This window comes from Rattus norvegicus, chromosome 1 (assembly GCF_036323735.1).
Source record: "Rattus norvegicus strain BN/NHsdMcwi chromosome 1, GRCr8, whole genome shotgun sequence".
Lineage (NCBI taxonomy): Eukaryota > Metazoa > Chordata > Mammalia > Rodentia > Muridae > Rattus > Rattus norvegicus.
In genome coordinates this window covers 252,490,527-252,551,474 of record NC_086019.1, presented here as the reverse complement: position 1 = coordinate 252,551,474, position 60,948 = coordinate 252,490,527, and the positions used below count along the sequence as shown (strand labels likewise).

General features: G+C 46.8%; 2 protein-coding genes across 4 annotated transcripts in view; one reads left to right on the top strand and one right to left on the bottom strand.

The window, feature by feature from the left end:
* Window positions 1-1,205: 1,205 nt before the first annotated feature.
* Entpd7 (ectonucleoside triphosphate diphosphohydrolase 7) lies at window positions 1,206-42,881 on the bottom strand. Its single transcript, NM_001107595.1, has 12 exons — window positions 42,768-42,881; window positions 42,376-42,478; window positions 41,457-41,639; window positions 26,949-27,154; window positions 26,016-26,166; window positions 15,091-15,147; window positions 14,000-14,067; window positions 10,559-10,725; window positions 7,531-7,855; window positions 4,739-4,824; window positions 3,202-3,363; window positions 1,206-1,987 (listed from the first exon to the last, which is right to left on the bottom strand). Exons 7-12 carry the CDS (start codon window positions 14,051-14,053, stop codon window positions 1,756-1,758), a joined length of 1,026 nt encoding a protein of 341 aa, NP_001101065.1. The 5' UTR covers window positions 14,054-14,067; window positions 15,091-15,147; window positions 26,016-26,166; window positions 26,949-27,154; window positions 41,457-41,639; window positions 42,376-42,478; window positions 42,768-42,881; the 3' UTR covers window positions 1,206-1,755.
* A 17,228-nt stretch (window positions 42,882-60,109) lies between these two features.
* Slc25a28 (solute carrier family 25 member 28) overlaps window positions 60,110-60,948 on the top strand; it is an 11,260-nt gene continuing 10,421 nt past the window's right edge. Inside the window, exon 1 of one of the 3 annotated variants that reach the window (XM_039091207.2) lies at window positions 60,110-60,538. In XM_039091207.2, the coding sequence (XP_038947135.1) occupies window positions 60,248-60,538 (291 nt within the window). In that variant the 5' untranslated portion in view covers window positions 60,110-60,247. The remainder of the gene's footprint in view (window positions 60,539-60,948) is intronic. The other 2 variants (XM_006231567.3, NM_001109515.1) reach the window with 2 other exon arrangements.

Below are 60,948 nucleotides of genomic sequence, written 5' to 3'. Positions count from 1 at the left end.
TTCCTCTATTTCATAAATCATTTCATTTCCTTCTGTTCCCAGTTGGAATTTATTTTCAAAGATATTCATTTTTCATTCTCTAGACCTTTTTTCTTCTTCTGTCTTCTAACCCTAGAAATAAAAGGCTTTGGCAAAATGAAAGGAAAGCCGGCCAGGCCTGGTGGCACACACCTTTAAACCCAGCACTTCAAAGAGAACGGAGGCAGGAAGATCAGGAGTTCAAGGCTGGCCTTGGTTACCTAGAAAGTTAGGCTCATGAGACCTGCCTTACTTAACCCTAAAAGAAGAAATCAAACTACTGCGTCAGCCCTGGGAACAATCCCAAGCAGGCCTCATGGTTTTGTCCAGGAAATAAGGAGTCCGTGGGGGCAGGGAGGAGCTAGTGATCATAGACCATAGACCACATGAGAGGCTCCTGCAGTTTCTGAGAGGCAGTGGGGGAAACATCGGGAATATGGCTGTCCTCTCCCCACTAATGGGAGAGCTGTTTGTGACAGACATCCAGAAAGTGGCCAGGTTGCTCCTTGGCAGATTTATCTAGTTATTCCAAAGTTTAGAATTTGCTGTCTTTCAAGCGTCTCAAAAAAAAAAAAAAAAAAAAAAAAAAAAAAAAGTAAGAACTTTGGCTTTAAGCCAGACATGATGTCTCATGCCTTTAATCCCAGTGCTCAGGAGGAAGATGCAGGTCTCTGTGAGTTTGAGTCTGAGGCTAGCCTGGTCTAGAGAGCAAATTCCAGGACAGCCAGGGCTACAGAGACCCTGTCTCAAAAAAAAAAAAAAAAAGCAAAACAAAAAGCAAAACCTTGGATTTATTGCCTTTGCCCACTCTCCTGATGCTATTCTTTCTTAAAACAAAACAAAACAAATACATTCCTTCCCAAAATACACATTTAGCAATGAAATGAGGGAAGTCACTTTGAAGCTTCTGCACACTATGTGCTTGTGAGACAGTAACCCGAAACAGGCAAACCCAGGTCCCGGTTCCCATCATGGTTTCTCCATTCTATAAGCACACTTAAGGCTCAGAAGGCGACGTTAATGCCCAAGCAGCCTGTGAGGCACATAGACACGGAAATGTCTTCTATACTGGTCAGACCAAGTATCAGATAAAAATACTGTCAGATCTTCAATATGTCGTTCATTTCAAAGGCGCTCTAACGTCTCAGATCTATAGAACAAAGTCAACAACACTGCCAGCGATATCGGAGCACACCCGCCAATGGCTTGTCAAGTAAGCAAGGAAGCTGTATCGTTTTGGTTGCCTTGAAATCTGGTCCGCTGAACCTCAGAGATCTTGGGTCCTTACTCAAGGCTGTGGATCTCCACATAAGGATCTCTCTGTTACAGAGAAAACGGGCAACTGCACTTGCTGGAATGCCTCTGGCTTTGTAGCAGTCAATCCAAGTTGGTTTCAATCATGCCTCCGGTTGCCCAATCAAAAACTTGCTTCAGCAAGGGGGAAAAAAAATGCTACGTCCCAGAAACGGATCAGATTTCTGAGATAAAGGAGAAGCATGCTTCATTTGGGCTAAGCTTAGCACCGGCCTCTCAACATTTAGCTCCTCGGAGTTAAATTGTGGCTTCTGAGAAGAGGTCCCGTCCTGGGCACCAAAAAGAAATTAAAGTGAAAAAGTAGAAATTCACAGGCCAAAGCAGCATCGGAGGCCAGTTCGAGAAAGTGGAGGGATTCAGTAAGCAGCAGCAGCAGCAGCAGCAATCCGAAGGAACTGGAGTTTCTCCACTTCCGCTCCAGCCTCACGGCCCCACCTGCACCCCAATCATCGGCACCACTTGCTCGATCCACAGCAGGTCCAGTGGAGCCGAGGCTCGGGTTTGTCTGCGGTGAATTCTGTGGATGCGCAGAAGGTACAAGACGATGGCCAGAAGCACCACCAGCGTACAAGCAAAGAAGAGATAGTGGTTGTAGACAAAAGAAAGGCGGAACCAGCTGCCGTGGGCTTGCCGGACTCCTCCCTGCCGGAGGTCCCTAGGAGGGGAGGAGAGAACTGTTAGTTTCAAAGTGGACACAGGCTGTCCACTAAAGTCTCCACCCTGCTTTACCCACGTATCTCTCCACTCAAACATCCTAAGAAACCAGCCGTGCCCAGCAAATGAAGCTTAAGGACATCCGGGCCGCGGGGCTGACAGACTCCTCCAAGCACCTTCCTTTCCCTGGTCTACAGGAGGAGGAGCCCCGTGGGCTACAGAATGTGGGGACAAGATCCAAAGGCCTCTGAAACTAAAGGTTAAAAAAAAAATTGAGCAGAGAGGTGAAAAACTGTCACCTGCAACATAAATCTTCTGTTGTTGGGGCTTTGGTTTGTTTGTTTTGTTTTTGAGACAGGGTCTATGTAGCCCTAGCTGTTTTAGAACTCGGTAATGCAGACTAGGCTGGCCTCTGACTCACGGAGATTCACCTGCCCGGCCTCCAGAATGCTGGGGTTAAGAGCGTGCGTCACCACACCCAGCACTCCCTAGGTCTCGCAGACACGCGGGCGGTGGCTGTGGCCTGAGCTGTTGTAGTATAATCTGGAGAAACGGCATTATATAAACCAAAGAATGCTGGTCTGGTGTCCGGCTAGGATGGGTTCCACTCTAGCGCCATCCAGCTACTAACATCCATTTTGTTTGTTATGACCTGCAGTGTTTTTAAAAACTGTAAATCTTCAAATGGAAATTTTTCATATGACATGTAGATTTCTGACTTCTCTGGACAAACAGGAACTGGCAAATGTTGGGACAGAGAGCACCCTGTGTGACAAGAATCAGTACTTTTGGCGGTGCACGCTCTCTCTGGTCCCACACTGTGCCACACGGCCCACTTCCCATATGTCTCTCCCGCCTGCTCCCTGACAACAGAGCTTAGAGGAAAAGGCACAACTGAGTGAAAAGTTCATCTTTTTTTCTGAACCCGTTCTAGGAAAGAGGATATAAAACCTGACCCAAAGATCTCACAGGCCACAGTGGCAAGGCACGGGGCCTCCCACAGCTGAAATGGCAAAGGTGAGGAAGGGATTCCTCACCAACCCATCTCGACCTTTCTGTCTCAGCGCGCCTCACTGGAACAGTGGCTCGCCTGGAAGGGACAACAGGATTCTCTGGACAGTGGGAAGGTAGAGCAGTTCACTGGAGAGACGGATTCTGAGGCATCGACTTAACATCCCCTGGAATCAGGGTACCAGCGTGGCTGGTTGGCTTTACCTGAGTGGCAGGAATCGGGTTTTATACAGAATTGCGCCCAGCGTCCACTGCACCTCTCGGTCGTACACCAGCTGCGCTGTCTGCAGGTTTGGGTAGTCGTAGGGGAAGTGGAACCCCTCGTGAAGGACTTCATACATCCAAGCTGACTTAAAACACTGATACCTGTGTTGTGACAAGAAAGTTCAGGAAGCTTTAGAGAATATGAAGAAAATATAACCACAATACATTCCTTTGTAGGGAGCCATATGTTTCTGTCAGATGTCACTGACCAGCCTCTCTTCCTGCTTCGTCTTCTCACCTCCGGGGAGAGCCAAACTGGAGCTGGGGGCTGGGCTTTTCTCCTGTTTTGATTTCCAAGATCCCTGTCTTTAGAGAACATCCTAAAATAGCTACAATGTGTTTGTACACCATCTGTGATTTGCACTGACGGAAAACAAGACTGGCAGGTTCACTGTCATCAGGGAGCAGGTGACAAGCACACACAGAGGGTCATGCCATCAGGGAGTGGGTGACAGCACACAGAGAGTTGTGTCATCAGGGAGTAGGTGACAACACATAGAGGGTCACTGTCATCAGGGAGCAGGTGACAGGCACAGAGAGTCACTGTTCCCAGGGAGCAGGTGACAGCACACAGAGGGTCACTGTTCCTAGGGAGCAGGTGACAGCACACAGAGGGTCACTGTCATCAGGGAGGGGATGACAGTCACACAGAGGGTCACTGTTCCCAGGGAGTGGGTAACAGGCACACAGAGGGTCACTGTTCCCAGGGAGTGGGTAACAGGCACACAGAGGGTCACTGTCATCAGGGAGGGGATGACAGGCACACAGAGGGTCGCTGTACTATTTTATATGTTCCTCTGAATCTGTCCTCTCTCTTCTTCTTCCTTTTTCTTTGTGTAGCCCTGGCTGTCCTGGAACTCACTCTGTAGACCAGGCTGGCCTCAAACTCAGAGATCTGTCTGTCTCTGCCTCCTGAGTGCTGGGGTTAAAGGTGTGTGCACCACCATGTCCAGCATCTTTGAATTCTTCAAACGGAACATTTATTTATGGGAGGATTATGGATTCCTGACAAAATCTTGACAGTTGCTGAGGCTAGGTTCTTTCTACTTTTGGGCTACTTTTCTATAATAAAATGGTTAAAATCAAAAAGGTCGGGCTGGTGAGATGGCTCAGTGGTTAAGAGAACTAAGGGCTGCTCCTCCAGAGGTCCTGAGTTCAATTCCCAGCACCCACATGATGGCTCACAACCATCTATAAAGGGATCTGATGCCCTCCTCTGGCATGCAGGTGTACACACAGACAGCATTCTTACATTTAAAACATATATACATAAATATATAAAAAGGTCATTGCTGTTGGCACTGGATCACTTGAAGAGAGAGTTCTTTGTTAACTATTGATCTTCCGACACCACAATCTGAAATAATCAAATTCTCCTTCAGCCTAAAATCCAATCTGTACTGCTCAATGAGTCTCCATTATAGTCTGTCACCCATGTGTTAAGACTGCATCTAAAGTAGAAAAGAAATGGATTTACTTGAGTCGATGCTCATCTGCATGTGAAGAAAAGAGGCCATTCTTGAATCTCTGGGCTAGCACCGACCAAGTCATGCCACAGTAATCCTGGAACAAGCACAGAGACACAGCACAGCTCAAAATCACAGGTAAATTCTCCAAGTCCCCAACAGGCACATTCTAGCTCCTTGAAGGCTCCTGTCTCGCCAAGGAAAATGATCGGCACGTTGGGGCAGTGACCAGGATGCCACACCTCCTCTGTTTCCACTGCTTCCGTGTCTAGTACAAAACAGCCCAGGCTGACTCCTGAGCCAGCCTTTCAGGTGTCAGGTTAGGAGTAAGAATGGCTGAAAGCCAGGGAGCTGGTTTGGGGGTTACAGCTCTCAAAAGACTTTGGGGGTGCTGGGGCGCACCAGCTGGGTTTTAGTATTGTTATTCTTATGGTTCCTCGCCTGCCACAACACTTCCTAAGCATACGCCTTCCTCACTAGCTAGTTCACTTAATAAAAAACTGACACAGACAGCTAGGCAGACAAGGGAAGGCAGGCCTTCTGGGCTGAGAGAGGGTCTCTGGGAGAAGCAGAGGTGAGGAGATTCCTCAGCAGGACCCAAAGGAGTTCAGATATGGGGGATGGCGAGGGGGTCACAGGCCACGTGGCAGGATGTGGACTAGAACAGTCAGGCTGGTTAAGTTAGATGAGCTAGATGGGAAGTAGCCTATGTTATAAAATTATTAAGTCTGTGCCATTTTTCTTCCGCTGGGTAGGTCCCCCCCGAAAAAAATCCCACTCTGGGGGGTAAGAGTTCAGAGAAAGAAGACTTGCTGACTGGCTGCCGGGTGCTCTCCTGCGGGCTAGAGGATGAAGCACTGAGGGAAAAAAGGTCCTGTTTCATTCAACCGGTAAGAGAACAAACAAATGGCCTCACAGAGTGTGCGAGTGTGCGAGTATGTAAGTGTGCGAGTGTGAGAGATGACACAGTGTTCATAGGAAAGCAAAGCAGGAGGTGGGCAGTGAGGAGGGTGGGAACTGGGGGTCTATGGAAGGTGGGAGCATGAAGTGGACAATGAGGAGGGTGGGAACTGGGGGTCTATGGAAGGTGGGAGCAGGAGGTGGACAATGAGGAGGGTGGGAACTGGGGGTCTAGGGAGGGTGGAGGACAGCATTTGGATTGGGATTTTAAAAAGTCAGGGCAACAACCTCTTCTCCTCAGACAACTTATTAAGACACCAGCAACATGGCTAAGTAATCCCTTGAGCCCTCTGGTGTTCAAAACAACAGATTCTGGAGAATCTTTGTGACAAGAAAAAAGACTGGAGGCAAGCCAGTCAGGAAGCCTGGGACTCTGGGAAGAAAGGAAGAAGGGACCCCTGAGCCAGGGAAGGAGCATCATGAAGCAGGAGTGACACAATTTTCGGGCCTGCCTTTGGGGATGGGGTAGCAGAAAGAGCAGGGAGAAGAAGAGAAAGCATAAAAAACACAGGAGGAGAGATTCTTTCCCTCTCGGTCTCTCAGGCAGATCACAAAATCATATAAAAATCAGAGGTGACTATGCTCAATCCAGAAGGTTCCCTAAGACTCCTGGGCCCTTGTGTGGCACTGTTGGGACCAGTGAGCAGATCACTGCGGGCAGCCTTTAAAGGACATCACAGGATCCCAGCTCCCTCTACACTCTTTGCTCCCAGGCGAATGATGAAAATATTTCGGCTCAGCCATGCATTTCTACCACAATGTGCCCAAAGCAAAGGGGTCAGGTAACCCGGACTGGAACCCTCAAGCTGTGAGACGAGAGATCCTTTCCTTCCTTTTTAAGTTGAACATCGCAAGTATTTTGTTACAGTTATCTTTTTTCTAGTTGACCAACCAAACCAGGTGTGGTGACAGGCGCCTTTCATCCCAGCACTTGAGAGGCAGAGGTAAGGACGCCAGCCTTACCTATATACCTATACACCTTACCTATACAGCAAACTTCCAGGCTAGCCAGGGCAACACAGTGAGACTCTGTCTCAAAAACAATAACAAAAAATATAGTAAGAGCAACAACCAATTTGACTTACAGCCTCTAAACTAAGGCAGAGGTAGAGAGAGCTGGTCAAACTTGTAACTGTGGGGGTAATTAAAGATGCAATTGGTGTGATTGTTTAAGTCCTATTTATGTGCAAAGTGAATTTTTAGTCTTTCACTTAAATAGTTCTACCACCACTGGAGTTTACAACATCTTCTACCAATGACTCCATACCATTCTGGCCTCCTTTAAAAGTATTTTTGGGAGCGGTATGTGTGTGAGTACCCAAGAGACCAGAAAATGGTGTCAGGGTCCTGTGGATTTTTACAGGAGTTCGCTACCCAACATGGACCCTTGGAAGTGAACTCTTGTCCTCTGGAAGAGCAGGAACTGCTCAGTCACGTAGCCCCGATTCTGGCCTCTTACTAGTCCAGACTAAGAGAAGAAAAACAGGCCTGTCCACCAAGAGCACATTACAAGTCAGACACCTCCAAAGGGGAAAATATACAAAATGACACTTTTGAACCACAAATGTTTAGGGAAGTGGGAAGAAAAGCTAACTGGTCACCATTAGGATAATTTTATACCTTGCTGTAATACCTCCAGGGAAACTAAAATGTGCACATCAGAGGGCAGTTTAACAGAGATGGCCCCTTAACCTTTGAGTTTACTTTCTCCTCTATAAAATGGAGGTTCATAGGCCCTTGTAAAGCCTCGAGTGAGATCATGCAAGCAAAGCCTGCCTGGCGCAAAGGCAGTAAATCTGATGTCAGCTGCCAACATGAGTCACCTCGATTCTTAGTGAGTTACCTGAGCAGCCTTGGCAAATGTCGGTCCATGGTAGCGGCCTCCGATGCGCAGTACATCCTCTGTGCAGTAGAAAAACTCCGAGAAGCCATAGAACTCGCTGTTGTTGAAGTCGATTGGTGACTGGTAAATGCCGTTCAGTGAGGCCTGGCTGGTGTTGGAGCGGGCTAGCAGGGGGCTTAGCATCGTCCGACAAGTGGCCCAGTCTCCCTTCCCTCGGAAGTGAAGGACCTGGCTGTTCCTCTCCACCACATCCGTGAGTCCCACGGGCAGGCAGGGGTCCAGAAAGGGATTGTCAGGACTCAGGCCTGTCCTCTGGCCCAGCAATCTGGCGCGATGACAAAGACAGACAGAATGTGACACTAACGAACCTGACCTAAGAACAACAGTTCACCTCACAAAACCCTGATGTTTGATGACGACGAGAGCCCCAGCAACAGTAAGTAGAGAATTACCATGCGGCAGTAGCATCTGCATATTTAATTTAAGTAAATTAGGCTTAGGAAAAAAAGAGAATTGTATCAGTGATGGGTTTCCCTCAACCGTATCGCCAACATGTATTTCCCAGCGTTGGGTCAAACAGCTGTAAATCTGTTCTCCCCTAGGGCCTTCATTCCCACACACCTCTGAAAACTGCAAAGAGCTCCTGTTTAACACACAACTGGGGGCTGGAGAGGTGGCTCAGCGGGTAAACACTGGACGCGCAAGCGTGAGTCTGAATCCCCGGAACGCACGGAATAGCCAGATCAGGTGACACGGGACTGTGACCCAGTGTCTGTCAGGGAGATGGGAAGCAGACAGAGAAGTCCCTGAAGCTAACAGGCCAGTGAGTGGACTATCGCAACGTGGGACAGGACCTGAGTCAGGTGAAGAGACTTCCGAGTGCTTCTGAGAACGCTCCAAGAAAAACGGACAAGAGTCTTGTGACCTCAGTTTCTTTAAAATACAGCCTTGTTCTTGGACTGTGTTTTGGTTCCTCTCGGGGGCACGGACAGGAGTGTGCTCACTCGAGATTGTTCATTATTCATTACTGTTTACCAGTTTATCCAATTGAATGTTTAAGCGCGCCTTTCAGTGCCTCTGTGAGAAAACACCTTTAGGGTGGTGACAAAAGAGAGACCCTGATCTCAAACAAGGTGAAGGTGATGAGGATTCACACCCAAGGCCGTGTGTCCCAGGACACACTCGTGCCCCCACTCACACATGACATACACACACACACACAGCAAACTCACACACACACACACACACACACACACACACACACACACACACACAGAGTGGAACAGCCAATGGGGAGGGCTTCCTGAAGAGGGGACCATGGCAGTGCATGGCGGACTCTGGCTCTGAGTGAGGGCTCTGGAACAAAGCAGGCAGAGCGTCAGTTCCAGGGACTGAGTCAAGCCCCTCGGCCTCTAAGTGGGGAGGAGGGACATCACACAGTTCTATCTCTGTAGTCCGAATTTGTCTAGCAGTCATATTCTTATTACCAAAGAGATTAATATGAGGATCCGGAGAGTACTGGCAACTGCATTGGTTGTCCACTATCCATTCCTAAGAAGGCAGAGGGGAACGAGTGGGCCATGGGGGTGAGATGCCACACGGGGAGACTGAAGGAGGGCATAGAACGGAGATGTGACAGAATGCTCGGGAAAAAGCGGGTTCTTTTTAAGGACACATCGCTAACTACAACGAAACGCATGAAGAATGGAGAACCATCCAGGAGGATAGGTTTGTCTGATAGACTGGCAGCTACAGGAGCCATACTTTGACCTAAATCCTAAAGCAGGCAACTTCGAAGCTTGGCCAGAAGGCACAGCATGGGAAATGATGCAGCCCGGCCAGAGACGAGAGAGCACAGGACAGCAGAGAAGGGGAGCGCGGCGGCTCCTGAAGAACTGACGCCACTGTGAGCCTGCAGAGCCAGGCTTTGCTGGCATCACAGCAGTGCCCTGGCTCTAGTCAGCTTGCCCGGACAGAGACAAACACTGTGATGTCCGTGCAACCATCCAGAACACCTGCATCCCCCGACTCCGTGACCCTTAGAGATGGAGACTTAAACAATTAAAAAGACTCATGACGGCGTTTTCTTCAACATTCTCGACATTTAAGAGAACGGCCGGGGTTGGGGATTTAGCTCAGTGGTAGAGCACTTGCCTAGGAAGTACAAGGCCCTGGGTTCGGTCCCCAGCTCCGGAAAAAAAAGAACCAAAAAAAAAAAAAAAAAAAAAAAAGAGAACGGCCACGGAGAAGCTATTGCTATGGGACACACAAGTGCCTCTTTAGGTTAGTGTTTCTTGCTAAACCTATGGATGTAGATTTTTTTTTTTTTTTGGTAGAAAAAACTGTTGTTTATGTACCTTCTTCAATGCACGATGATTTAAAAAAAAAAGACTTTAATCAAAACAAACAAATAAGAACAATTACTTCATAGCTTTTCATTATGGCCTGAAAGTCATATGAAAAAGTCAGTGAACTTGGGGCTCGGAGATCTCGGGGCTCAGCTATTAAGGGTATCTTCCTGCTTTGGGAGAGGACCCAAGACCAGTTGCCAGGACCCACATGAGATGGCTTGCAACCAACCGTAACTCCAGATCCTGGGGACCCAGCACCCCCTTCTGATGTCTGCAGGCACTTAGACATTTTCAAACACACAATCTTTTTTAAAGAAATCAGTGATCGTGGCAGTTCTGGATGGAAAAATGGTTATTCAAAACTTGCGACACTGTTTTAAGGCAATCTTAACTTTACATAGGCTCACAGGAGAGGTCTTAACCGCTTTTCCTAGCCTCACATATCCTGTGATGTCAGGTGTGGCTGTGGTATACAGCAACACATGGACATTTTTGCCAGCCTTCCTACTAGAGAGCAGAATGTACCCTTGCAGAGCAGGGCCTGACAGGGCCCCTAGAGATGCTGGTGGAAAGGAGGAGGCAGACGTAGCCATCATAGCTGGATGTTACTGTTTCTTCCTAACGTCTGCACTTGGTAACATTGTACTCTAGAAACCTGGGTTCCCTGTTAAATGTACCTGTTTTTGTTAAGCGTTTCATTCAGCACCAGATCTTCATAGCGCTGCCGGGCAAAGTTGCCCCCAAAACCCAGAAAGGTAGTGACATAAACCCTGTACACATGCTCCGTGTGCTGCACATCACAGCCCAGGTTGAACTCAGCCAGCAGGATCTTGGCAGCTTCTTCCTGTAACAAAACATCAAGAGAAAAAAAAGAAGAGGAAAAAGAAGAGTTTCAGCTCCTTTTTCAGAAAGCAGTGGCACCGTGAATACAGCAGACAATGTCTCTATGACTACTCTTTAAAACAGCCTCTCATCCTCCTGACCCGGCCCAGTAATGTACTCCTATAATCCCAGCACTAAAGCAGCTGAGGCAGGAGGATCACAGATTTGATTTAGGTGGCAAGGCCCTGTGTGTGTCTGTGAGGTCATTTCCCAAGAGGTTTAACTGAGGAGAGAGGACCCCTGCTGAATGTGGGCAGTGTGATTCCATGGGCTGTGGCTTTGCATTGAATGAAGGAGAAAGGAAGCTGAGACCAAATTCTTCTCTGCCTCACCGTGAGGGTCTGTGTCTGTGTCCCCTCAAATGTAAGCCATAGCAACCCTTCCTCTTAAGTTCTTTTCTCTCTGTGTATGTTTTAACAGCAACCAGAGAAGCAGCTGGCAGGGAAGCTGGGTTTATTTACAGCTAACGCCATTGTCTGGTATGGACTTCTGTATTCTCCAATTCTCTACAATGGAAATGTACTATTTTCATAATTAGAAAAAAAATCCTTTAACTGAAAAGAAAAGATCATCACAGGATCTATTTTATGATCTTCAAACTATTCAAGACGCTTTAATATTTCCTGAGATAGCCTTGGGCAGCGGGAAAGTTCAGTTTTATCTTCAAAAGAAGGGTGTGTGTGGCAGTATTGTTATTTGGGTGTGTTATGGTTTGCCCATGCTCAGCCCAGGGAGTGGCACTATTAGAAGGTGTGGCCCTGTTGGAGTAGGTGTGTCACTGTGGGTGTGGGCTTTAAGACCCTCATCCTGGCTGCCTGGAAGGCAGTATTCTGCTAGCAGCCTTCAGATGAAGGTGTAGAGCTCTCAGCTCCTCCTGCACCATGCCTGCCTGGATGCTGCCATGTTGCCGCCTTGATGATAATGGACTGAACCTCTGAACCTGTAAGCCAGCCCCGATTGAATGTTGTCCTTATGAAAGTTGCCTTGGCCATGGTGTCTGTTCACAGCAGTAAACCTAAGGCAGGGTGTATTTCTACTAATTCGTTCTTTTGTTTCACATAGGGTCTCACTGTGTAACCATTGGCTGGCTTGATACTCACTCTGTAGACCAGGCTGGCCTCAAACTCACAGAGATCCACCTGTCTCTGCCTCCCAAGTGCTGGAGGCGTGCGCCACCATGCCTGGCCACGATTTTGGTTTTCAGGATTAAATGCAGAGGTTGAATTACGTCCCCGAGCTCGTGGTCCCATGCCATAGCGAAACCCCTCTTTTGTTCTAATTATTCCTGTTCTTCCTCATAGCCAATCCCATACCTACTGCCTGCCATGAGCGAACTTCCCAACGTACTCTGTGTGTAATTCTCTTAATGTGTAATTATTACAAAGTCGCAATAGCTGTTTGACTCGTAGTGTTCTTAATTTGTGGACACATCGCTGCACCCAGCAACTTTACTTCTAGATGTAGACCCAAGAGACCTAAAAACATATGTCTACACAAAAGTATTTCCCTGAATATTCACAGCTACTATCTGTAACAGCCTAACGTGTCCCCTTCCACCCACTTCCATCCCCATTGCTGACTTCGGTCCTGCCACTTCTCATTCAAGGCTGTCTGGTCTACATTGCTTTTTCCTACTCGCAAAAATTACTTTGTAGAAAAACAAAACAGCACACAGTCAATGTAGCCACAAAACTCACAGCTGGGAAAGGCCACCCGAGTTTGTCAGACTATGGAACTGTGGTTCGTGTGACTGCCACACACGAAACTTGGGATCAAGTGACAGAAAGAAAAACCAATCCCCCTACAACAACACTCAAGACTCCTCAGAGTCCAATTCTACCCTCTCTCCTCAGAGTCACCCCTGAAGATCCTACACTGGGTCAGGCTACTGAGCACACCTTAGCCATTCCAAACTGATGCTTTCTCTGTGCCCCGGTACACGCTGGGACAGCAGGAGACGGCTTTTGCTAGACTTTAACCCTGAGCCTAGGCCCAGGTAAACAGAGCACCCTCCATGAAGTCAGCATGGCTCCTTCTGAGGCCTTCACAAATGGGGCTAACCCTGCTGGTCCCTATCTCCTCCCAGTCATTATAACTAGAGGGTTTCAACCAGGGGCCATGCTAAGCAGTACACCCAGCTACACACAATCATTCAGCCCCAAATATTAACAGCACCGAGGGTGACAAACCACCACTCAGATAAACCCACAGGGACTGCTGTGGTCTGCCTGACACTGACTGGCTGACTCCATAGACTTCTAGAGGCCATGTAGCTAGCATGTCCTATGTCTCCTGCGTATACACACTTAAAAGGGATGTTTCCCTTTTCTCTCTACGGTGAACCTTCTCCCTAAAAATACCTCTTGGCTGGAGATGCAATTAATTGGAACAGCACTCTCCTAGCATATGCAGGACCCTGGGATGAATCCACAGTGCCACAAAACAAACAAACAAACAGACAAACAGAAGTTAGCAGTAAAATATATTCTTTAAGAGGCCAGGGACTCCGTCAGTAAAGTACTTATCACACACAGAATTAGGGCTTGAGTTTGAATCCCAGTTCTTACATGAAAACCTAGTTGTGTAATGTTAACCTTAGGTCTCCACGATCACTCTTACCTACATAAGCACTCACACCACAGACACACAAAGTTGGGTGTGCTGGTACATGCCTACAATCCCCGTGTTGGGGAAGAGAGGACAGAAGGTCTCCTGGGACTTGCTGACTAGCCAGTCTAGCATACAAGTTCCGAGTTCAGTGAGAAAGTTGTCTCAAAGAGTAAGGTGGCACACAATCTTGACACCTGATCTGTCCTCAAGCTTCCACCACCACATGTACCCAAATGTGTGCACACCCACACACATGAGCACAGAAGGCGAAGATTATTAGAGCTGAGAGAAAGGAACAGGAGGGAAAGGGTCTCTATGAATGGTACCCAGGACTGACCTGTAATGTTCATTCTTCAGACCAACCCAAAAGATACACAGTATTAATTGTAACTGCTAAGATGTATCAAGCACTTATCACAAGCTGGGCCACTTGCCAAGTGCTTTGCACCCTGATGCCCTTACAACTTTACAAGATAAATTATCATGCCTTTGGGACATTGAGGCTCAGGGAGGTAACCTACTCAATATAATGCAAACGAGTGCCAGGGTGGTGGCAGACACAGGCCTTTAATGAGGCAAATTTCTGTGAGTTCAAGGCCAGCCAGGGTCATATATCGAGAGACAACCCCCCAACAGTGATCTTCCTTCACCAGTACTGGCATTCCCAACTGAACTTCCATACAAGGCAAAATACCTGTTTGGGAGGAAGGACGGAGGCTGAGGTAGGAACTTCGTAGGCAATTTGGAGTGAGGCTCCTCCCATGTCCAGGATTCCCACTGTCCTCCTGCGGCCTGATGCTGAGTCCACAGAAGTGTCTGCATCTGACTCTGAAATTGGTATATCATTGATATAGCAACAGGATTCAAATAACCAAAACCAAAAACGAAAGGAAAGACAACATTCTGCCAGCCCCTCACCATAGGGAGAGAGAAAGAGAGAGAGAGAGAGAGAGAGAGAGAGAGAGAGAGAGAGAGAGGGGCAGACACACAGATAGAGAGAGGAAAACTGCCAGGCCAGTCGGATGGCCTATCCCGTAAAAGCTCTGGTTTTTTATTTGAAGGCAACTAAAATAAATTAATCTAACTATTAAATGTACAGTATATGGCGAATAATTCTTGCAAATGACTTAAATATAGCATTTCAATTCTGTATCTCAGGGATATTTGAGAACCAACTCTGGCAAGTTGGCTGTCCTCTGCATGGGCGCCATGTGTGCACACCCCCGTTCTCATACGCATACAATAAACAATATTTAAACAGCAGCAGCAGCAGCAGCAACGGGGGGTTAAAAAGTGAGTTCTGCAGAAGGAGAGCAGACAGGGGAAATAGTAAACTATTCCAAGTGTTGAGACCGGGTGATGAGTCCGTCCACATTCATCTTACTGCTTCTTCTGCTTTTACAGTCGTTTGAAGCTTTCCATGAAAGAAGACAAAGGAGAAAACGTCACAGCAAGCGCTTACACGCTACTGACGGTCTGAAGCGCTTACACACTAGAGACGGTCTGAAGTGCTTACACACTACTGACAGTCTGAAGCGCTTACACACTAGAGACGGTCTGAAGTGCTTACACACTAGAGACGGTCTGAAGTGCTTACACATTAGTGATGGTCTGAAGCGCTTACACACTAAAGACAGTTTCAAGTGCTTACACGCTACTGTCGGTTTGCAGAGAAGCCCCAGCCCCTGAAGAACACCGCAAGGCAGAACTCACTTACCATCTTCATGGTCAAATCTTCCCAGAACAAAGTTGATTCCAATCCATGCATAAACTCCTAAGGAAGAAATGGAGAAGGCTTCTCTATAATTTGCTGCTGCTGGACCAAACTTACACCCCCTCCCTGAGGCTGCCCTTTTCCTCCTTTTCCTGGGAAAATAAGAAGAACTATAATATTCTACTCCACATTCTCCGTGCACGGACCGTAAATCTTGTTTTCTCTCTCTTCCCTTCCTCTCTCTCCATTTGCCACACTGTACCCACCCCCATCCCAAATGCTGCTGGGGCCCATGCATGCTAGCTACCTACATGCCCAACCACCGACAAGTTCATCATCTTTTATCGTGTGATTTTCCCCTTTCTACAGCTATTTGTAACTTCTAATAATTCTACAAAGAATAGGACTGATTGGAAAAAAAAAAAAAAAACCTCTCCCCAAAAATGTTTAAAACTGCTTTAAAGGCCAGGCTTGGCGACACATGCCTTTAACCCCGGCACTCAGGAGGCAGAGGCAGGTGGATTACTATGAATTTGAGGCCAGCCAGGGTCTACACAGCTTGTTTCAGGCCAACCTGCGCTATATAGTGAGAGCTGGCTAAGAGAGCGATGGGAGGGGCCTAGGGTAGAGCTCAGTGGGAGTGCGCCTGGTTAGTGTGGACAGGGCTGGGTTTGATCTTGGCACCAGGGGGAGCATGGGGGAGAAGGGTGGCTTCTGGGAAAGGTGGAGGAGAACCCCAACCCGGTGTTCCCACAAAATGCAAACGCAGCCTCTAGGTGGAACACACACAGCAGTTTTGTAAGACGCTCCCAGGCTAGGCTGAGTCTCATTTGTTTTTTCTTACATATTGCTTGGCTTTCAACTCAAAAGCAGTTTGAGATAAAGTATGAACCAGGTGTGGCTGTCGCCTTCCTTTGTCACTCTCTATCTTACTTTTTTGAGACATGGCCACTCACTTACTCACTCAGCAATACTGATCGGCCACCAAGCCCCACATAGCTCATGCCTGCCTCCCCAGGGCCATGCTCATGGTTGGTTTTTGTGACAGTTAGGGACCCAAACTCAGCTTCTTGTGCGTACGCCACAGAAACTCTGCTGGACATCTTCCCAGTCCGTTTCATTCTGTTGGCAGTCTCTGTAGCCCAGGCTGGCCTGCAATTCGCCTTGCCCTGTACCTTCAAACTCGGGACAATCCTCCTGCCTCAGGATTGTCCCGATTAAAGGCATGAGCCACCACACTGGGCCTGGCTGGCTTCTGTTTCATTCTGTCCCTTTCTACCCAGGCGCTCCTGCCACAGACAAGATACAGATGAGCGGGCACTTGACATGCTAACAGAAAGGAATTCTCTTTGGCCAGAGGAGCTGTTCTGGATGCAGAAGAAATCACAGTACCGGCCTGGCAGGGCAGACAAACTGAAGACCTACTGTTCTAAGCAGAGGAGCAAGAACAGAAGCTCCAAGGAACCAGAAAGCATCAGGAAAGCCACGAGAGCACAGGGTACGGCTGCGAAAGAATGTCTCACCTCCAAGGCACACATGCGTGTAGTATATAAACTATATATTCAGAACTGAATTGTGGGACAGTTCACCGCCCAGCCCCAGACTGGCCAGGGGCTGATGTACACGGGACAAATGTAAACTGCAATGTCAAAGCTTTGATTGAAAAACTAACCACTGAGAGCCAGTGAACGGCTCATCTGATAACGGTGCTTAAAAGACTCGTACTGCATAGAGACTGCCGTGCAGAGCTGAAGAAAACACTGGTTCAGGGCGGGTGAGCTGGCTCTGTGGGGAAAGATCCTCGCAGCCAACTCCGATGGGCTGAGCAAAATTCCTGGGCCCCGTGTTGTCAAAGCAGAGCAATGACCTTCACGCACAAGCCGTGGAGCACAGGCACAAGAAATAAGAATAGGATAAAACGTTTAAAAAACAGTAAGGGCTGGAGAGATGATGGGCTCGTGAGTAAGAGAATGCTGGCTGCTCTTTCAGAGGACCTGGGCTCCATTCCCAGCACCTAGGTAGCAACTCGAAACTGTAACTCCAGTTCCAAGGGACCTGACACCTTCACACACTACACACCCATGCAGGTAAACACCAATGTACATAAAAGAAGAATAAATAAATCATTTAAAATGTTTTGTAAAATTAAAACCCCGAAGAATAGTAAACATTAAAAGCAGATATTGGCAAAGAAATAGAACATTAAGAAGGAATTACAAACTTCAGGATTTCATTTTTTAAAAACAAAATTCTTCCCTTTGGTGGACTGCAACTAGAAGACATAAAAATGCCTACTTTAAAACTGATCATCTTTGGGGTTGGGGATTTAGCTCAGTGGTAGAGCACTTGCCTAGCAAGCGCAAGGCCCTGGGTTCCGTCCCCAGCTCCGAAAAAAATAAAAAAATAAAAACTGATCATCTTTGATCGTGTGTGTGTGTGTGTGTGTGTGTGTGTGTGCGTGTGTGTGTGTGTGCGTGTGTGTGCGTGTGTGTGTGTGCGTGTGTGTGTGTGTGCGCACGCGCGCGTGCCTGCCTGCCTGCCTGCCTGTGTACATAGACCAGACATCAACAGTGAATCTTCCTCAGTCACCCTCCACCTTGTTTGGAAGACAGGCTCCCTCACCAATTCAGCTGGCTCCGGGCTACTCTAAGCTTCAGGCATTCCCCTGTCTCTGCCTCCCCAGCTCTGGGATTACAGGTGTCGTCACCACACCTGGCTTTTTATGTGAGTGCTGAGGGATCTAACTCAAGTCCTCACTCTTGGTTGGCAAGTCCTTTACCATCTTCCCAGCCCCAAGGTCGCCTTCTTTCAAGAAATGGGACTAACTGGGCACAGTGGTGCATGCCTGTAATCTCAGAGAAGTATCAGGGGCAGGAGGACTGCTCTAAGCTTTAAGCCAGCCAGCAAGTTCTTGACCAACAAGGGCTACATAGCGATACCCTGTCTGGAAGACAGAAAAGGAATGGTAACAAATTATCACTTTGGGCACGTCTTGGCCACATGAGAATAACAATGCAGTATTAAGGGAAGTAACAGAACTCCGCAGTAATTGTAACTGTGGAGGAAAACCTAAAACGGAAATAACTCAGCCTAATCATTCCTTGAGTTACGGTCTCCCCGCACCTTAATGCAATAACTTGTTTCACATTTAAATTTAAATCTATGCATAACTCCTAGGGCTGTATGTTTCCAAAAGTGCAATTAGCTCATCAAAGATCCATTCGGAATCATCATTCAATACTAAGCATGGTACTCTGTGCTGTCAAAACCGGATATGTGTGATCTCTAGAAGCAGCCATGTGAAATAGATTACACGTGCAGAATCTGCAAAAGGACCGTGCAGCTGAATCAAAACAATCCTTGACAGGAAAATGGAAATCTGATGCACAGAGAAATCCCAGACACCTGCTGAGGAAGCTGACGCCCGAGTTCTTGGGAGAGGCCCCCGCCCCGCCCCATTCTGCCCCGCCCCGCCCTGCCCCCGCCCAGCTCCGCCCTGCCCAGCTCTGCCTCTGCCAGGCTCAGTACCTTCCTGCTTCCCAGAGATCACTTCGGCTTGAGACTGTGAAAAGAGGAAGTCAAACTCCAACGGCAAATCTTTCACTAAATCCGCCAAGATAGCCACCTGCTGCCTGCAGAAGAGAACAAAAAATCCCAAAGTTAATTATTAACCATCTTTTTACCTGGCACCAAGGCGGCCCCTTAGGCTGGGATAGAAGGAGTGCTTGAGCCCAGGGGCCAAGGGCTACGCTAGGGAACACAGTGAATCCCCATCTCTTAAAAACCTCTTCTCACAAGCTGCCTTCCATTTACAGTCTTGTTAAGATGCCACCCCAGCTACCCCGTGCCCTTGTCTAGCTCTGCTCTCTTTTGGTTCCTATTTTGACTTAGAGGTTCAAACTGCAAGGAAAGAACAGGCTCCTACTCAAAAAACCCCTTTAAACAATGGTGTAGGTCAGTGTTAAGTGAGGAGCACATGGCTTCGTGCCTCTGGAAGAGAGTGAGTCAGGAAATCACAGCACAGAGTCACAGTTCATAAAATACAACGATATTTTCCCTAGCCACTATGAGAGGAAGAAGTCAGTTACACAATACAAACTCACCCTCGGAGCTTGCACAATACAGACAATGCCCCACGTGACTACATAAACTATACTGTGAGTGCCACAAGCTTTTACATAATCTTTTATATAAGCTAACAATTAACTTTTTAATCTCCTTTTCCATGTTTCAAGGGTTGACTTTTTCTGTATAAAAATCTTATCATTTGAAAAACCCAGATGAGGTTCAAACCCAAAGTTCATAAGAATTTCCATTTCAAGGGTGTGACGGTTGAAACTTAGTATCTACTCGGGTATTTTTCTTCGGAGGTTTTAAGTGTTTTCCTGGGATTATTAGACAAAGTAAAAATAAATAAATAAATAAATAAATAAATAAATAAATAAAGCAAAGGTAACAATACAAATCCAAGAAAAATGTTAGTTTAAAATGAGACCAGTTGGCATCTCAGATTTGTACTGCACATGTGTGCACATGTGTTCATGTGCATGTGTGTGTGAGTATGTGTGTGTGCATGTGTGTGAGAGTGTGTGTGTGTGTGTGTGTGTGTGTGTGTGTGTTCATGTTTACATGCGGTGGCCAGGAGTCAGCACTGGTGTCTTCCGCAACTAATCTCTTCCTTTCTAAAATCAATAGATTTACTCATTTTATGCATATTTTGCCTACACATATGTATGTGTACTACATGCAAGCTTGGTGCCTGCTGAGGTTAGAAGAGAGCATCAAATGCTCTGGAACTGGAGTTTCGGATGACTCTATCATGTAGGTGCTGGGAACAGAACCTGGGTCCTCTTTGAGAAGTGCTCTTGACTAACGAACCATCTCTCTAGCCCCAAGACACTACACTTTAAAAAAATGTAATCCACATAATAAAAAAAATAACTATAATATTATTTATTATAATAACCAGGGGAAAATAAAATGATAGCAGGGGAATTAGTTAATTCATGAAGCATTTATGTAATGCAATTAATACCATGCTGATGTTAAGAGGAAAGATGTAATTTTACATCTACGAGCTAGCAGGAGAAGATTTTCGATATGGCTGCTGTTCTTGCAGAAGAGCTGAGTTTGGTTCCCAGCATCCACATCCAGTGTCACAACCGCTTGTGACTCTGACTTCTGGTCTCCCAGGCACTTGCATTTGTGTGCCCATACCCACGTAGACACATATAATTAAAGATAAAAAAGTTTTCAAAGAAAATTTTAAAAAACCCTCCTCGTGTTCTGCACAGGAACACCAGCTTTATTGTCAACGTTGTTTCTTCACTTAAGCTTAGAGGCAAAGCTTCAGGAGCCCTGGGTTACAGAGGAGACTCACTAGGCTGTGTTCTCTCCTTCCGAGCACTTTCATATTGACATGTCCCACAGTTTAAAAAGCCTCACCAACATGACCTCCAAGACATGAACGGGGCAGGGACAATCCTAATGAGTGTGCCAAAGCGGACACGGAAGAGCACACAGGCCTCAGTCCTACACGAAGGGGTACAGGCGATGAGGGGGACGGGCAGCAGGAAAGGTGGTCCTTCCCCAGGGAAGAGAACGCCAGTTGTCTGTCCAACGCCAAATGGTCAGCCCAAACAATACTATACACACCGAGAGAGTGATGTTTAGGACTATATATGCATATAAATATAAACAGATAATAACAGAAAAGGAGAAAAGGGGACATGAATTTGAAGGAGAATAAGGAGAGATATATGGGTTTGGAGAAAAGAAAGGGAAGGGAGAAATGTTGTAATATAATCTCAAAAAAAATTTTTAATTTAAATTAAATATGATACTGTAAATGCCCTTACGCAATCGTTAAGGGTATTTCCACTATAAAGGGGAGGTAGAGAACTTCTGTCACTTGTTGGCAAAGTGCAAACGAATTCAAACGCAGCCCCAATGATTCATGAGCGTTACTCACAGCAGGGCCTTAATCATGCAAAGCAGGTTCTTACCGTCACAGGCAGATGTGCATCAGCAACTATCTTGCCTTAGAGGCAGCCATGATTTCATCAAGCCCAGAACGGACGTGTGCATGCCAGAAAGGCGGTCAGAAAAGAAATAAATAGAAGGACCATGCTTGAGAAATGCTCGACACGGTAAAGACATGGTAAAGAGCTTCTGCAACTCAGTTACCACAGAAGAACACAGTGGACCTACACAGGGAGTTTTCTTCCCATGGGAATGTGCGTGACAGAGGCAGTGCTGGGCAGTGCCGGGAGATGTCTTGTCTACTTTACCCCACACACACAAATGGTGGCCAAATCACCAACCAGGTTCCTATGCCCAGCCCTCCTGGGTGGCTCTGCCAGTTTGCCCTTTAGCCTGGTTTCCTCCCCGCAGCCTGGGCGGTGAAGCCACCAGCAACCACTGACTGTGATCCAGCGACCTCACCCACTGCCACCTATCCTCTTCCCAGGGTTTCAAAAAGTCTTAACAAATGTGTAGATTACTTCAAAAAAGCAAAAATTGCGGAGCTGGCAAGTGGGCTCCATGATTAAGAAAGAGTACTTGTTGCTCTTGCGGAGGACCTGAGTTCAGTTCCCAGCATTTACACGGTAGCTCACAACCATCGGAAACTCCAGTCCCAGAGGATCTGACGCCCTCTTCCGAATGACTTGGGCACGAGGCACACAGGTGGTGCACATGCCTACGTGTAGGCAGGACACTCAGACACACAAAATTATAAAATACATCTAAAAAATGAAAAGTCGTAGGAATGGAAGATGCAGCTTAGTTAGCACAGTGCTGACCGAGCATGGACGAAGCCCTCGGCTCAGCCCCGGTGGCACAGAAAACCAGTGAAACACCACGGAGCGTGCCTCGCTCTAAGCCCAGCACTTGGAAGGTGGAGGCACAAAGCTGAGATTCAAAGTCGCCCTCAGCTACACAGGGAATTAGACCAGAACGGACTACGTAAAGCCCTGTCTTAGTTGCATGTGGTGGCGCCTGCCTTTGTGATCGCAGCACTCGCGTGGCAGAGGCAAGTGGATCTCTATGGATTTGAGGCTATAGTGAGATCCTGTCTAAAGTAAGTCAACAGTGTGATTTATAGGGTGACTGTAGTTTTGTAGAAATTACAGAGAGATACACAAAGAAAAGGCACCCATACAAAATGAAAAGGATGGGAAGCAGAATTAACAGGGTTTGTTTGTTTGTTTGTTTGTCCTGGTGTACTTTTAGGACTTCTGTAAATGATGTAAGGTTACAGCTATAACATTTAAAGTGTGGTTTGTAACATCAAAATGAAATTATACAGAGAGCTAGAAGGCCTCTCATGATAACAATGACTGTGTAAATAGTCTGCCTCTCAGTTAGCCTGAGAGTGGGTCACTCACAGTCCACAGAGGACGCAAGGAGTCCACTGTGCACCACGCTGTTGGAGATTACATTGCCTGGAGCACCCAGACTGAGGCCCTTCGTCAACAGCTAAGGATTTTATTACTGTAGTTTTAAGAAATACCAAGTGTGGGGTTGGGGATTTAGCTCAGTGGTAGAGCGCTTGTCTAGCAAGCACAAGGCCCTGGATTTGATTCTCAGCTCTGGGGGGAAAAAAAAGACAAAATAACAAAAAGAAATACCAAGTAAGAAAATTTAAATGTGTGGAAAACTGAACTGCTATTTACCAAAGAAAAATATTTCCACCAATAAGAAACGCCCCTTGCATATGAGACTAAGCTTGCCCTGGAGGCTTAGTGCCAACATCAATGCTGGCGCTGTGCTCAGCATGGCTCCGAAACCATAGGCAACAGAACCAAGATCAACAAGTGGGAGGATTCCAAACCAAAAAGCTCTGGGAACAACCAACGAAACGAATGGGAAGCTACAGAATGCAAGAAGCATTTACAGACTGTGCATCTGATGGGGGGGCTCAGTCCTCCAAACACAGGGGAAACTTTTACAATGTAGCAGAAAGACCCCATTTTAAAATGGGACTATGGACTTGATCAGGCACTGCTCTAAGGACAAACAAATGGCCAACTGGTATATGAGAAATTCTTAAGGTCCTCACAAGGGAAATGCAAATCAAGGCTGCAGTGAATGGCTATTCACACCCGCTGGGGGTCAGCACTGCAGTGAATGGCTATTCACACCCACTGGGGGTCAGCACTGCAGTGAATGTCTATTCACACCCGCTGGGGATCAGCACTGCAGTGAATGGCTATTCACACCCGCTGGGGGTCAGCACTGCAGTGAATGGCTATTCACACCCGCTGGGGATCAGCACTCCAGTGAATGGCTATTCACACCCGCTGGGGTGGTTGCTGCCAGAAAAACAAAAAAGTAGTTGCAGAGATGTGGAAGAACAAGAACCCTTGACAGTGGAAATACAAGGGAAAACAGCACCCCAGGTACTTGCAGAAAGTGTGTATGGAGGGCTGCTGAGAGGAACGAAGGAAAAGGCACTTGTCAGCAATCCTGTCAGCCCAAGTTCAAGCCCTGGAACCTACATGTTGAAAGATGAAGATTAACTCCGGTAAGTTGTTTTCTGACCTCTATGTGAACACAGGCATGCATGCACGCGCGCGCGCACACACACACACACACACAAAATGTTTAAAATAACAAGTTTTAAAAGTACAATGAGGGCGGTTGGGGATTTAGCTCAGTGGTAGAGCGCTTGCCTAGCAGGCGCAAGGCCCTGGGTTCGGTCCCCAGCTCCTGGGGAAAAAAAAAAGTACAATGAGGGCTGAGGAGGTGGCTCAGTGGTTAAGAACAATGGCTGCTCTCACACAGGACTCAGGTTTGGTTCTCAGCATCTGTGACCTCTGAGGGCTCTGCATGCATGTGCACAGACATACATGGAGGATACACATAGATCGAAAATAAATAAACCTTTTAAAAACACAATATATAGGAGGCTGGGGGCAAAGTCCTGGTGGTGAAGCACCTGCCAAGCTGGGCTCTGCGTTCAACCCAGCATCTTTGTATTTGGGGGTTCTGTCTGTCTGTCTGTCTAAAAGAAGCCTGTGGTGGTGGCACACGCTTTTAATTCCACCACTTGGGAAACAGAGGTAGACAGATCTCTGAGTTCCAGGCCAGCCTGGTCTACAGAGTGAGTTCCAGGATAGCCAGGGCCACAACAGAAAAACCCTGTCTCGAAAAACCAAAATGCAAATAAAACAAAACAAAAAACAAACAAACAAAGAACACAGAGAGTATCTATCATGATCTTTGAGGCGATTACCAAAAGAATTGAAATCAGGATCTTGGAAAACAGATCAACACTTGCATATTCACTGCAGCCCTACTTAGAGCCGCCATATATTAAAATGACCTGAATGTCCAGACAGGTGAAGGGTTTAGAAAGCACACACTTAAAGCAAGGAGGACCGGCCAGCGTGAATGAATCCTGAGGGCGTTAGGCTATGAGACATGAAGGCAAGCAAGCTATAGAGATCTGTGTACTGCACTGTACACAGCCAACAGTATACTCTGTAGACTTAAAGACTCCTCCAGGGACTGCCGCCAGGCTCATGCTGGGTACCGGAGTTCATTTCTCAGCACCCACCTCATGTGGCTCACACCTGCTATGACTCCAGAGTCTAGGGAATCCAATATTCAATTCCAGTCTCCAAAAGCAACTGCTCTTGTGTGTGCCCATGCACCCAGGGATTAAAAAAATAAATATGAAGGAGGTAAGAAAAAAATCATTAAGATGATAAAGTTCATGTTAAGCATGAACCTGCATTCACCCTGATATCCCGACACCTGGTCCTTCTTACAGAAGAGCATGAGAAGGAAGAGGAAGTTGTATTTAGGTCAGACACCTCCTAACCTACTTAGATACAATGTGCTTCCCCCAAAGGCTCCTGTGCCAACAACTGCCTCCCTAGCTGGTGGGTTCAATCATGGAGAGGAAGCTGTATCATGAGGCGCTGACCATATCTCTAGGAAGAGCCGTTGACAGAGATAATGTGCTGCTGGTATCACTGGGAAGTGATGGAAACTTTTGGAGGTAAGGGCTACCTGGAGGACGCAGTTCACCAGGCACATCCTTGGGGTTTTCCTTGTTGCAGGGCCTTCTTTCTCTGGCTCTCCATCCTTGTGCCCAGGAGATAAGCCGCTCTGCTCCCCCACACCTTCCTACCACGGTACCTGCCTCACAGCCGGCCCATAAATAGTACGGCCAGCTCCAGATGAGAACTGGGGCTCAGAATAAATCTTCCTCTTTAAACTGCACTTCTTGGGTACGTGTCATGGTGATCAGAGTATAAGGCAGAGTGCTCTCACAATAAAACACAATCACGAAGATACAAGACTCTGGAAGTTCACTCTCGAACCAGCTCCAGAGTAAACATGCTGGGACCCAGGACGCATCAGAGAGGGGAAAAAAAAATCACAAACAAGGAGGTGTCTGACCTAAATACAACACCCTCTTCCCTCTCACAAGTAAGAAGAAGGACCGGATGTCAAGAGAGCAGGCTGAATTTGGGTTCGGGTGGACAAGACCTCACTGGTTAGGGCTGTGTAGTAGGGAGAGGTGGGGTTCAGCAGTCATCCCAGAACACAGGCAGAGAAACAGAGGCTGCATTGCTGCTCCAGTCTCCCCAGGTGAGCCTCCTACTGCTTCTGTGCAAATATGGTCTCTCCATAGCTGCCATGACCCGGCCACCGCTGCCGCCACTCCCGATTGTCACCACACCCTCAATCCAAACTCAGAACCCCTTTGTCATCTCAGACAGACACTGATCCCAAAGTGGCAAATGACATAAAGATGTGACTCTCTAACTGCAATAGCTGGCTAGAGATGGCTCTACCCTGCTTCTGAGCGAGCTGCCTCTGTCCCCTGTGAACTGTGCGCTGAGCCTTCGCCCAACCCCATCCTGGCTATGGGGAGCTCGCTTCCCTAAGTCCTGTGAGATCTTGACTCTCACCTCTCGGGGAGCAGCCGCATGCCCGCCGTGCAGAGGATGTAAAGAGGTGTCTCCCTGTGCTTCTTCACGGGCACATGAGCGGCAGCGAAGCTCAGCAGAGGTCGAAGGTAATCGCTAGCGTGTTCTGGAGTGTCTGCCATTGCGGAGATCCCTTAGGTAGAACAATACAAAACAAAACAACAAAATACAGAGGAGACATATATATATGTGTGTGTGTGTGTGTGTGTGTGTGTGTGTGTGTACATATATATGTGTATATATCTATAAAGACATACACACATCTATGTATATATTTTAGTGTAGATTATATAATACTCGAAATATGACTACTCAGTAAGATTTTGCCAAAGGAGCTGGATGGTGGTGGTGGTGCCACCTTTAATCCCAGCACTGTGGAGGCAGAGGCAGGGGGATTTCTTGAGTCTGAGGCCAGCCTGGAATACAGAGCGAATTCCAGGACACCCAGGGTTACAAAGAGCAACCCTGTCTCACACAAAAACAAAAACAGATTCTGTAGAAGGACCTACATTTACGGTTTTTTTCCTTAGAAGTCATTTTATTGTTCTCTTCCTTTAGCAGACTGGTATTATTTAGTGTTCGTTTATCTCCTAGGGCCAGATTTATGGTCACCCAAGCAGTACCTTGGATATATTACAGCTCACGAAGAGGGCCTTAAATCCAACCAGACATTGGTTAGTTGTTTCCCACATGTTTTATTATGCATTATTGCATAACCGTATCATTTTTACAATACTATAATTTATTGCATTTAATTTTACATTTATGTCTTTGAAAGAAGCAGGATGACAATGAATTCGAGATTCCTCTCACTGTCCAGATCCCCACAAAGACAAGGGGAGCCTCCTTCCTCCCTTCTCTTTGGACACCCAAGCCAGGTAAAAGATCAACAACCAAACCCCTTCTGATTAGTACCTGGCTTTATTTTCTTAACCACGGGCTGGCTGTTTCGGTCTCTCATCTGCTTGATGTCCAGCAAATCATGGGGGTTCCCATTATGCCTGGGCCAGAAGTAAACAAAAATCCGGGAGCCGCTGCTGCCACAGTCCACGACCAGTCCATAACTCAGATTTGGGTCTTCTGTGTTGGTGGCTTCGAGGTCTCCTACCCGGGCCAGATACCTAAGAAGGAGAAAATAAAATGAGTTGGGTCCATGAAGAATTCCAGCGCTTGCTTCAGTTGCCCACGAGTCTCCACCAACGTCTTACACATCTATGAGCCAAGCTGTGGTGTACTTGGGTCATATCTATGCACACTTGGTACATTACAAAATAAAGTAAAAGACGTTTTTGTTTGGTTGGCTTCGCTATTTGAGACAGGGTTTCGCTATGTAGCCTTGGTTGGCCTGGAGCTAATTATACAGACAGGCTGGCTTTGAACTCACAAAGGGTTGCCTGCCTCTGCCTTCTGAGTAATTAAAGGCATTAAAGGCATGTGCCACCAGACCCAGCAAATGTTTAAATATTAAATATTAATTCACGTAGCTAACAACAATAAATTAATTCGAACACTACATACTTATATTACACTCATACATACATACCTATGCTATACTTCCTGAAACAGGAAACGGAAAGAGTGGTATTGTTTCATAGATTTGCAAATGCCTTTCGTACCTTGGTTAACACCTCACGTTTGCTCTGGTATTTGGTGTGCTACAGACACGGCATTAATTGAGTGTGTGATAGCCTAGCCTTTCATACTTGCTGCAAAAGGAAAGATTGTCTTTTTTTTTTAAATTTTTTTATTTATTTAATTGGTTGACTAATTAAGCCACAGAATCTGAAACAAACACCTGACTGAACCTAGGGTCTCACACGGGCTAGGCAAGCATTGTCCCACCGGGTTACATCCTCAGGCCATGAAGTAGTTTTGACAGACCTTCGGAAGGCTGCAGACACTCTGCTTCTGTAACTGTAATCTGAAACAAGTAGAGTTTCTTTGAGATTTGCTGCAATGGGAATCTAAAGCTATCTTCGTTATGGTTTCTACTGCTGCGATAAACACCATGGCCAAAGCCCTTGGGGCAGGAAAGGGTTAATTCATCTTATTTCTTCAGGTAACATTCCATCACTGAGGGAAGTCAGAGAAGGAACTCAAGGTAAGGACCTGGTGGCTGGAACAGAAGCAGAGGGCATGGAAGAGTGCTGCTTACTGGCCTGTTCCTTGTGCTTTGTTCAGTCTGATGTCTAACACCACCCGGGACCAGCTGCCGGAAGGTGGCACCACTCACGGTGGTCTGAGCCCTTTGTCTTTGGTCATTAATCCAAATAATGCCCCATGGACTTGCCAACTGGCCAATCTTAGGGAGACATTTTCTCAATTTAGGCTTCTCTCTTTCCAGAAGAATCTGGCCTGTATCAAGTTGACAAAACAACACAACAACAACAACAAACAAAAGCTAACAGGCCAGGCATGGTGACACAGGTCTTTAATCCCAGTGCTCCAGAGGCAGAGGCAGGTAGATCTCTGTGAGTTCAAGGCCTCTTCTCCATAGTGAGCTCCAGGCCAGCCAAAGCGACACAGTAAAACCTTGTATCAAAATGAAACAAAACAAAAACAAAAACAAACTAACTAAACAAAGTCAACACAAAAACCCCACTCAAAAAAATCTTATATTCTGTTACATTACAGGATGGCTTTTTGTGGCACAGCATAATTCTTTAACATCATTATTGGGGGGGGGGACCTTGACTCAATGAACTAATGCAAGTCTTCCTAACGTTGACACATTTTATTTTACAGTTCAAAAAATTCACTAATATCAGCACCAATGTTTCTCATAAAAATCTTTAAGGTGCTGGGAATGCCAAATTCACAGTGGCAAAGATGAACTAGACTCTAATTACCCACTTGGAAGCTCAGATTTTTTCCACCCAAGTCCTGACATCTGTTTTCTTTGGAGGTAACAGGTTTATCTCATTCATTTTCAAATAAAAGTCTACAGACGAAGAGTTTAACTTTGTAGTAGACTGCTGGCCTAGCACATACAAGGCCCAAGGTTTAAACCTTTGTATGCCAAAAATTATTTTTTCATTTCAAAAATGTATGTATTACTGTGTGTCTGTGTTTTTGCACACAGTGTGTGTGTGTGTGTGTGTGTGTGTGTGTGTGTGTGTGTGTGTGTGTATCATTTGCAGGGCTGATGCACATAGACTCCAGAACAGGGCACTGGGTTCTGCAGTTACAGGCCATTGTGAGCTGCCATGTTGGTACTTGGGTCCTCTGCCAAAGCAACCAGGGCTCTTAACTACTGATCCATTTCTCTACCCACATCCCCTCCCTTTTTTGAGACAGAGTCTCACTATATAGTTCTGGCTGGGACTACAATTCGCTATGTATATCAGGTTGATCTTGAACTCACAGAGGGCTACCTACCTACCTCTGCCTCCTGAATGCTGAGATCAAAGGCATGTGCCGCCACGCCTGGCTGTAAAACAGAATCTTTAAAAATAAATAAAATATCTATGAAATACCTAAGTCTGAAAACTACGGTTTTTCTCTTAGTCCTTTCTTCAGGGGAAAAAGAAATGTGTTCCAGGATAAAAGCAGTTAGATTTAATTCATGGCTTAACGGCCCAAGGATTCTCCCCCATGACGGTTTTGGTGTGCAGGAGACTTGAATGTCTAGTTCTCACCTGATCCTTAGTGACTACAACGTAGTAATCCCCTGCCTCGCTACACATATAATCGCAAAGCAGAGTGCAGTAACTACAAGTCCAGCCTAGCATCGCTATACTGATTTGTGCTAAGCCATCGCCAACTGCACATCCTCTTACATCACCCAGGCAGGTGTCAACTTGTTGGAAAAGGTGAATGGCAATCCGGAGGTGAAGGCAAGCCAAACGCCCAGCAGTGGGCGAACAGGTAAATACGACGTGGTCTGTACATACAAAGAAATGTTATCCAGCTCTACAAAGGAAGATCTTGTTACATGCTGCCACAAGACACCACGCCAAGAGAAACAAGCCAGCCACAAGAGATGAATGTGCTATTCATTCCACTGGCAGGAGGAGGGTAAAGGAGTCAAAGTCAGAGAGAAAAGGGAGACAGCTGGGGACTGCTGGCTGGCAGAAGGAAGAGAGGGAGATGTGAGTTGATGGGTAGAGAGCCGGGGACTTGTAAGATGGGGAAAGTTCTGGAGATCTGTTTTGTAACAATGTAAAGACTGAATTCCACTCAATTGTGTTCTTAAAAATGGTTAGGAGGGTAACCATTTCATGATTTACTACAATGACAAGGGTAGAAAACGTCTCAGTGTTACGGTTTTGAATTCACAGCTCTCAGAAAAAGACTCATGTTGGAAACCACTGCTGTAACGAAACCTTATCTTTCTCCTGAACATTCACCCTCTCACCCTCTTCTCCACTCATTCTTTCTCATCATGTTCAGCATGGCTTCTCTGCCTGCCTGCCTGCCTGCCTGCCTGCCTGCCTGCCTGCACTGCCTGCACTGCCTGCACTGCCTGCACTGCCTGCTGCCTGTGCTGCCTGCCTGTACTGCCTGCCTGAACTGCCTGCACTGCCTGCCTGAACTGCCTGCACTGCCTGCCGTGCCTACCTGCCTGCTTGCCTGCCTGCACTGCCTGCACTGCCTGTACTGTCTGCACTGCCTGCCTGCACTGCCTGCTGCCTGCTTGCACTGCCTGTACTGTCTGCACTGCCTGCACTGCCTGCCTGAACTGCACTGCCTGCACTGCCTGTACTTCCTGCCTACACTGCCTGCCTGCACTGCCTACCTGCCTGCTTGCCTGCCTGCACTGCCTGTACTGCCTGCCTGCACTGCTTGCACTGCCTGAACTGCCTGCCTGCACTGCCTGCACTTCTTGCACTGCCTGCCTGCCTGCCTGCACTGCCTGCACTGCCTGCCGTGCCTACCTGCCTGCTTGCCTGACTGCACTGCCTGCCTGAACTGCACTGCCTGCACTGCCTGCCTGCACTGCTTGCACTGCCTGAACTGCCTGCCTGCACTGCCTGCACTGCTTGCACTGCCTGCCTGTACTGCCTGCCTGAACTGCCTGCCTGCACTGCCTGCACTGCCTGCACTGCTTGCACTGCCCGCACTGCCTGCACTGCTTGCACTGCCTGCCTGCCTGCACTGTCTGCACTGCCTGAACTGCCTGCCTGTACTGCCTGCCTGAACTGCCTGCCTGCACTGCCTGCACTGCTTGCACTGCCTGCCTGCCTGCACTGCCTGCCTGTACTGCCTGCCTGAACTGCCTGCCTGCACTGCCTGCACTGCTTGCACTGCCTGCACTGCCTGCCTGTCTGCCTGCCTACCTGCCTGCCTGCCTGCCTGCTTGCTTTAGTGAGACAGGGTCTCGTGTATCTTGACCTCCACCTCCCAAGTCCTAGGGTTACCAGCATATATCACTACATCTGGTTAACACAGTAGTAGGATTCAAACCTAGGGCTTTATACACGGCTAACAATGAACTACATGCCCAGCCTGGTTTCTCAGAAACCCCAGTGCATCTATGCTAACTTTGATATTACTGACAACAATTCCAAAAGCCTTTCCTTTCTATCTGTCTGCCCGCCCGTCTGTCTGCCCGTCCATCCGTGCATTCATCCATCTTTGATACAGGGTCTTACTAAGTAGCTTTAACTCACCAGGAATATGTAGACCATGTTGGCCTCAAACTCACAGAGATCCATCTGCCTCTGCCTCCTGAGTGCTGAGATTAAAGGCTTCTAACAACATACCAGCCTCCTTTTTTGAAAAAAATTGTGTACCTGTGCACCAACACGCATGTGCATGTGTGCATGCATGCGTGTACATTACAGGTGGTTGTGGAACACCTAAGGGGGACTGGTGCTGGGAACCACAGGCAAGTTCCACAAGAACAGTACACAGTCTTAACCATAGTACCATCTCTCCAGCCACTAAAAAGCCTTTTCCTTCTGCTCTAGGAGGGCCGGCCGTTATGCCCTTTGAGTAGCTGGTGTATATTCAGCATGAACCTCTAAGGTTTCTCTCCATTTGCTTAGGCCATTTCTCACGAGCAGGCAGCCTGCCTGCAGCACTTGTCGCTGTCAGTGATCCTTACGACGGTGCCTAAGACGAGCTCAGTCTGTACTCACTGTTCCTGGAGCCCACAGTGTGGAGCTGTTGGTCTGTTCCTGATTCTTCCACGTCTTTCTTCTGCTACCCTCAAACTCAACTGGCCTCTTAAAGCAGTCTCAATGACTTTGCAGAGTGCCCTGTTATCATTTCTGATTCTTGCTGAAATGGGCAGATTCACAGCTCAACTTTGGTACAGCTCAACTTAGCTCTCCCTTCCTTTAGACTTCATCATGAGAGCAACAGCAAAAAGAAAAACCATCAGCTGGCTATGCACTACAGAGCAGAAAGGAAGGACCAGGTGGTGTTCGCCTTCTGATCCCTAATAGAGTCTTTAAACAATCGCTGCGGGCAGCAGAAGTCTCCATTTTCTTATCTTGCTACAGACAAGTGACTGAAGAAGGCCTTGCCCGTCCCCCAGGAAGTAGCAGAGGCACCATTTCTGGAATGCTGGAGTCGCTCGTGAAACCGCCTCCTCCTCCTCACACTTCCCAAGCACCAGGCAGTCTCTATGCTCCCACACGTGCAGAACCACAGTCCCTTCCAGAATGTTTTCATTTATGTGTGCAGGCCCAGCCTTGGCCAACAGCGGGTCACTTGCACCATTGGACCTTTCTCCTTTGTTGGTGCCACAGAGATCGAGGTCTAGAAAGGACCTAAAGCCCAAAAGAAAAATGTCTAAAAGCTCTGGATTCCTTCAGCCAAGAAAGAGCCAATTCTCCACCCACACCTCACTCACATTCCCTTCCCTCAAATAGCTCAGATCCTCCTTTGCCCTCCACCCTCTCCTCTTCCCACCCCCTTCTCTCTCTAACATGATCTTCCTCTAGTCACTGCCGAGTTGGTGAGAGTTACCCACAAATACATCCCCTCAAGTAGACGTGACAGAAGGACTTTTCACAGCCATTATCCTGAAAATATTAACAGCACTACAGCTCTAACTGACCAAACAATTACCTGGCTCACGTGGTCAACATCAATTATAGCGCTTTCAAAGTTCAAACAGAACTTAGCAATGTGCCAAAAATCAATACATGGGGCCTCCATCAGTATGGGCCTAGCAGCTCTTTGCTGAATGTCAACATATTTTATGACACTGCTCATAACTCAAAACCAGATATAGCAGCGTGGCATTGCAGTAACTGTCCATGATGGCTTCAATACATGGCCAGAAAAACAGCTTGAAAGGTTACTGCTTGCCTCTTAACAAGATTAGCCAAAGCAGACAGGAACGCTGATAACTTAAAACCCTGCTTGTAAGTGGACCAAATGCCATTAAGATAAAGAAAATGAATGCATGTGAAGAGACGCCTCCAGTTTCACCAGGAAAGAACTCTTTCAAACTCTTATAAAAGAAAACCTAACTACATATGCACATCCTAAAGTGAATCATTTTTATTTTAATTTAATGTAATGTATCTTTTTGACCTCCAGAAAGATTATGGGTATATGCTCACAATTAAAAAGAAAGGAAGAAAGGAAGGAAGGAAGGAAGGAAGGAAGGAAGGAAGGACAAACAACCCTGAGATTTTGGAAAAACCCACACAGGAACTTCTAATGTTTTCAGTCATATTACCTTAGAAATTGTATATCACTAAGAGCTGAATAAAAAGCAAATAAAGGTCTTTAACAGAAAATAATTGAAGTATTAGGAAACTCAAAGACGCAGAGAGATCACTGTAAACTTAAGCTTTATTTCCTGAGGCCGCAGAAGGGCTGCAGTGCTCCTTGGCACACATTCTCCCAAGCAAAGACCTCCACATTTGCTCCTGTGGGGACACTTGTGGTCTGTTCCTGGCAGCATGGCAACACCACAGAACACTGCTGCAGATTTCAGCATGTTCCTAGGGATACCTTAAGTAGGAAGCTGTAACTATATTATGTCTATGATAATGTAAACAGCCACAAGGAGAAGGACTTTCCTTAACTCTTTCAGAACCGTCGATAAAGCTTTCCCATGATTCCTAGCTTCCTAATCTGTTTCCCATGATTCCTAGCTTCCTAATCTGTTTCCCATGATTCCTAGCTTCCTAATCTGTCGCTCTGTCATCAGCTAGTGCTCCCTAGTAGTCAAGCAGCAGCTGCTGCTACGGGAAGGAAGGAAGGAAGGAAGGAAGGAAGGAAGGAAGGAAGGAAGGAAGGAGGGAAGGAGGGAGGGACGAAGGAAGGAAGGAAGGGAGGGAAGGAGGGAGGGAGGGACGAAGGAAGGAAGGAAAGAAGGAAGGAGGGAAGGAGGGAGGGATGAAGGAAGGAAGGGAGGGAAGGAGGGAGGGAGGGACAAAGGAAGGAAGGAAAGAAGGAAGGAAGGAAGGAAGGAAGGAGGGAAGGAGGGAGGGACGAAGGAAGGAAGGAAGGGAGGGAAGGAGGGAGGGAGGGACGAAGGAAGGAAGGAAAGAAGGAAGGAAGGAAGGAGGGAAGGAGGGAGGGATGAAGGAAGGAAGGGAGGGAAGGAGGGAGGGAGGGACAAAGGAAGGAAGGAAAGAAGGAAGGAAGGAAGGAAGGAAGGAAGGAAGGAAGGAAGGAAGGAGAGTTGAATTGGGGATTTAGTTCAGTGGTAGAGAGCTTGCTTATCAAGTGCAAAAGTCCTGGGTTCATTCCTCAGCTCCAGGAAAAAAAAAAAGGTGCTAAGAAAGAAAGAAAGAAAGAAAGAAAGAAAGAAAGAAAGAAAGAAAGAAAGAAAGAGAAAGAAAGAAAAAGAAAGAAAGAAGAAAGAAAGAAAGAGAAAGAAAGAAAAAGAAGAAAGAAAGAAAGAAAGAAAGAAGAAAGGAAAGAAAGAAAGAAAGAAAAAAACAAACAAGCAAGCAAACACAATTCTTAATGTTACTAATCTGCAGAATATACTTCAGGTCATAGAAGGTAATTTAAGAACAGAAAAATCAACATTACTTAAAATAATATACTTCAAATAATATATTTGCATAATCAGTATGTTGGGTGGTCTAGACCCTTTATCCCCCGCCACCTTATTTCTTTATTTGCTGCTGCTTTTGTTTCTCAAAGGCAGGGTCTTAGCACCTCTACCTCTCAAGTGTTGAGGGAACAGGCATGCACCATCCTGGCTGGCTAAATGCTTTATTCCTAACTCAAACGATAAGACAAAACTTTTCACAGCTGGGAGGCGGTGGCACATGCCTTTGATCCCAGTACTTGGGAAGGAGAAGCAGGTGGATCTCTATGAGTTCGAGGCCACCCTGGTCTACAGGGCAAATTCCAGGACAGCTAGGGCTACACAGAGAAACCCTGTCTTGAGAAACCAAAAGAAAAACAAACAAAAGGAAGGCAGGGAGAGAGGTAGGGAGGGAGGGAGGGAGGGAGGGAGGGAGGGAGGGAGGGAGGGGAAGGAAAGAAGGAAAGAAAAAAGGGAACAAAAGAACTCACTTTCATTCCCACTTTATGCACTAAAAAAAAAAAAAAAATGGAACCGTAGAACTAATTAGGAAACCTCCCCAAGATTACCCACGTAACAAACGATTAGGGCTAATTGACCCTAAAACCACAATACCACCCCAAGGAACTATAATGAACATTCTCGACTAGGCTGCACACTGGAAGCCCCTGCACGTCAGAGAGGCCTTGTCTCCTACATTGTTACAGGGTCCTAAGTGAGTTAAAGATACAAAGACTAAAAACAATTATTCCAGTCACCACTAACTAAACTATCAGACTGTGTGATAAAAGTTTTAACGAAATATATAGAACTGTTCACCACGATAGATACTGTAGAAATTTTGAATTATTCAGTGTATTTTCCCCCGTATTTTTGAGACAGGCTCTCACTCTGCAGCCTCGTCTGCCTTTCCTCCCTAGACTTGGAATACAAGCCTGCCATTCGGCACCTGGTGTCTGGCTGTCTTTAATAAAGTCCTCCTCGGCCTCACTGCCACAGGCCAGCTAACACTGCTTTCAGGACACAGGCATCTATCGAAAACCCGAACCCAAAGAAGCCATCATTCTGATTTACGGGAATCTTTGGTTTTGTGTGAAAAGTGGGAGCCATGCTAATTAAAACACCGGCAAAGGAAAGGAATGACTGGTGGATACGGTGACTTTCAGGTCAACCTTGCCTGTAGAACAAGCAAAAGCAAAAACAAAACAATGAGATGAGAGAGGAGGAGGAGAGGGAGGAGGAAGAGGAAGATGAGGAGGGAGAGTGGAAGGAAGAGGAGGAGAGAAAGGAAGAGGAGGGAGAGGAAGAGGAGGACAGAGAGTAAGCCAGGAGGAAGAGGTGGACGAGGAGGAAGAGAAGGGGGAGGAGCTGAACAAGGAAGAAGAAAATCAAGCTGTATAAAAGGCCTCTCTTATCTCAATGTGCACCCACTTTTAGAACATGAACTTACAGTAGCACATCTGGTTGCTTGCTCATGGGTCTCTTATGATTCGTTGATGATTAACTTTGTTCCCGACTCTAAATGACTTATCTCAATTATTCACTCAGATCTGCTGTCTAGTGAGGTTATGAACTCTGTGTTCAGGAGCCACGTTCTGTTCATCTTTGTACCCCGGTGTCTGATACAATACTACGAACCCATGGCAAAGTCCTCAGAGAATGTCCGACCCCCTAGACGTCTCGTGGAGGCTGCCGCAGGAGGAATTTATAGCACACAGCTGTTTGCGGCGGTGTGTACACGGCTGTCAATTAATTTACAGTAAGCTCTGTGGTACAAGGGCTGCTGGCTGCTTGAGCGAACCCTTTCAGGGTGTTAGGACTTTAGTAATAGCCTTCCGGTGGACAATGTGTGTGCTCCGCAGTTTCACGGCGGTCTCCTTTCAGTCAAGCCAACCTAACAAGTAGTTAGGTACTGGATCTGGTCACTTAGGGCGCAGTGGGTCACTGTACCTCCTGCAGCCCACTTGGGGCTTTACTTTGCTTTGTCTACGTTGCTGCCACCCAACTTCAGGCTACCTGCTCATGAAATTCCCTCTGCTTCCATAGTTCCTTCCAATTCATTCTCCACAATGCCATCAACGTGAGCGTGTTTGTTCGTTTGCTTGCTTCCTGGTCTGTCAAGACAGGGTTTCTCTGTGGAGCCCTGGCTGCTCTGGAACTCACTCTGTAGACCAAGCTGGCCTGGAACTCAGAGATCCGCTTGCTCAGATTCCCAAGTGCTAGGACCAAAGGTGTACACCACTGCTGCAGAGGTTTTTAAAGAGTAAATCCTATCACACCTCTCTTCAAAACCTTCTAAGCCTTTTCATTGAAATCTGGAAAGTTCCACCCATCCCTGCCTCCAGCTCCTATCCCTGCCCTCGATCCAACAGCTCAACCATCCACACCCTAATCTACTGGTCCACCTAGAGCTCACTACTCATCCTCTGACAGTTCACTCTAGCCACCTCAGCTAATCCATACAGCATTCAGTCAGTTCATGCTGTCGTCTGCCAATGGAGATCTGTGCTAAGGTGTGTCAAGGAAACCCCATTAGGCAGCAAAGAAACTCAATTTGTGGATTTAGATATAAAACTTAGGCTTTTCATCGACAAGCTTCTTCTTCTGCTTGAATACTGTAGTGACGCCAACAGTATATTCTCTCCTGGAGAGGAAAACTCCAAACTCCGAACGAACAAGAGTTCTAGCGGGAAGAGGGAAGGCTGAACAAGCAAGCAGCTATGTCTGGCAGACCAGCCACAGCCTGCACATCATGGCATCCAACGCATATTTAACTGATTAACAACAAAATGAAATGAGAAATGAGAAATTCTGGGGACAGAACCGGTGAAGAGTAAGAACAGGCATTTGTCACAATTCAGAGCACAAAAAGCCTCGATGCAAGTGTTGCTAGAGGAGTCTGGCAAGATTCATCTCCATCCTCACTATGAAAGGGCCGTGCAGAGACTGCTTCTCTCTTGATGGGACCCTGTGGCCCTGGGCGCCATTAAATAAGCATGTGAAAGGCAAGATGGAGAAGGACAGCAGCCCCCACCCTGCTGGCTAAAGTGACGGTGCCACTGCCTCTCTGTCTCTGGACATCAAGTGACGTGCGCCAGTAAGGGGATTTTGTGATTATTATTATTTTAAGTTTATCTGAGTTATTACTTGGAGCCTGAAGTCCCCTGATACATGTCTAAGAGGCAATTAGAAAGGAAGGAAGGAAGGAAGGAAGGAAGGAAGGAAGGAAGAAAGAAAGAGGGGTTGGGGATTTAGCTCAGTGGTAGAGCGCTTGCCTAGCAAGCGCAAGGCCCTGGGTTCGGTCCCCAGCTCCGAAAAAAAGAAAAAAAAAAAAAAAGAAGGAAGGAAGGAAGAAAGAAAGAGAGAAAGAAAGAAGAGTTTTCTACAAAAGAATATAGGCCTTCTCATGCAGTTGGTGTGGCACTGAAAGCACAGGAAATAATTCAGGAAATTTTTCTGTGAAAAAAGGATACCGCACTTTCACTGGGCAGAATTAACAGGACTGAACCATTATGGAAGGCAGTGTTACTAAGCCAGGCAGTGGTGGCGCACACCTTTAGGCCCAGCATCTGCCAGAGGCAGACGAATCTCTGCTTTGAAACCAGCCAGGGCTACATAGAGACTCCAAGGCTACCCAGGACTCTCTAATGAGACCCTATTTTTAAAAAATGAAATGAATAAATAAGTAAATGGAAATAAAATATCCAGACTAGAACACACAGAGAGAAAACCCCACATCGTCAGTTAGTCTGGGGAAAGCGTCCAGGCTCAATGCGCATATAGCCCGAGTCCCCAAAGGAGAACAGAAAAATAGATAAAAAGATGATGTTCAAAAACTTTCCAGGGTTGGGGATTTAGCTCAGTGGTAGAGCGCTTACCTAGGAAGCACAAGGCCCTGGGTTCGGTCCCCAGCTCCGGAAAAAAAAAAAAAAAAAAACAACTTTCCAAATTTGGTTTTAAAACTCTTACATATTTGTAAATCTAAGGGTCGTGTTATAGTCACCTTTGTAACTCCACGCATGACTATGGCTGCTTCTGAGCAAGAGTCACTAACCACGGAGAGAACGCTCACATAGCACGGCACAGTCAAACTGCTTCAGATCACTAGGAGAGCATCTCGGAAGCGCTCAGGAGGAAAGGAGACACGTGTACACAGGGTACACATGACAGCAGACTTCTCAGAAAGAATGCAAGCCAACAAGAAAAAAAAAAGATCGGTACAGGAGTTCTTTAACGATGGATTTTTTCCCCCCAAAATGAAAGCAAAGTAAGGACTTTGTCAAAAATAAAAACATGAAAATTGAAAGAATTCATCCCCTATAGACTCACCCTACTAGGAATGGGGAAAAGATTTTCTTTAAGACAACGGGAGCAACCAGAACCCCCAGAGCTCCCAGGGACTAAACCACCAACCAGAGTACACATGGAGGGACCCATGGCTCCAGCTGCATGTGTAGCAGAGGAGGGCCTTGTCAGGCAGCAATGGGAAGAGAGGCCCTTGGCCCTGTGATGGCTCGATGCCCCAATGTATAGGGGAATGCCGGGGAGAGGAGGTGGGAGGAAGTGGGGGGGGGGAGCACCCTCATAGAGGCAGGAGGTAAGGGGATGGGATGGGGGTTTCCAGAGGGGAAACTGGGAAAGGGTATAACATTTGAAATGTAAATTTTAAAAAATCCAATAAAAGGGAATAAAAGGAAATTATATATAAAAGACAACAGGAATATGGTGTGAGATGCAAGGATGGCTGTATGAGTAAACACACAAGTGTTTTCTTCTTCTTGAAAAAAATTCAAAACCTTGAAAAGTCAATTGACTGTTTAAGATGATAACAACATGTTATCGAACTTACACCATTTGCAGAAATAAAATGTCTGGCTTAAAGGCCTCTCGGCAGGGTGGTCTGAAGGTTCACTGCTGTCAGACTGTTACAACACATCACCTGAAGTACAAGCCACGTGACAAAGTGACACACTATAAACCCTGAAGCAACCACTAAGAGGTATTAAATTATATCTGATCAATCCAACAAAGAGGATAAAATAGAATCATAAAAAAAAGTGCTTAATTCCAAAGAAGGGACAAAGCTGGGGGGTGGGGAAATGAGTAAATATAACCACACACAAATGATAAGACAGACCCGGTCTAAATGTAGTCAATAGACAAAACCTAGAAGGATAGATCACCCACACAGCCAGAATGGATAAAAAAAAAAAAAAAAAAAAAAAAAAAAAAGGGCTGGGAGATGGCTCAGTGGTTAAGAGCACTGACTGCTCTTCCAGAGGTCCTGAGTTCAAATCCCAGCAACCACATGGTGGCTCGCAACCATCTGTAATGGGGTCCGATGCCCTCTTCTGGTGTGTCTGAAGATAGCTACAGTGTTCTCATATACAAAATAAATAAATAAATTTAAAAAAAAAAGGCAAGGCTAAATGCACTATCTACGAAAAGCCCACCTTAACTATTAAAAAAAAAAGGGGGGGTTGGGGATTTAGCTCAGTGGTAGAGCGCTTGCCTAGGAAGCGCAAGGCCCTGGGTTCCGTCCCCAGCTCCGAAAAAAAGAACCAAAAAAAAAAAAAAAAAGGTATTGTATAGGTGTCTCAGCCATCAAAAGCACTGACTGCTCTTCCAGAGGACCCAGGTTTGGTTCCCAGCACCCACATGGTATCTCACAACCATCTATAACTCCAGTTCCAGGGGATCCAACACCTTCTGTCCTCTTTAGGCACGCGGTGCACATAAATGAACACAGGACACGCACATGCAAATTAAAGACAAACTTAAAAGTACTGAAAAGAATCACATTAACATGATTCAGAATAAAGCTGAAATAGCTATGTTAATATGAGGCTAGTAGATTTCAGAGCAAAGAATAAAACCAAGGCTCAAGAGACTCATTGAACAAAGATAGAGAAGTCAATTCATCGAAAGAGCACAACAATCTTAAACATGTATTACCCAGTAAGCCTCAGTCCACCCAGACAGGAAAATAGAAAGCTATCTTTCATGGCTGAAATACAGCGTCAGCATTCTTGAACGAAAACTGAAGACAGACAGAATGGGACTTAGGACTTGCCTTATGTCATGAATGGCATGCAATTTTACTAATAAAAAAATATATATCTCAGGAGTTAAAGCTAATAGTGTATCAAAGAGTTTATTTAAAAAAAAAAAAGAAAAGAAAAGAAAAGAAACTCAGCCAGGTCTGGTGCCACAGACTACAATCCCACTAGTCAAAAGGCTGAGCTGCATGCTGACTGCAAGTTCAAGATCAGCCTACAGAGTGAGTACCAGGTCATTCAGGGCCAGGTCACTAAGGAAATTTAGTGTGAACTTTGTCTCAACAATCAAAACTCTAACTTAGGGATACAATGCTTACCAAGCATGAGCAAAACCCTGGTTCAGCCCCCAGCACTGCAAAAATAAGTTTAAAATTTCAACACCAATCTGATCAAAGCGACCGGTAGCTGACTTACCTCTCATACTGCCTATCTCGTGGTAACGAAGTGGTCCAATGTCGTAAATCCATGATTAAGAGAAGTAAAAGGAGACAGGGAATAAAGAAAAGTCCCAAGAATGCCACCCGCTGACGGAGAAATGGGCTCACTGTGGGTACAGTGAAGTACCAGGAGGCTGGGCAGAGGTAGGAAAAACTGATCCTGGAATGAGACAAACATTTGCGAGGTCTTAAAACTCTCTATAAAATCACTGCTTTAAAAATGTTTTAAATACATGAACACCCCGAAGACAAAATCCATGTTAAGAGAAGTCTAAACCTTTTTTTAAATCCTTTTTTTTTTTCAGTTGAAAATGAGAGGCAAGCACCTGTATAACTGCGTTTCTATTATGCAGTTTAGAAAGACGTGGTGTGCTGTTTCCAAACTCTGCACTTGAGTAATCTAGTGTTAATAGAAAGATCACTGTGGGGGGTGGGCGTGATGGATGGGATGGAGGTAGGGACCGGACTTCCTAACACTGGTTAATCAGAGATACTGCAACATGACCACTAGCAATGCTGTCAAGAAACCAGATAGTTACAAAGGCTACTTAACTGATTTTTTTAAAAATGCTTTAACAAATTATATACACAAGGAGACCTTTTCCTAAAATTAGTTTTAACAGATACATAGTAAAAACTTAATCTTTTTCCCTGACTCAACCAACTTTCACAGACAGCCGCTGCTACTCTCAAGACCCCAGGTGGAAATTACTGGGCTCCCCTTTCCAAAGAACACTGCTTTGACATCTTTGCATACACCTGACCAGGATGCAAAGTTTAGGTGCAGCCTCCGGGCAAGCCTCACCTAGCCTCTCAGCACCCCCCTCCCCGCCCCCCTGCTCCTGCTACCACCCTCCACTGAGCCCCTTGCCAGACATAATGACTGCAAACCTTACCTAGCCATGGGTTCCCTTCAGTGATCTGGACGTCTGTCACCTCCGTTTCCTTTTGCTCTGAGAGGGTGGCCTCCTAGTCCCAGGCATCTCCTAAGCCAGCAGCCTGGAAAAGGGTTGGCTGGCTTTCCGACGTGCCTCCAGCAGTGCCCAAGGGACGCGATCCCCGTAGCGACTTTACACTTCTCTCCCACTGTGCTGACCCTCACTCACTCCGTGACCGTTCTCGCTCTTCCCGCGGGCCCAGAGGACCCTACGGTGCATCCTGGGCGCGGGGCTTTCCTATGGACAGGCTCCGTGCTCATGGAGCACGCTACCCAGGTCGTAGGGACGGGGCACCCCGCTTCCTCCCCTCGTCCCTCTCCGTCCCGCAGCTCTCCCGCAATCCCACTCACGGGATCCTGAGGCCCGCTCGTCCCTCTGCACAGCCCGGCCTGGTCCTCAGCGGTCCCCCGTGGCTTCCAACACAGCCGGAAGGAGGCCCGGCTGCCGGCGGCGCCACGTCCCCAAGGAAACCGCACCGAGCCAATGACTGCAGGGGACCCGGAGAGGCCCGCCCTGCGAGCTGCTAGAGCCAGGGACGAAGCCGCGGCTGTCACACACCGAGCGGCTGCTCAAAGCGGGGCCAATCCCCAAGGGCGCCCGGCTACAAATGCCCGCCCCTGGACTCCAAGCCAATGGAAAAGACGTCGCACCCAGGCTCCGCCTGGAGGACCGGCTGGGACCCACAGCCCGTGAAGCCACAAGCTGCTGCAGGCAGCAGCTCCCTGTGAGTAGCCTCTGCTTCAGCTTCCACTGTTCAACTGTTCCCGTGGATGGGTCTCAAGGATGCTCACCACAACCATGCAATCCTTGCGCACAATCTTTCTTCCCAAAATGGCAGTTCCTCCATCCTGTCCCTTTTGCCCACAAATTGGTGTTTCAGGATCATTGTCATCTCTCATGATAGAAATATTGTGAGGAGAAAATTAGAGACAGTGATGTTTGCATCAAAGCGCTCGTGTCCATTTCTTCAAAGTTGGTTGTCTACTGTGTGCAAATCACGAACATTTGTATTATTTGTCCCTCCTGGGCCATACATACAGTGACATAAAAGCAACGGTCTCTTTATTCTTGATTACGCCAGCCCCGTGCCTCATGTGCATGAAGAAGTCTCTTGAATGGCAGAAAATCTAAAGTTTTTACAACCTCTCTTTCATCTCCGTCCATGGTGCACCTACGGCGTCTCCTTACCTCTTGCTTAAGCTCTGGCATGCACCCTTGGGGTTTGGACCTGATAGCTTTTGTTCATTCTGCTCCTCTCACCTACTTTGTCAGCTCCTGATCATGCCTTACCTTTGGCTTAATGGTGTCTTCCTCCAAAAATCTCACCCGACCCTACATCTCTTTATTAACACTTTCAGTTTCAGTTACTCCCTTGAATTACAATCATTATTAGTGGGCCTGTCTGCCCCACTAACTCCATATCTTTGAAAGCTGAACTATCTGCTTTTATACATTCCCAAAGCTAAGTCATACTTTCCCTGCGTAAAACGCCGCTAACGTGGGCTATCAGTGAACACTGGGGCAGGGATGAAGACCAGGAAGAGCTCAATAGGGACGATTTCATTCAAAGCTGACTGTAACCGTTCGGCAGAGAACGGAAGCTGTCAGAGGGGTAAAGCAGCTTAATAGTGAAAGAGATGGGGCTCATATATCTCTGACTTGGGGTACTATAGCAAAGAGTGGCTGGAGGCTGAATGACTGGTTCAGAGGAACACCCTCATTGCTCTCCGGCTGGGCCTGAGTTAGAAAGAAAAAGAGCAAATAAAGAAACTGGCTAGGGTGGCGGCTTGCCTTTCACCCTACCACTTAGAGGCACGGGCCAGCAGATCTCTGTCAGTTCAAGGCCAGTCTAGAGTACACAGTGAGTTCCAGGACAACCAGGAATATGTAGAAAGAGGTCTGTCTGCTTGCTGCCCAGGTTGACCAGAGTTCTGCCATCTTTGATCTGACCTTTGTCTAGTTTGTCTTTCCCTTCTGCTACTCTGACAATGAGGTCGACATCTTAACTCTCCCTTTCTCCTCAAACTCTCACCTCTCAACTTTTTCTCCCTCAGTCTCCACACTGCTTTAGTGTCATACTTAACCTGGGACACTGAAACCGTGCTGAGGAAAAGGTATTCGGGCAAATGTAGGGCTGGGAACATAGATCAGCTGGTAGAGTGTTTTCCCAGTACGGACCGTGAAACCCTGTGTTTGACCCCCAGCACCACATTAATAAAGACAGAAAAGCAAGAACAAACAAGCAAAATAAAACAAAACAAGAAGAGGAGACAAACCCGAGCATGGTGGTGCTTGCCTGCAAACCTGGCAGTCCTGGACAGAGGATCAGAAAAAGTCCAAGGTCATCCTCTACTGCTTAGCAAGTTTGAGACCAGCCTAAGCTAGATGAGACCCTATCTCAAAAAAGAAAAGACTGGTCTGAACTTGATGATCCAGTCCTGTAACCCCAGCCCTTCACTGGGAAGCTTAAATGGGAAGATTGCCACGAGACAGCCTGGGTTTCTTGGTGAGACTGTGCCTTTAAACAAACACAAATACACACACACACACACACACCCTCATACACACACCCTCATACACACACACACACACCCTCATACACACACACCCTCATACACACACACACCCTCATACACATACACACACACCCTCATACACACACACCCTCATACACACACACCCTCATACACACACACCCTCATACACACACACCCTCATACACACACACCCTCATACACACACACCCTCATACACACACACAAGCCCTCATACACACACACCCTCATACACACACACACACATGCCCTCATACACACACACCCTCATACACACACACCCTCATACACACACACCCTCATACACACACACCCTCATACACACACACCCTCATACACACACACCCTCATACACACACACAAGCCCTCATACACACACACCCTCATACACACACACACACATGCCCTCATACACACACACCCTCATACACACACACCCTCATACACACACACACCCTCATACACACACACACCCTCATACACACACACGCCCTCATACACACACACCCTCATACACACACACGCCCTCATACACACACACACGCCCTCATACACACACGCCCTCATACACACACACACACCCTCATACACATACACACACACCCTCATACACACACACACTCGCCCTCATACACACACACCCTCATACACACACACACGCCCTCATACACACACACCCTCATACACACACACACCCTCATACACACACACACCCTCATACACACACATCCTCACACACACACACACAAACACCCACACACACACACCCTCATACACACACACACACTCTCATTACACAAACATATACCCTCATACACACACACACCGATATACACACACATACACACCCTCATACACACATACACCCTTACACCTTCATACACACACACACCCTCATACACATACACACACACCCTCATACACATACACACAAACAACCCTCCCACACACCCTCATACACACACACACACTCTCATACACACACACACATGCACATGCATGCACTCATGCTATCACAAACATATAAACATGAATAATTTAATTATTCCGGAGAACAGTTCCTAAAGAAAAGAAGACATAGAAATAATTTAATGGTATTTTGGATTAAATTTTAACTCCTTGAAGTATCGTTCTCTGAGTTCTAAATCCAAAAAGTGCGTATACTTTAAACTCCAGTGCTCTACAGAAGTAGCCATTTCGGAGGGTAAACAAGATTCCCACCTATTTGTAAACAGTATCTAATTCATAGGGTTCATGAGCTATATTAAATTTACAATCCAAAGAGTTATTCAAACAGCCCTTAAAGTTAGAGGTTGTAAGTAACTACTGTCATAGAACAGAAGCAGAACTACATTTTAATCCAAAGAGTTTCTCAATTACATTGTCTTTGCAAATTTGTCTTCGACAACTGGTTTGAATGACAAGTGCATCTGCCCCCAGGCATGAGCTCCCGCATGGTAGCCTACAAACCCTGCTGTGTTTATGACCAGCAGCTCACAAGCTGAGTTCTGAGGTTCCCAGTCAGCCAACCGACAATGTGTTGAAACTGAATGATAGAAAGCCGAATTTCAAAACAGGTTTTTTAACTGCTCCTTAAAGGCTTGTCTACAGTTACATCAAAAATTTTGTCAACATACCCTTGATGCCCAACCCCGAACAAAGTCAGCCAACTCCCAACGTGCCCCTCCCCCACCCCACCGCCCTCAGCCACTGGGTGTCAGGAACCCACCACATTTCCTTTCCCCTTAATCAATTCTCCACCCTTTCACACTACCTGTCTATTCTCCACCCTTTCACACTACCTGTCTAACCTGTAAAGGTTTCTCTCCCGTGTTTTTTTTTTTTTAAGATTTATTCATTTATTATATATAAGTACACTGTAGCTGTCTTCAGATACACCAAAAGAGGGCATCATATCTCATTACAGATGGTTGTGAGCCACCATGTGGTTGCTGGGAATTGAACTCATGACCTCTGGAAGAGCAGTCGGGTGCTCTTAACTGCTGAGCCATCTCTCCAGCCCCCTCTCTCCCGTGTTTAATTGTCCCTCCTTGTGTGCCTTTCAGGCACCTCAGTGTTTAAAACCAAAGCTACTGTCTCTCCACTCATTTGACCCACACAGACCTCCTCTATGCAAAAAATTCATCTTGGACAAAATACCCTGTGATTATCCTATATAGGAATCTATCAGGAGCTATTCTAAAATCTCCTCTCTCTTCCTTCCTTCATTTCCATCCACTCTGTGTGTGTGTGTTTTTGTTTTTTTTTTTTGTTTGTTTGTTTGTTTGTTTTTCTATTTTTCGGAGCTGGGGACCTAAACCAGGGCCTTGCGCTTGCTAGGCAAGCGCTCTACCACTGAGCTAAATCCCCAACCCCCTACTCTGTGTTCTTAAGTATAGTAAGGATTAAGTATTCACCAGAGGAGACTGCTCAGACATGGGTTTAAGCCAATAGAAAGTTTTCATTAGTTGGCTAGTGATTATGTTGGGTGCTCAGGATCCCAGTGTAGCCCTGAGCCTTTCTTAGGGTGAGCTTTTAAGCACAAAAATCACGTTCTGGGTTGACATATGTGGTGGTTTGAATATGCTTGGCCCAGGAAGTGGCACTATTAGGAGGTGTGGCCTTGTTGAAGTGGGTGTGGCCTTGTTGGAGGAAGTGTGTCATTGTGGGGGTAGGCTTTGAGATCCTTCTCCTAGCCATGTGGGAGCCAGTCTTCTCCTGTTTGCCTTCAGAACAAGATGTAGAACTCTCAGCTCCTCCTGCACCCTGCTGGATGCTGCCATGCTCCTGCCTTGATGACAAAGGACTGAACCTCAGAACCTGTAAGCCAGCCCCAATTAAATGTCCTTTATAAGAGCTGCCTTGGTCATGGTGTCTCTTCACAGCAATGAAACCCTAAGACAACATACTTCAGTTAACAAGAACAGTTAGCCAGAAACGGAACTATAGAAGCCAAAAAGCTTAGTACATTTAAAGGCTTTCCTAGAACTGTGGGCTTTGATGGAGTGGGTCTTGGTTTTAGTTTTGGAGGGTGGTATTGTCTATATGCTGAGTTTTACAGCCTGAAAACCACTTCCACCATAGTTATGCTAAAGTCTCAGGGCCTACTAAGGTCTGGGGTCCTGTTCCATAGGGATACAAACTCCTTCCTGGAACCTCCTGAGAAAATTTTTGTTAGCCTTGCCTCCAGACCTATATGTCCTCCAGGACATCAACCCATCCTGAAGTTATTGCCAAAATTTAACCATGCTACTTTCCGATTTAAAATTCGTTAGCAATTACCTATTTTATTTTATTCAATGTGTGTGACTCCATGTGTGCATGTGGACTCCAGGTGTGCAGTGACTATGGAGATCGGAAGGGGTGATTGGATCCCTTGGAACTGGAGTGCTCTACGGTTGTGAGCCACTAGGTGAGTTCAGGGAACTGAACCCAGATCCTCTGCGAGAGCAGCCGGTGCTCCTAACCACTGCACCATAAACTAACCCCGATACGTCAACAACAGGGGATAGTGCAAAACTTTTGTATTCCTTAGCATGGCGTACCAGATTTTGCTCATTGTGTCTACCACTGTGTTAGCATGTGAGGTAAGCACACGCCTATGCCTAGCTATATGTCTGAAGAGCATCGGGCTTCAACACCAGCACTGGGGAACAGACTGAAACAGGTCTAAGTCAATCGTGGTGAGCCCACACCCTCACCAGACACCAGTTTAAACGTGCACACATGGTGGGAAGCTGGGCAATGATACTGAAAGGTAGTCAGGCGTTGTGGTGAGGTTCGGAGAGAAAATCGTTTCTCCGTCTTAAAAACAGATACAAATCCTTAAAAAGCTCATAAAAAGGAGAGACAGAAAGCCCATTTCTCTCTGGTATAAATTTAACGATGTGACGCCTGGTGATGACCATGTGGCACAAGTCTGGGAATAGCTGAATAAAAACAGTGTACAAAGCCCTGCCTTCTTGACAGCATCGTGTACCAAGACTGACAAAGACTCGTGTTTGGTTATGCACAATGTTGATATATATTTTTTATAATCACGTGGCAGGGGAGGGGTAAACACTAGGGTTAGAGTCCTTGTGCAAGCGAAGCAAATGCTCAGCCACTACACTGCGTTCCTACCCCCTTGCTTTGCTTGTTTGCTTTACAACCCAGGCTGGCCTTGAACTCAGAGTCCTCCTACCTCTGTCTCCTGAACCCTAGGATTACAAACTTTTGCCACGCACCCTGTCCTGGTGTATCATTCTTCCAGATAGTCTTCCTCTCTTCCACTCATGCCATCCATCTATGTACACATCATAGAATACATACCATGCATGAGCAAAGTCTGTCAGCACTGACTGTATCCGGAACCCAGCTATTGCTCACAAACGTTATTGCCACCATCACGGTCCTCTAACTACTGTTCTTTACTATACTCCTGCAGGCTCTGAACTGGCCTTGTCCCATCTGTTCTAACTCTGTGGTCAGTATGAATCTCTCAAGTCCAAGGTCAGACCTCCCTCTACCTCAGAGTAAAGGCCAATGCTCTCACACCCGACAGCCTCCAGGCCTACGCCATCTGCCCAACACTCTCACTGCTCTCACTGAGTCCTCACATTCATCGCTGTTACTTCTTTCGCCCACTTGACTCCAGACTTGCTTACTTCTAGACTGTGACACACTTTTGTACTTTTCCTTTCCCCAAAGGTTCTATACCCTTGCCATTGCCTAACCCTGCCTGCCCACCGCTGGCCTCCTTCAGCCTGTAATAAAATATCTCCTCCTCAGGAGGCCCCTCCTTATCCGTCCTATTTAAAACTGTAAGTCACTCTTGCCAGTTCTCACTTCCGGCTCCCCACATTTCCTATCACCATTGTTTTACTGCACTCAGTCAGTGGTTATTTGGGTTTTCAGCACTGGGTACTGACCCTAAGGTCGCTCACATGTCCTCATTCTTACTTACTGGTTTATTGTCTGTCCCCCTGCAACTAGAATAATAACTCCATCAAAGTAATAATGTGGCTCAAAAAAAATGAAAAAGAAAGTTTATTGTGTACAAGTATATGAAGATCTCAAATTCTGTTAAATAAAAGTACGGATAGAACTGGACACGGCGGTACACGCCTATAATCCTAGCCGTTGGGGGGACCAATTGGGAGGATGGAAGGTTTGATACCAAGTTATAAAGCATGACCTTGTCCCCAAAACTGAAAAGAAGAAGCAAAACACTGACAGCTGACAACAAATTGTCGAACTATGTGTATTAGTTAGGGTTCTCTAGAGGGACAGAACTGACCGACTAAATGAATGTATATATGTGTATATACGTGTGTGTGTGTGTGTGTGTGTCTGTGTGTGTGCGCATGTGTGCCATACTTATGCCTATACAAAGAGGATTCATCAGACTGCTTTGCTGCTCAGCCTTCTGGATCAAGCATAAACTTTTTTTTTTTTTAAAGATTTATTTATTGGGGATTGGGGATTTAGCTCAGTGGTAGAGTGCTTGCCTAGCAAGCGCAAGGCCCTGGGTTCGGCCCCCAGCTCCTAAAAAAAGAAAAAAGAAAAAAAAAAGATTTATTTATTGGAGCTGGAGAGATGGCTCAGCGGTTAAGAGCACCGACTGCTCTTCCAGAGGTCATGAGTTCAATTCCCAGCAACCACATGGTGACTCACAACCATCTGTATTGGGATTCGATGCCCCCTTCTCCTGTGTCTGAAGACAGCTACAGTGTACTTGTATATGATAAATAAATCCTTCAGACACAGGAGAAGAGGGCATCGGATCCCATTACAGATGGTTGTGAGTCACCATGTGGTTGCTGGGAATTGAACTCATGACCTCTGGAAGAGCAGTCAATGCTCCTAACCACTGAGCCATCTCTCCAGCCCAAGTATAAACTGGTTTAAACAGGTTGTGATCTAGGTGTCCAACAATGGCTACCAACAAAAGGTCCAAGATCAGAGTCGTTGTTCGGTCCGTGGGGCTGGATGTCTCAGCTGACCTTCAGTATACGCCAGAGTCTTGAAGAAGTAGGTTCAATGCCAGTAAAGGAATGGACTTGCCAGCAAGTAGGCAAAGAGAGCTTTGTTCTTCAATGTTCTTCAAATAGACTACCAGGAGACGGTGTGACCCAGATTAAAGGTAGATCTTCCCATCTCAAAAGATCTGGGATAAAGATGAGTCTTCTCACCTCAAATGACTTAATTTAAAAAAATTCTTCACATCTGTACATAGCTGCTTGGGTTTAGTTAATTCCAGATGTAGTCAAGCTGACAACCAAGAACAGGTACCCATCCAAATACATAAAAACTCACTTGAAACAAATCATAGTTTTAGGTACAATGGCTACACCTCTAAGACTTGTAAAAGAAACAGAAATGAGTACACATGGAAGGACCCATGGCTCCAGCCACATATGTAGCAGAGGATGGCCTTCTCTGGCATCAACAGGAGAAGTCCTTGGTCCTGTGAAGGCTTGTTTCTCCAATGTACAGGAAAGCCAGTGCGTTGAGGTGGGAGTGGGTAGGTGGGAGTGGGTGCGTCTTCAAAGAATCAGGGGGAGGGGGGAGGGGCATGAGAGGGAGGAAGGAGATAACATTTGAAATGCAAATACATAAAATATCCAAGAAAAAGATATTCACACACCACAAATAAACACAAGAAGTCAACTTCAACATTAATCATTGATAAAATTCAAACTAAAGCTAATATATATATATTATATGAGTACACATAAGTATATAGAGAAGGACTATAGTTCAAAAAACATGATAAAGTAGACATTTTGAAATACACCTGTAATTGTAGCACTTGAGAGACAAAAACAGTAGGATTAAGAGTTAAAGGCCAACCTGAAATACATAGAGAGTTTGAGGCCAGCCTCAGCTAGGTAGCCCTGTCTTTTGGTTATAAAGTTAAAGATACGATGCCTGGTGCTGCTGCAACACAAGTCTGGGAATAACAGAATAAAATGTTGTATAAAAACTCTCATGTGTAGCATGTAGCTTTGTCTACACCGCTTTGAGTTCCCCGAGAGTCACACAAGCACACCTGTCTAGGAGCTATCTCAGATCCTCGAATAGAAAACACACACATGCCAATTAATCTCAAAATGTCTAGGCTACTCAGTGACTGGGCACCCTAGTCCTTCCCCTGCTACCCCAGGCTCAGTTGGAGAAGTGGCCAGAGGCCACTTACCCAGAATCTCACAGTGCTGGTTGGCTTTTCCCTCCTTACCTTCCCAGTCTTCTGATTCCCTCCTTGCCCTACCTGTGAAACTCTCAGTGCCCCGCCCTGTGCTCAGCCATTGGCTTTTGACATCTTTATTGATAGATCAAAATCCAACTGAGGGCAAGGACTTCCAGAATCAGTAAACACAGATTCTTGATCAAATCATCAGAACCACCCTCTACACTCATATCCTTGATAACATCCTCAACCAACACAGACAGAGACTAAAGTGTTTGATGACTGTATTAGTCAGGAGTCTCTAGAATTACAGATCTTCTGGAGTGCCCCTATATATTAAGGGAAATTATTGGCATGACAATCTGAGGTCCCACTAGCCCAACAACAAGAAGTCCAAAAATCTAGCAGTTGCTCAGTCCCTCGAGGCTGGGTGTTGCAGCTGGACTTTTGGATAAGCTGGAATCCTGAAGAAGTAGGCTCTAAGTGCTGGCAAGTAAGTGCAAGCAGGCGAAGAACAAATCCTTCCTTCTACCCACTGTCCTTATGTGTGCCTCCCGCAGAAGGTGTGGCCCAGATTAAAGCTGTGCACACCACATCTGGACCTAAGCTGCTCTTTACTTAGAACTTGCTCTGTCCCAGGCAGAGCACCTTAGCTAAGGCTGCACCTAAGCTTTTCATGGCCACTGTGCCTCGAGATCCAGATGAAAAGCCTGTGTCATGTAGCCTCGAGAGCAGAGGTGTGTCCTCCATTTCTGGATTGTAGTTCATTCCAGATAGTTTCTCGTTGACAACTGGGAGTAGCCATCACAATGACACTCTATGGCGATGCAGAAGGGTTTAGTCATAGTCCAGGTTGGCCTGGAACTTACTATGTAGTTGAGGATGATGGATGAATTGACCAAGAACGTGGTACTGTGCCCTACTATGTTACAGAGATACTTGAACAGCTCTCTGGAGAGACTGACGGGACGTGGAAAGGAGCTGAGGCCACCTACACATAAACAACATCGGCTTGCCAGTCAACAGAGTCAACAATTGGAGAATTATATTCTCTGTCCCGGCAAGTCTTCAGTATCTGTAGTGCCAGCCAACGGCATCAGATCCCTCACCCACAGAGATAATAAATGTTTATTGTTTTAAGCCTCTAAGCTAGCTGGTAATTTGTCACTGAACAGCAGATAACTAATATCCAGCCACACGGGCTTAAAATAAGTGTATACATTGGGTATACATTGTAAGCCCTTCATGATAGGTGTTACCAGTGTGGTGTAATGTATAAATATCTGCTTTCACCAGATTGCTCTTCAGACCTGCTGCCCGACACCTCTGCCTCTCTCTTCATCGTTCTCAGCTCCTTGGAACAGCCCTGAGCATCTGCATAACTGAAATCTAACGAATAACTCTTGAGTTGAGCCAACCAATCTTGTGTAGCTGTAGCTGATGATGTAGAAGCTTATATTTCCCCTCCCCACTACTAGCACACACACTTATTCCCATCCATCCAGTCTCATAGGCTGGGGCTCAGTAGAATAAGACTTGCCTAACATGTGTATGGCACTGGGTTTGGTAATCAGCTGTGGGAGAGAAGAAGAAGGGAAGGAGAGAGAAAGAATATAAATGAATGAATGAATGAATGCGAGAATATACGAAAATATAACCTGGAAAACAGGCAGGAAAACCACATGCAAATAGCTCAGGGTCTATGGGTTTGAGGCTGTCTAAGTCTAGGGATGAGGCTGCCCAGGACCTTCCCAAGTCAATCAAAAAATCAGAGCAATTCCCAGTAGGCCAATCTCATCTGGGTGATTCCTCAATTGAGATACCTTCTTCCCAAGTGACTTTTGGCTGTGTCAAATTGACACTTAAAACAAAACAAAACAGGACAACAAGCAAAGGAAGTGTCAGCTCGTCATTTTGGTTGTTGCTTGGGAGTGGGTAGTATGATGTCATGGAGTCCTGCAATGGATGACAAACATGTATAAAGGAAACATAAGTAATAATATTAGTGATAGTATTTTCATATTTTATTTTTCTTAAATTTTTTCTAAGATTTATTTATGTATTATATGTAAGTACACTGTAGCTGCCATCAGACACACCAGAAGAGGGCAACAGATCTTATTACAGGTGGTTGTGAGTCACCATATAGTTGCTGGGATTTGAACTCAGGACCTCTGGAAGAGCAATCAGTGCTCTTTACCACTGAGCCGTCTCTCCAAACCCCATTTTTGTATTTTCAAGACACTTTCTCTGTGTTGTCTTGGCTGTCCTGGAACTTGCTCTGTAGACCAGTCTCAAACTCAGAGATCCCTGTGCCTCTACCTCCTGAGTGCTGGGATTAAAGATTTGAGCCTACCACACCTGGCTAGTCAGTTAGTAATGGGAGCCGACATTTGTTGAGTTCTGCCTTCGTGTACTAAGCACGTAACTTTTTTTTTTCTAGTTTAACTCTCAGTCCGTAACAATCGTATAACAGTTTCCTCTGAGGATTGAAACATTCTATCCTGAAGGAAAGTAAAACAACTCAAAATAGCTTCGGGAAGTCCCTGAAACTGACCGGATTCATTAAGCCCCTCCCTGCCAGAGTAAACAAGAAAAGCTGAGAGAGTCCCTCTCAGACTAAACGAAGCTGGGCTGCAAAGAAGTCTCTCAAAGGAGAAAAGCTGCAAAGAGGACTAGACCGACAGCTGCCTGGAAGACATAGAAACTAGCTGAACTACCTAGAAGAGGTTTAGACCAAATGAAGCATCTGGAAGGACCCCCTCCAATCAGTTGAGCTGCCTGCAGGCTGTGCAGTGTTCCAGGTTCCCAGTTCTTGTGAGCTGTCATCCACTGGGATGGGCCTTGATGATGCAACTGTCTTTGAGTCACTTCTGCTGCTGTAGATAACCTCTCATCTATATTCCTGTAAGTAACCCCAGTAAAACTTGGTTCATCCAGTTGGACTTTGGTGGTGTCTGTACTTTGGTCTGTCTCGGGCTCCGTATCTAGGATGAGTACACATGTCTCATCTTCCCAGGAAAAGTTTAGACACACGGCAAGTTCCTGCTATCACTATAATCATTACCATGTTGCAAGGAGAAGAAATTGAAACTGAGCTCTAGTAAGGGAAGCTTGTCACCCTGTGCTGTCTTCCCTGCTCGTTTCCTGATAGGGAGTCAAGACGAAACTAAGACGGAGTGAGTTAAGGTTCCTCCTCCATTCCCTTCCTTCCTTCCTTCCTCATTCTGACTAGCTCGGTTTTGTCAGTTTGTTACAAACTTGGTCGAGAGAGGAAGTAGGCTGTGTTCATACTGCGGAATAAACGAATAGCCAGGCCTGGTCTCAGAGCGCGCGCTGTAACCACAGCTTCCCCAGGGGACAGCAGCAGGAGGATGGCAGATTCAAAGCCTGCCATGAATACAGAATGGGTTTGGGCCAGCCTGGGAAACTTAGAGAGATCTTGTCCCAAACTGAAAAGTTAAGGAGAGGAAGAACTCACGCTGGAGCTCCGTGGGAGAACATTTGTCTAAATGCATACACTCCAGGTTAAATCTCTACTACCACAAAAGCAAAAGCAGACAGTCTCTCCTCTTTGTAGAAATAAACACCAAAAAGAAGGTCTTGTATGACTAACAGAACTTACAAAAACCTGCAGTTGTTTTGGTGGTGGTGGTGGGGGACTTGTTGACAAGATTTGTAACTTGTTCGTCAACACAATATGGATATTAAAACTAAGTGAGCAAAAAGGGAGATGAGGAGCTTTGTGTTGAACAAAACTGAGCACACATCTTCCATGCCATTTCCTGTGTCTGTCCCAGCTTAGTTTGAACAGTTATGAAATAGAGCTCCCTACCAAACACAACCACGCAACGAGGAGTTTTCCTCCATTTGAGTCTGCGATACAGCTGCCTACTCTGAATATCTCATATAAGTGGAATTCCATGTGCTTTTGCTTCTGCCTTCCTTCATTAGACAGGTTTTCAAGGCTTGCTCATAAGACAGCAGGTACCAGCATGTTCTCCTTGCCTAGTTAAACTGTAGTCACTGTGTTTATATATTGCATAGACACGGAATTGATCTGTTCTTCCGCCGATGGATGTCTTCGATATGTCTACCTTTGCCGGCTGTGGGAGTGGCCACTATTAACCTGTGTGCACTTACCTCCTACTTCTGGATCTAGATCTCGGCGTGGAATTGCTAAGTCACACAGCAGTTCAGTTTAGCTGTGTGTGGAGGTCAGGGGACAGCTTGAGGATTCAGTTCTCTTTCCATCAGCATGGGTTCCAGGGTCAGATTCAGAGTGTGAGCCTGAGCGGCGAGCGCCTTTACTCTCTGAGCCCCCTCATCAGTCCACTTGAAACTCTTGATGACTCACTGAACTGGGAAACAGTGGCTTGCACATTCTCATCATCCACGGGCGAGAGTTCCAACTTCTCCACGCCCTCACTAATGGTTGTGACTTTCAGAAGTCACAGAAATAACACAAAACATAAAACTAAGACCCAAGAGGACCATTTGCCCAAAGAACCATTCCACTTTTAAGATATTTATTTAAAGCAGCAGGGCACTGCTTCTGCAGTACATTCTTAACTTTCATCACTAAAATGTATAAATCAGGAACATCCTAATCCCAGAATAAGACACAGCTCCTACCTGAATGAGATTAGACATCACCACTGTGTTTTATAGTGTACTTTTTGATCTCAGGGAATGGAGTAACATATCCTTTGAAAGTAGGCAGGGGTTGTTAGACTAGGTGACATAAATTAAAAATCCACAGCTACACACATACACCCACACACAAGAGGGGGGCAGGAAAGAAATATCTAATAGGGTCAAAGTACAAATTTTGCTCTTAAGGAGAATATATTTAAATCAGGAAAGACATGAAGTCTACAATTGTGCATAAAGGAGGGGAAACTGGCCAATATTGGAATCCCTCGACAACTCAGGAGGGTTTTTTGTCCCTTAGGAGTGAATCAGCAAGGTGAAGAGGTGAGGTCACCCTTTCTCTTGTAAAGGTAGGACTGAGATACAAGAAAAGGAAAGAACTGCCTTGCTTTGACAGCTTTTCCGGGACAAAGGTTTTTGCTTCTCTTTAGCCTTACTCATTTTAAGTGTGTGTATGTTCACCACTTGTGGTTCAGGGGTCAGAACAAGATGTTGGGTCCCCTGGAACTGGGGTTATAGAAAATGAGAGCTGCCATGTGGGTGCTAGTAATCAAACCCTGAAGTGACAAGTGCTTTTGTGTGTGTGTGTGTGTGTGTGTGTGTGTGTGTGTGTGTGTGAGAGAGAGAGAGAGAGAGAGAGAGAGAGAGAGAGAGAGAGAGAGAGAAGGTTTCTGAGGTAGCCCTGGCTACTGTGGTGGAACTTACTCTGTAGACTAGGCTAGTCTTGAACTCCGAGATCCACCTGCCTCTTGAGTGCTGTGACTAAAGGCATGTGCCACCATCACTCAGGGGCAACAAAGTGTTCTTAACCACTGAGCCATCTCTCCAGCAATTCCATGAAGTGTTTTAGGAAAGATTCTGCACAGAGAACAGGAGACAGATTCTCTTGAAACTCTTTTCCAAGTGTCCTTCAGAAGTCTTCCTCTAAAGTTTCCAGACTTAAAAAAGTCCCTTCTTTTGTTGATTACCCTAGGAGCTCACAAGTTCTCACCGTCATCTCTGTGACAGTAAAGAAATCAAACTTAATTGTCATGTTTGGCTTCAGAAATCAGTTCAGTCTCATTTTATTCTACATCCATATTTCATGCAGGGTACAATGCTGGCTTGGGGACGCAGGAGGATAATGTTAAGTTTTGGACCCTCAAGAAGGAACCTTTTGATTTTTAAAAGGGGAGAGAAGAAATGCATTCTGGGAAAGTGCATGTGTCCACATAAACGTCAGCTGTTGTGACAAATACACTAACCCTAACTGGGAAGCCTCACTTTTCTGAAATTTGTTCTCACATGAGGGTGGTTTGGGTGGATGTACCTGTTTCTCCCTCTAGAATGTTCTTCTCTCGATCTTTCCTCACTGACCCTTGCTTGCCACTCTCTGTGCCATCTCCTCAGAAAGGCCTTTCTTGGTGGTTTCTAAGTAGACAGAACCACCCTGCCACACAGCAGTTAGTGGCTGGACATTCCCTAGCTCCCCAATGCCACAAAAGCAAGCAAGTAGATAACAGTAAAAACAGAAAGAAGGCCTCTGGGACGAAAATGGGTTTGGAATGGCAAAATTCTGCAATGTATTAAAGACTGGGAAGAAACAATCTCCAAGAATGCTCCACATCAGTGGCTAGCAAAGTGAAAAGAGACTTAGAAATCTAAAAGCTGGTATCTGGAGTCTTCCCTGGGGGAGAAAGGTGTGGGTCAATGTAGGACAAGTGCTATCTCTCACCAGGAGAAGTCATTGAATTTGGATCATTTTATGACCATAAAATAAGTAAATATGATAAGGAGAGACGGGACATAGTAGGCACTAATCATTATTGAAACAATTTGACAGGAAAGAAAACTGGTATTTTAACAGGACCGAGGGGGTCCTTTTTGTGAAATCTATTCATCTCTCAAAAGAAAAGTACAGGGTAATAGGAAGACTGTATATGATGTAGGGTATGATTTCTTAACCTGAGTTAATGGAATCTCCTCCACGCTGAAACCTGAAGTGAAATGCAATTTTATGTGTGACTGGGGATGAGGTTGGGAACTTAAGAGCTTTATTTTCCAAGAGATCACGACATAAACGTTAGTAACCACAGCCAAAGAGTAGTTGAGACTCACTTTAGAGAGAAAATGGAAAAGCCTCCTACCCTTCTAAGGAAATGCTATGAAAAGATGGAAAAGTTTGCAATTGCGTCATCATCTCATTAAAATGGTTGTGAAGGCAGAGCTAGAAACTAGGGAAGCGTGTGCAAACACGCCGCTCAGAAGGGAGCCTGAGGAAGCCTACAGAACGAGCGGGAAGGGGCCCTCACTCCTCAGTAGAGGTTGAGGCTCTTAGCGTCGTTTCAGTGCCTGCTTCTGCTCAAGGTGGTGGTCAGAGGCATCATTTTAGAACCGGGGAGCGGTTCTCAAGCCGCAAATCAGCGGTCCCGGAGAGAAGAGCGGACAGTCATCGAAAGCTGTGCAGCTTATCAGCGAGCGAGCTCTGGATAAGATGCTCAATTTCTGAGTCCGGACAAGCTCCACTTCGAGGCATCAGCAGTTGCTCCGCTGCGATTGGGATGATGGTCCAAGACCCTGACACCTGTCGTCGCCTCTGAATCATCCCATTTCGCCTTCTCCTTTCCCAACGCAGTGCCCACCCAATGAGAGATCATCCGTCCACCCACTGGAGGGTTCACGGGGAGGCTTTAGGTGGAAGGCCCAAGGCGAGCGAAGCTGCCCTAAGGGCACACCACTCCAGAACCACCCGAGGTTCGCCGCGGATCTCCCCTAGCGGCCGGTTGAGCTGTGCCAGGGGACGCAGGATCCAGGCCGACTCCGCCCCCGCCTGAGATCCCGCGGGAACAGTCCGACCGTGCTACTCCACACTCGGTGCACGCCAGAGCACGAGTCTTAACGGCAACCGGCAGCGGTTTGACCTTGAAGGCCTAGCACCGCCCCCTCACCCGGGCAATCCAGGCCGCCACGCACGCCGCCCCGCGGCGCCCGGCTGCAGCCCGAGCCGGTCCCTGTTTTCCCGGCGCTTCTCTCCACATCCAATGGAAGAACGAAGTGGTCAGGGCCAATGGCCACCGTCAAAGTAGCCAGAGCGGTTGAGCCTATCAAAGTTCAGCCTTACGTTTCTCCCGCCCCCGAAACGCTAGGGGCGGGCCGATCGGCCAAGTCCACCAATCAAGGGCCAATAAACAAGACGCTTCCAAGATCAAAGGGGAAGGGGTGGGACCTACGGGAGTAATGACAAGCTATCTGGCGAGTAGCACATATACAATTTTGCTCCGTAAAAGGGGGGCGGGGACACACTGGGGTCTGCACCAATGGCTGTCTGGGGGGCGTGTCCGCGGGGCCAAGCGGGAGCCGGAGGCCCCGGGCTCTCTGGGCCGCGCCTGAGGCGGACGCAACGGGGCCGGGGGGCGGCGGCAGTAGTGGCGGCAGCGGCGGCGCGAGTGAGCGCCGCGGCTGGCCGAAGTGGATGGAGTTGGAGGGGCGGAGTGCAGGCGGCGTGGCGGGAGGACCAGCTGCTGGGCCCGGGCGGAGCCCCGGGGAGTCGGCGCTGCTGGACGGGTGGCTGCAGCGGGGCGTGGGCCGGGGGGCCGGCGGCGGGGAGGCGGGGGCCTATCAGACCCCTGTACGGCTGGATCCGGAGTCCGGTCCGGAATACGAAGCGCTGCCGGCTGGAGCCACTGTCACCACGCACATGGTGGCGGGCGCCGTGGCAGGGATCCTGGAGCATTGCGTGATGTACCCGATCGACTGCGTCAAGGTGAGACCTGGACCAGACTGCGATCCCGACTTGGGACTAACCGGACCCTGAGCCTTGTTTAGACCCAGAATCCCGACTGAGACCCAGAGCTGATGGGTTCCTTCCTGGCTCCTACCTCTACGCATGGTTCGAGCCAATACTCCGTGCAAAGTCCTGGCTGGGAGATGAGCTCAGTCAGGAACCAGGACTTATTTCTAACGGTCAGTGAGATCTGAGTCGAGACGAAGCAAAATCTTGTCAGCCAATGACTTGATCCCGACTGGGACTAAGTAGGGATGAGATGGGGGGGGGGGGGATCCCGAAGCACAGGTAAGTCTACAACAAACCAGCTGGCATGAAATCAGACGGTGAACTCTTGATAGCTTGGCTTGAGATGTTGCTTCGGGTCGGTGCTTTTACAAGCTCCGTGC

Coding starts and splice junctions, on each gene's coding strand:
- Entpd7 (NM_001107595.1), bottom strand. CDS start 14,053: ATGGAAGTTCAGTTGGGAATGCCAGTACTGGTGAAGGAAGATCACTGT. Junction 3,364..4,738: donor GCAGATGAGCATCGACTCAA/GTAAATCCATTT, acceptor GTCACAACACAG/GTATCAGTGTTTTAAGTCAG. Junction 1,988..3,201: donor ACCCGATTCCTGCCACTCAG/GTAAAGCCAACC, acceptor CTCCCCTCCTAG/GGACCTCCGGCAGGGAGGAG.